At 38.1% G+C, this 53,454-nt stretch overlaps 3 protein-coding genes and 2 pseudogenes across 3 annotated transcripts; all 5 read right to left on the reverse strand.

The window, feature by feature from the left end:
- Positions 1-14,367: 14,367 nt before the first annotated feature.
- LOC143390912 (interferon alpha-5-like) lies at positions 14,368-14,937 on the reverse strand (annotated as a pseudogene).
- Positions 14,938-24,064: 9,127 nt separating this feature from the next.
- LOC143385995 (formin-2 pseudogene) lies at positions 24,065-26,240 on the reverse strand (annotated as a pseudogene).
- A 4,793-nt stretch (positions 26,241-31,033) lies between these two features.
- On the reverse strand, positions 31,034-31,639 carry LOC143386006 (interferon alpha-5-like). The gene has a single exon (XM_077108648.1). It carries the CDS (start codon positions 31,637-31,639, stop codon positions 31,034-31,036), a length of 606 nt encoding a protein of 201 aa, XP_076964763.1.
- Positions 31,640-39,090: 7,451 nt separating this feature from the next.
- On the reverse strand, positions 39,091-39,696 carry LOC143641382 (interferon alpha-5-like). Its single transcript, XM_077108649.1, has one exon. It carries the CDS (start codon positions 39,694-39,696, stop codon positions 39,091-39,093), a length of 606 nt encoding a protein of 201 aa, XP_076964764.1.
- A 7,454-nt stretch (positions 39,697-47,150) lies between these two features.
- On the reverse strand, positions 47,151-47,756 carry LOC143386027 (interferon alpha-5-like). The gene has a single exon (XM_076841402.2). The coding sequence runs from the start codon at positions 47,754-47,756 to the stop codon at positions 47,151-47,153; it is 606 nt and encodes a 201-aa protein (XP_076697517.2).
- Positions 47,757-53,454: the final 5,698 nt, after the last annotated feature.

The raw sequence follows: 53,454 nt of genomic DNA on the forward strand, positions 1-53,454 counted from the left end.
ACAATGAACAAGAATGACAGAAGAAGAAATACAACCTGTTAATAAATCTATGAAAAAATATTCAGCAACTCTAGTAAGCAGGGAAATGGAAATTAAAACTATACTGAGATTCCATCTCACTCCAGTCACAATAGCAGTTAACAAGAATAAAACTAACAATAAATGTTGATGAGGATGTGAGAAAAAAAGGTCCACAAGTACATTTCTGGTGGGACTGCATTTTGGTAAAAACACTCTGCAAAGCAGTATGGAGATTCCTCAGAAAACTATGAATGGAACCACCATTTGACCCAATTATCCCACTCTTTGATATATACCTAAAGGACATAAAATCAGCATACTTCAGTGACTCATCCACATCAATGTTTATAGCAGCTTAATTCACAATAGCTAAGCTATGGAACCAACCTAGATGACCTTCAGCAGATGAATGGGTAAAGAAAATGTGGTATATATACATAATGGAATACTAGTCAGCCTTAAAGGAGAATGAAATGATGGCATTTTCTGGTAAATAGATGCACCTGGAAACTATCATGTTAAGTGAAATAAGCCAATCCCCAAAACCAATGGAATGGCCAAATGTTCTGTCTGATATGTGGATGCTAACTCACAATAATAAGTGGAGGAGGGTGGAGGGGCAGAAGTTCATTAAATTAGACAAAGGGGAATGAAGATAATGGACTGGAATGGGAATAGGAAAGAGAGTAGAATGATTTCAACATAACTTTCCTATATTCTTATTTGAATATACAACCAATAAAACTCCGCCTCATGTACAAACACAAAAATTGGAAATTATACTCCATGTATGTATGATATGTGAAAATACATTTTACTGTCATGTGTAACTAAAAAGAACAAATAAAAAAATTTTAAAAAAGAAGAATGAATACCAACTGCAATAGTTAATTTGAATTGGACTAAAAGTTGCTGAAGATTAAGGGATTTTTGAATGTGTCGGTGATGGTGACTAGGAATGATTGGCATGTGGGATAACAAACTGAATTAAAGACCCTACCTAAGTGTGGGCAGCACCATCCAATAGATTGGAGGCTTGATTGGAATTAAAGTTGGAAGGAAAAGGAAGCAGATGTAGATGAAAGCTCAATATTTCTTGAACAGGTTCTTGATTGCTGCTGAGATTGTCTAAGGACAGCAGACTATTGATCCTTCACTTTTCCAAAGAAGACTTTACCAGTGTTCTCCAGGGAGTTTCCAGAAGCCTTCCGTCTCAAACTGGGGTAGCATCTCTGAACTCTCTAGTTCTGAGACTTCAGTATCTTGGACTGTGTAGCTACTGGTTCCTCCAGCTTTCCAGCCTGCAGACAGCCATTATGGTCTATCCAGCTTCTAGTTGTGTAAGCCAATCTAATAAGTTCCCTTTTTATAATCATACCTCCTGTTGGTTCTGTTCCTCTAGCAAATTCTAAGACAGCAACCCTACTCAAATTTTCCCAAATAGTGAGGAGGAGGGAACACTTCCAATTCTTTTTATGAGACCACTATTACCCTGAGATGCAAACCCTACAAGATAGTATAAAATAGAAGCGTATTGGTCAATATGCCCAAAGAGCATATTTAGAAAATCCTCAATGAAATCCTCACAAACAAGACTCAATAGTGTATGAACATGATCATAACCACAATCAATTGAAATTCATCCCTGGCATGCAGGGATGATTTTGTGTGTGTTTGTGTGTGTGTGTGTGTGTGTGTGTGTGTGTATAAAATACTACATTAAGAGAAAAAGGGATTAAAATGATATCATTCCAATAAATGCAGGAAAAATATTGACAAAAATTCAACATTTATTCATCACAAAAACTACCAACAAGGATTAGAGATACAATTCAATGGTAGAGCATTTACCTTGCATGTTTAAGGCACTTGGTTTGATCCCCAGTATTGAAAAAAAAAAAAAAAACAGACAAGCACGAAAAAAATAGCAAAACAACTACTAAAAAAAAGTCTCAACACATTACATATAGCAGGAATGTACTTCAACATAACAAAGGTCATAGATGGCATGGCTATCACACATCATAGTGCAAAGTAAAACCTTTTCCTGTAGATCAGGAAGAAAACAAGGATGCCTGCTTTGGCCACTTCCTATTCAATATTAGAGTGGAATTCCTAACCAGAGCAAGAAAAATGAAAAGCTGTCCAAATAAGAAAGGAAGAAGTGAACTGATTTGTAAATGACATGACCCTATAGAGTATAGAAAACTATAAATTTCCCACCAAAGCAGTGCATGAACAAATAGATTTATACAGTAAAGTTGCAGGATATGAAATCTGCATATAAAAACCAGCAGCCTTTCTATGTGCTAGCAGTGAGATCAAAAGAAAAAATTTAATTGTTGAAGCAAAGGATCTGTACATTGAAAAGTACAAAATACTGATGAAAGAAATTGAAGAGGAAATAAATTAATGGAAAGAGATCTTATGCTAGTGGATTGAAAGAATTAATAATGTTAAAATATTCAAACTATCCAAAGTCATCTATAAATTCTATGTAATTCCTATTGAAATTCTAAAGGCATATAATTCACAGAATTAAAAAACAATCCTAAAATTTCAATGAAAAACCAGCAAACAAGAAAAAAGAAAAAAAAAATGCCCAAGCAATATTGACCAAGAGGAACAAACATCAGTTTCAAATTGTACTGCAAAGTTATCATAGTCTAAACATCCTGTATAATGTATACATAAGCATGCATAATTGATCAAAATCCTGTTGCTATTATTATTTTGAACAAAATGTAATATTTTAGGCCAATTAAGAATGAGAAATACAAAATATTTTGCCTTCATTTATTCCTTCTTTGAAGCTCTTCCATATTAAAAAAAAATACAGGTATGAGTTGCTCACATATAATTTTCCTTCTCTTTAAAGAAATTGTAACTTTTTTTTTTTTTTTTTTTTGCAAAAGAGGTCTCCTGGTATCCAATTCTTTCAAGGTTTAACTGAGAAAGTCACTCTTTTCCCTTTCTATTTGAAGAATGATTTCACTCGGTAAGAATTCTAATGATTAGGCCTCAGTTTTTACTGAGTCTATGCTCAGGATTGTGAACTTCACAAGCTGATTTTTAGTACATACCCTGCCCCCAACCCTGTTAGGTGGGACAAGATTATCACAGTGGACTGGAGATGAGTATTTTCCTTCTCCTACATGGAAAACTGGAATGAGCTGGAGTTGGTATTTCCCTTCTTCCATATGGAATGCTTGAAATGGCTCAGATTGAGGATTTCCCTTCCAACTCTCAGTTGTCTCTAAAAATATCCAGTGGGTTAGATCCATATAAATAGTTTGTCCTAAGGGCAGAACTGTTCAGGAGAACCAAGTAGGACCAAATGGTTTATTTCCCTCTCCCCAGCTGGAAGCACTAGGAAACATCTTGTGATATTTTTTATGAGAACCCCCCAAAAATCTCAAGTAACGTGGGGGCCCTCCCATGACTGGGTTCTCTGAAGTTTTCACTCCTGATTGTCCACCCTAAGTCATCAGTGATGCGTCAATTACTGGTCAAGTTTTCCTACTTGGGCACCAGGTCCTGCTACAGTTTTCCACCTGAGTCCCTGCTCCAGCAAGCTGAACTTCCTGTATTCCTGTCTCTCCAACCTTGCAGAGATTAACAGATTAGAGAGCATATAGCCCCATGTCTTCACCTCTCATGCATCCCAACAGTGCTAATCTTTCAGTCCGATCAGCATTTTACTGGTTGTCAAGACAGGATAGACATTTCCAAGCTCCTTGCATACAGAACAGACTTAAATGAATTTTTAATTTAATTAAGATTGCCAAACACCAGTACAAAATATCTATACAATATAAAGCAGGTATGTAGCCTTTTTCCTTGCATTGAGATTGATTTTTTTTTCAGTTTGGATACCAACGAGGCTTAATGTTTCTTCTTAACTGAGTGATGGATATTTTAGCATATGGTGGGTGGGAAGCCTAGTAAGGAGGGAAATCATATTCTGCAGAGCAGGCTGCAAGGCAGGGCAAGGCTCTGGCTTCTTAAACTATAGAAATACAAATAATATATTGAATAAATACTTGTTGTTCATTAACATATTAATGGATATTTATTAAACAACTTCATATAAAAATATGTTTACTCAATATTTCATAATATATATTAAATGTAAATATAAATGGTGACTCTGATTCTACTTCATTGAAAATTAAGTGGTGATTCTTGCAATTTAATTGAGCTGTTCTAAAAATACTTTTAATGAAGTTTTAGTGTTGGCTTACTTATAGATCTTGTGCATTCTTTTTAAGGTTTCTTCCAATGTATTTTTTTTAGTTTCCAATGTGATTTTGGAAACATATTTTATACTTCATTATTGTTCTAATTATGAATAAAATTTTATTATATTTTCTTATTTTGAAAGGGATTGACTTCATTTCATTCACATGTGTGCTTTACATTTAATGAGTAAATATTTAAAACTTTCTTATTTTAAATTCTCATATGGTGAATGTAAATATACAGAAATAGAGAAACACAGTCTCTTTGGGGTTCTCCATAATTTTCAAGATGCATCAGTGGGTCTAAAAATCAAAACATTTGAGCAGCATGATGTTGATAATATTTACAAGTGCCTATTTGTATGGTTAATTGAGGAAGAGTATTATGGTTTATAATATTAACCTCTTTCTTTATTCATTGCTGTATTCAAATCAAAAAAAGATGAATGTGGCATTTTCCTGAGCAGAAGCAGTAACCATGGGGCAGTTCCAGATTCCACTTAGAGCCCAGCCCACGAAAACAATTGGGGATAGGAGGGAGGAGAATACAAAATATAGGAAGAGCCTGGTTGAAAGACAACATCATCCACCTGAACACAGAGAGTGAGAACCTCACCAAGACTCTCACTGGAGAAGCTTGCTCAGCCATAGTTTCTGTGAAACTTGGAAACCACATGAAAAGCTTATGTACAGGGCAAGGGGAAAGACCCTGTTTTCCTCTCCCACCTGCTGCCTCATTCACCACACTCACTGGGTCACCTAGCTGCTCCTGCCCAGGTTGTGGGTTTTTGGTAACCACAGCAACAGTTAGAGGGGCAGAGAATTCTCCATCTGAGCTGTGTGAGGAGGGAGAGTACCACTGGGTCAGATACTTCCTGTTCCTCTGTCCTTTCCCACATTCTGCATGTCTTGTCACAGGCCTTTAGCCAGACTGCTTCTTCAGTTTCAGTCCTACTCACCACCAGATCCAGATGTCAATAGGCCACTGTGCTGGGTCTGTGCCCAACTCTTGTCAAAGTTAGGATTTGAAATAAACTACCCCAAAAGTGACCCCTTAGAAACTGAGAAAACCACAGAAGTAAGAAAGTCATTCTCTTTTGTCTGTGTGCACTGGCCATAACGTATGCTCTGAAATTCCTCCCCTAAAGTGGGTCATAAGACATGCAGTGGGCATCCTGCCCTATGCCCAGAGAACAGGCTGAAACCCAGAGACTTGCCCATGCAAGAACCTGCCTAGGGACTTAGGAAGATATTCAAAATACCTATTGGGAAGCATATCCATCTATTTAACTGATAACAGGCCCACCTTTTGCAGTTTCAACTGTGGATCCTAAAGCAAGTTCTCTCCCAGTGCCAGCCCTACTGACCAAAGTCCTGGTCTTATCCATCCAGTGACCAGGCAGGATCCATGCCAACCTCCTAGCACCTAGAATCAGGCCTATCAACTCCCTTCCATACTACAGACTCAGTAGCTGCCATATGATCTGACTCCCTTTCCACCAAACATTGATGCCAGAAGGAATCCCGTCATCCTGGGGAAGCAATGGAGAAAATCTTTACCTGATGAAATAAGGCTATAAGAATGTTAGAGCTGCTTGCCCCTGCAAATGCACAGATACCAACGCAAGGTACATGGATCATGAGGTATGAGTCAAACACATCACCAACAAAGGAATAATAAATCACCACCAGTAACAGATCCCAAGGAAATAGAGATATAAGAATTACCAGACAAAATATTTAAAATTGAATACATTAAAGAAGCTTAATGAGATGCAGGAGAAGACAGAGAGTGAAATGAAATCAAGAGAACAATTTATGAACCAAACATAAGTTAGATAATGGAACAGAACCCATGTAAAAGAACCAAATAGATTCTGGAGCTGAAAAGTGTACTGAAAAGCTTAATAGATTTTCAACAATAGGCTGAATCATGTAGAAGACAGAGTCAATAAACACAAAGACAGACTGTTTGAAATAAGTCAATTAGAGACACAAAAAGAAAACTAAAACGAAGGACAAAAGCAAAAGGAAACTATGGTACATATACCATCAAACATGAATATGTGACTTAAAGAAATGTGAAAGATGACAACAGAGAGGATCAGAAAGCTTATTCAAGTAAAAACTGTGTGGCAACTTCCCAAATCTTGGGAAAAATATTGACTGAAAGAACTTCTGTCAAGATCAGTTCAATAAAGAACACAATAATGTGCCACACCATGACATTTTGGTTAAAAATGAATCACATAATATGAAGTTGGTTCCATAAAATTATAACAGAGCTGAGAAATTTCTATTACTTAGAAAAAGAAACCTCTTCAGGAAAAAAAAAAAAAAGAATCCCCAGGAAAATTCACAATGAAGTGCTTTAGCAGAAGCTTCTCTGAGTTCAATATGACTTGAACATTGTAGTTCAGTCCTTGAATCATTGTGGGAGAGAGCCAACCAAGGGATCTTCTGACAGGAATTACTACACAGAGCTATTGTTGAAAGAAAGATAAATTTGTATTAAGATCCAGTAACTTAATATATATTTTTGTTCTCTGTTCAGAACCTAGCATCAAACTAACTGAAAATAGTCAGTCAAAACAGCAATCTTGATGAATTCTTTTCCATGAGAAGATTAAATTTCAAACTTCTTGAAACTCCAAATTGTCTTCAAGAATTTTATTGAAAAAATTAAATTTATAAATAATGACATTATTTCTTCAAAATAAATCATGCTATTCTCTCTAAATATATTTGGTCAATTGAAAATGCAGGATGTATTACACTTATTTAAAATACTCTCATGGCTAAGATTTGAGATTTTTTTTGCAGGTGCAAAACTTATAGACTATGAGATTGTGTTTGGGGATTCAGGAAAAAAATCATGTAATTGGGTAGAGGTTGTCATCAGCTTGAGTCTCTTCTTTCTTTGCTGACTTTTCTTTGATGATTGCTAATGATGAAAAAGGACAATTCAATTTTCCTTCTGACAACCTCCCAAGCACAGGAGCTGTTTTCCTTTTCCTTCAGATAGCAGATGATTCTTTGGAAATTCTTACGGGGAGCAAATCGCTAATGGAGACATGATTTTTCTACCTGTGTCAGCTTCAGTTGATCCAGACTGAGACAAAGCCGAGAGAGTAGTTGATCAAGGAGGAACTCATCTCCAACAGCACAGTTATCCACTGTGCTGTTGAAATTGAACATCTGGCTGGATTATCAGATGGTAGAGATAGGTAGCTTCCGTCTTCTGGATTTGGGTGATCTTCCCTCTTTTCCAAAAAAATATGGAAGTTGGCTCTGTCTTTCAGGCATTTCTAAGACCATCTGATGGTGATCAAACAAGATGACATCAACCTAATTTATTGATTTTACACCAGAAAGTAGTTGTACAAGTAAGTTTCAGATGTGCCCATCCAAATGGATACTTATCAGTTCAATGGGAAGTGTCTTTGACCTAATGACAAAAGTGTGTATAGAACCAGATGCTGATAGCAAAGGTTTTCTCTTTGTACAGCTAGAGTGACTGTAACAGTCATTTAAACTTCAGTACACAAATAATTTAAGTTTTCTAAGTACTACCTTATGATCCAATTTATCTGCTTAACCTCTGAATTATATCTTTTAAATCTCTGAGCTGGGCACAGGGGATTCACTGATGACATTGTCCTCCATGAGAACCCAATTTTACAAAAATTAGTGACCTTCAGTATCAAACAGGACTATAATTCCAATCTCTCTATCTCACACAAACACACACTCACACAGACACAAAGACACACTTTTTTTCATCTATAAATATTACTCTTCTCTCTACCAGAAATAAACTTTTAGTCCTGATCCTAATGTTCATTGTTCCCTCCTTTTTTGGCACAGAAAGTCTGCTCCCTCAGACCTATGAATCCCTGAAGTTGTTCCATGTTTTCCAATATCATCTTTGGCAGTAAAGTTCCAGAATGGGACTGTGCTTTGATTTATTCACAGCAGAAGCTACTGATTACTGGTGAATGAATTTCTTTCTGTTCCTCTCCTTTTAGGACATACTCCTGCAGTTCTGTGTGGTTGTGTTTCACTGAGCCAAAAGATCAGATTTAATGTAGACATTGTCTTTGTTGTCCATCATTTTCTTACTGAGGTCTACAATGTTCCTCGGTCTACCAATAATTGTAGGAGGAATCCAGGTCTTTCTCAGCTGTTTATGAGTATGGAGATTATAATTTCAATATAATAATATTTCCCCAACACCATCAGGCGCTCAATGTGATTGTCACAACTAGTAACAAGTTCTGCTGTCAGATGACAAAGTGTCCTCAGTCCACACTCACCAGACTCCTCTAGAGAGCAGGTGCACCACCTCTTCATGATGTGAGAACTTTGTTACTGAGACTCATTTCTTTATTGACAAAATAATAAACTCTCCATGATTCTTGCCACTGACTCTAGAGTTCTTGGCACAAGGATCTTAGCATTCAGTAGTGACTTCTCCTCTCCTGATACATGTACCCAGGTATCAAAAGTATCAACAGTCTTCTAATTCTGAGATTAAAGGTTTGTTATGATTAGGGAGCTAGAGGACTTATCTAATAAGAATCATTTGCCTTCAATAGACAAGTAAGATGTGTTTTTCTAATTACAATTTTATTGTTAAATTCTTCCACTTTTTAGAATTCTTGTCTTCCTCAGATTTTCTTAGCTGGGCACAAGGCATTCATGGAAGATTCTGTCCCTTGTGTGAAGCTGAACTTACAGAAACACATGGCCTTCAGTTGGTCACAGTCAGTGTGGTTCCATTGGGGATCATTACTCTTGGTCTCTGTCTCACTCCGACAGTGCAGGGTGGTGAGACCCAGGCTATCAAGCCAGGGAGGAAAAGCCTTCTTTCCTCTCCTTCTCTGTGATTTTGTCACTTTAATTTTTTTGTACATTCTTTTTAATGGTGGTTTACCAGGAAATGCATTAGGCTTTTATAATGAAGTCAGACAAATAATGGAAAGCAGAAGAAAGATGAAAGCCTCCACTGCTTTTCTCTATCAGATTTTGTTTCTCATTTCAACTTTCCTAAAAAGCAAAACTAGACAGTTTGTGGGTAAAAGGGAAAAGAAACGGATGTCATAATTTCACGAAAGTGAAAGGAGGAAGTTACTCTCCCTTGCCTATTGGCAGAGTGTAAGTTAGCCACATGCAATGCAGCCAAATTGAGCCCCAGGGTCAAGGCAGAGGGAAAGACTGAGGGCCAATGCTCAGGTGCCCAAGGCAGGGAAATGCCTGATTCTGACAGAGGCTCAAAGATCAGTCAATGGACTGCCTGAAGGTTCTCCCATTTAATCCAGATGTGATCATCCATTAAAACTAATATTAAATGAGAAAATGCTAAAAGCTTACTCATGAAGGGCATTATTTTCCCTTTTTTGGCTGGGGAGGAGGACTCTAATCTCAGGTAGGGGTCTGAACTCTTAACATTATGTTTATATCTACTTAATGCAAATGTACCCACTGGAAAGAAAACAAAAGAACTGATCCACCAATTTCTTCTTTTCAATCAATCCCATTAAATAAAGGAACCCTCATAAATATCTTTGCTGCCATTGGAAACTGTGACCTTCCCATATGTGCATTACCAGTGCCTATCCTGGTGGGAAGGCCCTACTCCATGTTTTGCTAAATGTGCTGCTCACTTATCTGCATACATCCTTTCTGCCCAAGTACTACTTCATTTTGTTTTGTTTTTAAAGGAGTCTACATGGTGACCAAATGGAAGAGATTTCATGGTTCCATGAATGATTTCCCATGCTGTGTTCATTTGCTGATCTCCATGGGTATCACTCTTGTCCCCTCTCATACCCTGCATTGGCAGTGGTCTCAATGTCACCTGTGCTGAGAGCACTGACGTTGCCCACATCTCCATGGGAGAGCTCTGCAACGTGTACTTCACTATTCTCTCCCTTTGAATTGGAATTATTTGAGCCATTCCTCAATGCTGCCCATTTATATTGTGGCAACTCCTGGGGACCCCGCTGATGCCCCAGTCAATTATTTAAGCATCTGTGTTCTCCCTCTGCACTCTCAAGCTACTGTTGACCTTTTCAACTTTTCATGTCTTGATGTGTACATTGGTTTTCTAAGCAAATGAAACCATGTCCTCTGTGCAGGTCCTACCTGGAGGCTTCTAACGGCAGCACAGAGGAGCTATTGGAATCTTTACCAGCTTATCAGGAGCAAGTGTTTGTCTATGGACTATCTTTCTGTGTTCAGTAGGCCAACCTTGGCCTGTGCAGTGTGAGGCTTGGCAGGCAGGGAGGGTTGAGGTGCGGCCACCTTCACCTGTTGTTTCTTATAACAGTGAGCCAAGCTTTCTCCAGCTGGTATTTTCCAAGTCACCTAGGGCAGTACCAGGGATCTCCCATTATCCTTCTCTACTCCTGTTTCCAAACTGAGATGGAGCCTCCCGGCTGCCAGCTTCACCACTTCCTCACCTGGTTTCCAAGAGTTTCCACTGTATAATAAATTAACATCTGGATATGATCAGAAGATGGTTCCAGAGATGTTTCAGTTTAAGTTGAAAATCCAGAGCCAAATATTGCAATTTTTGTACAAAGAGCATGACATGGGAAAGAATTAAATGTAAAGTGACATTAAATAGGTGAACAACATTAAAAAATAATTAAAGAATGAACAAGGGAAATAATGTTGAAAGATGTTAAGCTATGAGAGAGGAGAGAGAGAGAGAGAGAGAGAGAGAGAGAGAGAGAGAGAGAGAGAGAGAGAGAGAGAAACAGAGAAATGAGGAGAAAGGAAGCCCACAGGTGAATAAAGAAGTTGCAAATTTTTTTTGCCTCTCCTAAACTGAGTCTCCAACAAGTGGTGCAGAAAGAAATAAGACAAAGACAAAAATCATTTTAAAATATAATTTTGAGTTTCCAGCCCCACCTCTTCTCATCTGGAGAAGAATCTAAAGTTTGGGTCTGTCATCTGAGCTATGGTTTCAGTGTCTCCCTCCCTCACTCCAAGTCCCTTTCTGCTAGAAGAGCATTTCACAGGCAATTCCTGATCATCCTCTTAAGTAACCACATTATTCAAACTTCTTTAAACTTCCCAAAGTCTTCCCCAATGGATTTTTCCACAAGCTGTCAGTTGGCCATTTCTGCATTTTTTGAAATCCCTTTACATTTGTCTTCTTGTGTCTTACTCCTGAATCAAGGCAGAGTAAATCTTCCAACTCATTATTCAAAGAGACAGTAAGAATATTCTCTTATCTAGGCTTGGTGGTGCATAACTTCAATCCCAGTGACTCAGGAGGCTAAGGAAGGAGGAGATGACAAGTTCAAGACCAGTCTCAGCAACTTAGTGAGGCCCTAAGCAATTTGGTAAGTTATAAGTTGTCTCAAAATAAAAAAAATTAAAAGAACTTGAGTCGGGGCTCCATGGTAAAGCATTGGGTTCAATCCCTCCTTCCCAAAACAGAATTTTCTCTTCACTATAAAGTCATGCTAGATGATCTACTATGAATAAAATTGCAAAACTAGCCACTTAGATTTTTCTTGATTTTCCTATAGTTCCGTATCCAATAGGTATGCTCTCCTGCCTCCTAACATCACACACCAATGGGACTGAAGGGCCAGGAGACTCTGGAAGGCTGAGCAGGCTGGAATGAAGGGTAGCACTCTGACCCTTTCTCCCACACACTTCTTCTTTGCCAAAAAGACACTATCTGCATGGGGACAGGAGTCTTTTCCCTCTCTGAGATGGAAAATCAAGGAAATGGACTCTTCCAGTATTGGGGTCACTTCCTCGCAGGAGAACAGCCTATATTAGCTCTGGGGAAAAAGCTTCTTTCCAGGACACAGAATTGTACATAGAACAGAAGTTTGATTGCCAGACTTGGACTCTCTCCATCCATCTTGGCCAAGTAGGTGCTGTCTTCTTCTGTCATTATTTTAATAGCTTCCAGAATGAAATGAATCATACTTTCTCTTTCTTTTTTGTCACAGTTACTGTTACATCATTATAATGACTACTCTCCTTTAATTCTAAAAGTATTAACCAGGAGGAACTAAAACTTCTCTTGGAAGTTTCTGGAAAACCTAATGCTTTCATACAATCATTGCTTTCAGTTGATGGCTGCATACAATTGTAGAGAAAATTTATAGTCAGAAACCATAATAGAACAGGAAGCAGATGTATACTGGGGCAGGTTAATGAAAAATGAAGGAAGATATCACAGTAGGTTTTTGTCTTTGTTTTGTTTTTGTGGTTTTGCTTGCTTTTTTGTTTTATACCAGGAATTCAACCCAGGGACACTTAACCATTGAGCCACATCCCAGCTCTTTTACTTTTTGATTTTGAGGCAGTGTATCACTAAGTTGCTTAGGGCCTCGCTAGGTTGCTAAGGATGGTTTTGAATTTGCCATCCTCCTGCCTCAGGCTGGAGAGCCTCCGGGATTACAGGCATGCACCACCACACCAGGCCACACTGGAGATTTCTGAATCAGAGAGGAAAGAAACAATTATGATATGACAGTGACAAGATAGGATCCACGGAAGTAAGGAGAAAGGGAGTGTGTCACAGTACTCACAATCCACAAATGAAATGTTTATAAACACATATACATATATGTATATTATGATGATATTTTAAAATAATTGTATACTATGTACTGTTTATTATTCATAAACACACACACACACATGAATGAAAAGCTATGATCTGCAGCATGGATGGAACTGGAGATCATCATGTAAAATGCAATGACTCAGGACAGGAAGACAAGTGCCACAGGATGTTACATGTGAAATAGAGAGAAGCTGATGTCATAGGAGCTGAGAGTGGAATGGTGCTTACCGGAGGCCTGAGAGAGTGGAAGGTAGGAGAAGATGAAAAAGGCTGATCAACACTTGCCACAAAACAAGTGGAAAGGGGCAAGGAGCTGGTGGGCAAATGCAGGACATGGCGACTGTACAGAGTACGAACCTCCTGGGCATTTGAAAAAGCTGGAGGGAGGGATCTTGAGATGTTCACAACAGAGACATGATAAATGTTCAAGAAGATGAGTGTGTTTAACCTGATTAAAACATTGCACCAGACATAATATGGTATCCCACTAAAATGCACAACTTTTGTATTTTTATGTACTACCTGTTGTGAGTATTAGAAGCATCACTACAGGGGAAAATAGGTGGGACTGGCATAATTAGTGAGAGATGAAGAATATCTAAATAGGATTCCCATTGGAATAGATGGAGAGATGAGTAAGAGAAATCCTGTTACCTTTTCCCTCAACTGGGGTATGATTTTCATGCTTCTCTTTAATAATATCCACATTTTGTTGATTTTCTGTTAACCTCAACTTGCCTAAAAGTATCATGGCTAAGCTGATGGGAAAATGCAAAGATAATGATGTGAATGAAAGGAAATCAACCTAGAAAACAGCATTTAGAACTAAAATTTTCATTGCTATTTACAATAAAAGGGAAGAAAGTGAAAATAAATATTTACACAACTGCCAGGCACACTGATGCACGCCTGTAGTCTCAGGCACTCAGGAGGCTGAAGCAGGAGGATCACAAGTTCAAAGCCATCGTCAGCCAAAGCAAGGTACTAAGCAACTCAGTGAGACCCTGTGTCTAAACAAATAGGGCTGGGGATGTTGCTCAGTGGCTGAGTGCCCCTGATTTAAACACCCAGTACCAAAAAAGAAGAGAAAGAAAAAAAAGGAAACATTTACCCAACCCCTCATCCACCTGCAAGAATTTAATTTAAAAATTGAAGAATTTACAAATGAAGAATGCAAATTAAACTGATTAAATATAAAGAAAATGTTTTATTAATCATACTTTAAAGGTATACATAATAATACATAAACAAAATAAATTAAATTTTATAAATAGTTAAATAAATAAATATTTAAATAAATAAATAGATGACATCTGCAGCGATGTAAGGGACTAGTGCCTGTAGATTTGAAAGCAATATTGCCTAAACTGCTGAAAACATCTGACAGATTGCTTGAATTCTTGTCACAGTTACAGCAAGAATGAGTCTTTGAAGTTCCAGAACTTGTGGGAGTGTGGTAAGGTGTGTTCATCAGCGAGAAGCATTTCCCTGCTGGACCAGGTCTCATTCCATGCTCCTTAGTCTTCCATACAAGTTGGCTGATGAAGAGAAGGATTTCATGATTCCTGCTCTGACCACCTCCCAGGCACAAGGCAGGTATTTCTTCTCCTTCAGGTAGACGGTGATCCTGTGGAAGTATTTCCTCACAGCCCTCAGGGGAGCCTCTTCTACGTGTGCCTGCTTGGACACACAGGCTTTCAGGTCATCCAGCTGCTGATAGAGACCAGTGAGGAAGGTGTCCAGGAGGGTCTTGTCCAAAGCAGCAAAGGCCTCCTGGGTGCTGAGGAGGCTCAAGATCTGCTGGGTCATCTCATGGAGGATAGTAACAATTTAAGCCTTCTGCACCTGCTCACCCTCCAACAGCTTCTGGGGGAAGGCAAAGTCCTTTCTATAGTTCATGCAGGAGAAAGTGGGAATTCTCATTTTTTGTAGGAGTGTCAGAGCCCCCTCCGCATTTTTCTCAGGAGTTTCAAAACCCAGGTTGTGTATTTGAGGCAGGTCACAGCCCAGAGAGCAGGTGTTCTTGCAGCTGAACACCACCAGGGCCAGCAGGAAAGCCAAGGGAAAGGCCATTGGGGATCTTGCAGATGCTGCTGGGCTGCTTGAGATGGGTGATCTTGCACCTTTGCCTCTAGGTTCTCTTAAGTCCTTGACTTGTTCCTATGTCTTAAATAGTAACTAATATGCTTTCATTTTTCTGAATGTCACCAGTACTTTCTACTTGTGTTTTTGCTTCCCTTTATGCATTCACTACATATGCTTAGAGCAAAGTTTCCCAATCATTTTTTTATTATTGATTCCCCTTCCCTGTCCCCAGACCCTTTTTTAGAATTATTTTCCCAATTGAAACTCCTATTTTTTTATTTGGGGGTAGGGGTTACTGGGGATTGAACCCTGAGGCACTTTTACACTGAGTCACATCCCCAGCCCTTTTTATTTTTATTTTGAGACAGGACCTTTTAAGTTGCTATGGCTTCCTTTAGTTTCTGAGGCTGTCCTCAAACTTGAGATCCTCTTGTCTCTGCCTGGGGAAGTCACTTGCATTAAAGGTGTGCACATTCATGCTCAGCCTATTAAATTTTAATAACAGATATACTGTGTATGTATTTATATACACAATGGATATGTCTATTTTGTAAGTAAAAGTGTTAAATTTAAACATTGTATTCAATACAGAGTTCAAAATGTCTAAAACAAACTCAGTTAAAAATTAGGCTGAAAAGCTTTTGGCATTGAACTTAACTGTTCAAATAAATTTACTTAGTGACTTTAATGAAACTAACTTACTTATAGAAATCATATGTATCAAATTTATGTTTGATAAAAACTTGGCCAGTTTTGAACATTAACCTGACTTTGAGAAGCAACTTCTTTTACAGAGTCATTGATAGTAGGAACCTTAAGGAATGTCATCTTTTCTCATGACATTCAATTTTGTGGAATGACACTTTGGGACAGAATTATTTTTCTAAAGTGCATACTTCAAGGAAATGTTTTTTTTTTTTTTTTACTACTTAAATTAGTTTAGTACACACAGTGTAAAAATGAAGACCGGACTTTCAAAGAACTTGTCTTCTTTTTCCACAAGTTATCTAGCTATGATGCCTTATCCTCCATCTTTGCATGTAGGTATCACATATGCATAAACACACACCAAGTACATATGGATGGAAATGATCTTTTTCTGCTTGTTTTTGGTCTGTGAAATCATCCTCATGTGATTCACCACACTTTCTCCCTTTCTAGTGCAGTGGAATATATTCCAGCACCCCAGTAACATTTTGGAGTTACATGATCTTGGGCAAAGCCACCAATGGGATGACACTCAAGTCCTTGAATCACTGTTGGAAATGGTCCAATCACATTGTCACCTGACTGGAATTCCTACACCCAGCTCTTTTATGAAAGCAAGGTAACTTTGTATTATGATCTAGTTACTGACAGTTCTTGCTTGTCTTTTAAGAAACTAGCATCAACTTAACTGAGGAATGTAGTTCAAAAATACCATCTCCAGGAATCTTTCCTTTGGAAAAAAAAACAAATTTCAAACATTGGAAACTGCAAATCGTCCTCAAGAATTTCAACAGAAAGACACAAATTTAAAATCATAACATTATTTATTTAAGAAAATAAACCATACGTTTCTTTCTAAAAGTTATTGGTCAATTTTAAACGCCTCATGCACAACAGATTTTTAAAATAATCTCATTATTTTGGCTTTATATATTTTTCATCTGTTGCAAAACTGAGGCGAGATAGTGTTTAGGGGTTCATAAAACACTTGTGTAATTGTTTAGAGGGAGCGGTAAGTATAAATTTTCTTTTTATTTGTTGACTTGACTTTGATGATTGCTAATGAGGGAAAAGGACAATTCTGTTTCCCCTCAGACAACCTCCTAGGCACAGGAGTTGTATTTCTTTCCCTTCAGATAGCAAGTGATTCTCTGGAAATACTTTCGGACTGCAAATCCCTAATGGAGACACAAAGCTTTTTCTATGTGTGTCAACTTCAGTTAATCCAGACTGAGATGAAGCCTATTGATCGAGAAGGACCTTATCTCCAGCAGCACGGTTGACCATCCTGCTGAAGAGAAGGAACATCTGCTGGAGCATCATATGGTAGAGACAGGTGGCTTCTGTCTTCTGGATTTGGGTAATCTTCCCTGTTTTCCAAGGAAAATGAAAGTCAGCTGTGTTGGTCAGGCATTTCTGAGAGGGAGTGCTTTTCAGCCGTCTTAATCAGAAAGATTTCCTTGTTTTCCAGGTCACAGTTCAAAGGCATGCCCCAGCCAAGAGAGCAGGCAGTGTGGAAGCAGCGCATCATCACTCCTGCTATTAGCTGAAAGATCTGGACCACTCTGAGATTCAGTGGTTCAGCCTGCATCTGAGGGGCCAGCGGACACTGCTACACTGTGAGTCTGCTCAAGAGGTGGCCTCAGGCTCTTCAGAAGATGAAAGAAATCACTAAAGTTTAAAAAAGCAAGGACCAAAACTTTTACCTTTTGCATAATCATTTAAGTAGAAAGTCTTTGACAAAAAGAATTTAAGCCAAAACCCCTGAAGTTGGGCTCTGCAGTTGGAGACAAGCATCCTAGCTGGTTATGTCAACTTTGAACAACAGTGAACCTCCTTATCCTTGGTGAGGTAGAAACTGCCTGAGCTTTTCTTGGTTAGCCACTACACAATCTAAACTACTTTTTTTGGTGAAGAATTCGTTTATTCAAGGAGTGGAGGACTCGAGATGGTATAGGTTGTAATCACACAGATTGTGTGTTTAGAGTACCCTGTAGGCACTACGGGGAGAATCAGAAAAGTGTAGACAGTCAAGGGGTACCGGAAGTGACCAGAATTGAGACCCTTTTAGGAGAGTTGGAGACATGGTCTTCTCTGGAGCCGGAGCAGGGAGTGTTCAGTGCCCCTCTATGGATGTTTTTAGTATTTTCCGGCAGTTAAGTTTTCAATATGATGGCACTGAAGGAGTTGGAAAAGTGAGGCATGTTAAAACTCACAACATTATTTTGAGTTAAAAGCTTTTTATTTATACTAAATAAGAATTTCATATCATTTTACTTTCCTAAAGTTATAAGAGGCAAAGTCAATGATATTTCAGGATGATCATTTTTTCAATTGAGATAATGAAGTTTAATATATGATAGAAGAGTATATCATACATTTGATATTATATTTTGTTTATTCTTAAAATATATTAATATATCCCTATAATATACAGTATGAGTTTAAATAACATAAATTTATACAATTGAATGTATGTCATGTATTACGTATATGAAATAACATATATATTATATTTTTATGTTATAAAAACATACATAGCATTGTATATAAAATATGTATAGTATATGTTATTTATATATACATTATAAAACACTCATTCAATACATATATTTATATCATATAAGTATATATTTTAATATATTATGTGTATTATATATGAATACTATATTATTTATCTAATTATGAAGCATGATATACAGTATGCTTTATATAAAATGAGCATCTAAATTATAAAAATTTATGTTCGTGTAATATTCAAATAGACTTATATTTTATATTTATTGATATACATTTAATAATATCAATATATTATGTTTTATAGAAAATATATATTCATGTTATTTAATATGTATGTTAATAGCATATTTTATAAAATACAAATATGTATTTCATACATTACATATTACAGGTGCTTGAATATGTGTCCTTATATAATAATCTAATAAATATATGTAATAATTTATAAATATTTATATATGAAATACATAGTGTATATTTATCATTTAATTTATATTGATATTATTTAATATATGTGTCACTATTCATTTATATAATATATATTTAAACTTTTATTTTAGTTGTACAGTCCAAGTTTAACCTAATTAAGCAAAGAGAATTTTCAACTGCAGCTCCAATACATTCTCAGGTGCCTACACTTTGTCTCCCTTGAAATGCAAACTCTAGGACAAGGGATTGTCTTCTGGACTGGAAGGAGCAGAGAAGTTTCCACTTCTAAGAAATGCCTGGCTCAGAGGGAGGGAGACTACACTACACTGGTGGTCCTTTCCTGGAACCAACATCAACAAGTTGAAACTGGCTATTCTTATCAATAGCAAGATAAATGAAACAATGGCATTCCTCATGTTCAGTTAGTATCAAACCAGATTTGGTGACTTTTTTTAAAGATATGAGTAAAAAACAGAATCATTAAGAAAACAAAAGGTTTATTCTCTTTATATATAAAGATAGTTAAATATTGATATACAGATATATGGAAAATAAATATACAAAATAATATGAATACATATTAATTAATTAAATATATATGATATACATACATCTCTATATTACATATATGAGATACATAAAATACATATTTACACTAAAAATCTATACATCTATATAAAAATAAATATATGTTCATATAAAATATATAATGTATTTACATTATATATATATATGTATATATACATATATATATAGGTATCTCCCATTTACAAAAGAAAAAGAGAAACACAGGGAGTCCATAAGTAACAAAACCATTGTTGCAACATAGACCAGCCTACTCAGAGTCTTTGGCTCTTACAAGCTGTATGGGGAGCGGATTTCTAGACTGATCAATGATTTCCCAGTGATCCTGTCTAAGTAATGGTAAAGTATTTTTCTTCATCTTCCATTTGACTCCTTCAGTGAATAGCCCATTTGCTAAAGCCAAAGGTTACCTTAGTACTAAAGTAGGCCCAGTTTACTTACACATCAGTCTTATTTTTTTTTTCATTGAGTCTTCACAGGCTTAATGATCTTTGTAAAACTCTTTGATTAGTCCAGCATTATATTCATGTATCCCGCATTTACAAAAGAAAACTAGAAACACAGGGAGTCCATAAATAGCAAAACCATGTTGGAACATAGATCAACCATATTCATATATGACTGAAATCCTACATACTCCCATCCACTTATTCAAATATATTTAAAACCTTATGGACTAAGGCCTTAATTTTCACAGACAAAGTGCAAGCCTGAATCGTGGTCAGGCTAGAAGCATGAGCCAAATCAGAACTATACCAGTGACCTCAGGCTCAGAGCTCAGGGAGCTCACATCTGGAAGGGCACTCTGAAGGCACTGGAGGTGTGGCCTGAGATGACTAAGGCTCTGAGTCATCTGACTTGCCAGCTGGTAGGTACCTGTTAGTTTTAGCCTTCTGGGTTACCTGACTGACAAGTGAAGAAAAATTATGGTGATACTAGGTAAAACACTAAGGAAGACTTTATTCAGACATATTGGGACAGGCATCAAGACTGTCACAAAGAGGAGAGAGACAGGGTCTCAATTCCCAATGCATCAAAGACAGCCTGACATTTGTAGCCAACCAGTAGAATGGGTGCAGCGGATGGAAAATTGCTAATCGAAGACATCAGGGGTGAGGGGATCTTTACCAAACCAACTTAACAGAACTCTTGTAAAGGCAGGCCTCTTTTCCAGATATGAAGTATGAGACACAAGACATTGGATCAGATATCAAGGGTGCCAATACCAAGAGATAGGAGAGTCTCATAAACCTAAATTACCAGGATTTTTATGACATCTGGACTAGGCAGAGCAAACACTGGGCCACAAAACCTCCAAAGAGTACTCAGATCACCTGACTGAAGTTTGCTCAAAGAGAATCTTTGACAGAACATTAAGAGTTAAGGAATAAGAGTCACAACTCTCTGCTGAACCATTTTATGGGATTTAGATTTTTACTTTAAAAGTGAGAATTTACCAAACTGTTTTAATAAGATATAGTTTTTAAATTCAATCAGTACTACTATGAATCTTGGAAGCTTTTTCTTTAAACTTTTATTTTGAAACAGTGTTAGACTTATGGAGCTTCAAAGTTCCTCCCTTCTCTTTTGCCTAGCTTCTCCTAATGTCAACAACTTACATTACCATGGTACAACTACTAGAAACTAAGACAATGACATTGGAGCAAGACATTAACAAAACTTCATTCAGAGTTTCTCAAGTTCCCCCACTGATGTCTTGTAATGTCCCAAGAATCAATCCAGCGTCCCACACTACATTCTGTCTGTCTCTGTACTGCCCTGCAGTCCCTAATACATACTCAGTCTTCCTGGCTTTTATGACCTTGAGACTTGGAAGGATTCTGGTCACTTATTTGGTAGAAATCACCAGTTCCGATGAGTGCAGTGTTTTCTTGTAATTAAACTGGATGCTTAGGGGAGGAGCACGTAGCAGTGATATGCTCTCACATCAAGGGATGACTTGGGGATATGTCTCAGTGTCTCATTACTGCTGATGTTAAACTTAATCACTTGGTTAAGGTGGTCTCTGCCAGGTTCCTCCATTCTCCACTCTGTGGTTGCTAGATTTCCTTTTCTATGTGTTAGAGAAATGTCACCAGTATCAGCTCCCATTCAAAGGGAGGGAAATTAAAGTCCACCATTAGAGAGAGGAACATCCAAGACCATGTGCATTCTCATGTCATCATCAATAGACTGGCAGAAAGGAATCCTAAATTCTTATCTTCTCCCCTGGTATTGGTTATCCCCTGGATCACAATGACCATCTGCCTGCAGGCTCATACACCATCCTGTCTCCCAGGCTCCATAGAAATGTCATCTACTAGCTTTTCCTCCACGTAATTGTTTGTACTTAAAGCCTCCTGTTGAAAGAAAACCTGTTGTCCTTACATTACTCTGTAGCATTTCAAGTACATCAAATTAGTATAGCTTTTATTTTTCCTTTCTTGTAAGACTAACACCTCCAAAACAGCAAGTTTTCTCCAGGTTGTGTCACCAGATTGTACTGTGTTCTAATCCCTACACCTCTTACAAACTCCTTATATTTTTGGTTCTCCTTATTAGGTGGACTAGATGTAGTTGCAGGTAGGTGAATCACATCCTCTCTCTGCATTGGAAATGTGGGTGGGCTGGACAGCTCAGTGTTCACTGGGTCTCACAGCCCAAATACACCCCATGACTCGAATCTTGCCTCCAGGCTCCCAAATGCTTTTGAATATATAGCAAATCTAGGATTTGAAGCAATATATGGTTACAGAGATTTTCAAGGAGGGGTTACATTATGAAGTTAATGGTATAACTCTTTCATATTATATAAACATCAAATAGAATGTGAATATAAAGAAAAATTACATGAACTAAGCAGTAAGCAAAGAAAGGTAGAGGTCATCATGTTTGAAAGATGTTAAGCACTCAAAGACAGCCAGGTTTATTAAAAAAAAAAAAAAAAAAAAAAAAAAAGTCAAGGTGACTGTACTCCTGAACAAATTGCCTTGTCACAAATGGTGGAGAAGGAAAGAAAACGAAGGGACCGAAATTACTTCTCAAATAAACCAAAACCCTCCAGCTCATCAACAGGAAAGAAGCAATGGAAAGTTGTAGTTTCATCTTACAGAGAAACTCAAGAGACCCCAACTGAAACAATGCTCCCTCCTTCCACCTGAGCTGTTCACAATCACATCAGGATTCACTTATCCATCAGTGCCATGCAGATTGCCTGAATCCTTCCTGGTCCTACCCAAATAGACTCCATAGAGTCAGCTGGCAGCTGTGTCCTCTGAAGTCCTTTACTCTACTTTGTGCTCTGATAGCCAATTCAAAGCAGGACTAACAGAAGCTCAATCCTTACTCAGAGTGAGAGTGAGAATTTTCTGCTGGTTGGAAAGTCAAGGAAAGGACCTGATTGTAGAAAGGAATTTGTAAAATTGGCAAATTACTCTTAAAAAATCTGGGAATAGAACCAATATTTGACCCAGCTATCCCTCTCCTCGGTCTATACTCAAAGGATTTAAAATCAGCGTACTACAGGGTCACAGCCACATTAATGTTTATAGAAGCACAATTCACAACAGCTAAACTGTGGAGCCAACCTACATGCCCTTCAGTGCATGAATGGATAAAAAAATGTGGCATATATACACAATGGAATTTTACTCAGCAATAAAAGAGAATAAAATCATGGCATTTGCAGGTAAATGGATGGCATTGGAGAAGATAATGTTAAATGAAGTTAGCCAATCCCCCCAAAAAAAACAAATGCCAAATGTTTTCTCTGATATAAGGGGACTGACTCATAGTGTGGTAGGAAGGGGGAGCATGGGAGGAATAGATGGATTCTAGATAGGGCAGAGGGGTGGGAGGGAAAAGGAGGGGGCAGGGGATTAGCAAGGATGGTGGAATGTGATGGGCATCATTATCCAAAGTACAGTTATGAAGACACAAATTGATGCCAACATACTTTTTATGCAACCAGAGAAATGAAAAGTTGCACTGTATGTGTGTAATAAGAATTGTAATGCATCCTGCTGTCATTTATTTAAAAAAAAAAACAATTTAAAAAACAAAAAAAGAAGAAGGAGCTAAGACACCAGCCAACAGATTTTCCTTGAAATTCCTTGCAGCTCCATACCAGATGGGTAGCTCTCTTACCTCCAGCTTGCAGATGCTGGAGGTAGGGATGGATCAGGAGGGTCTGGACCGCTGAGCAGGCTGGAAGGAAGGGACACATTATGAACCTTTCTCCCCATGGACCTGTCCATTTCTCAAGGAACACCAATTGCCTAAAAATGGGAGTATTTTCCCTCTCTACGAGACAAACTCTAGGATTGTAGGTTCATTCCTGTATCAGAGTCAGTTCTTTCCAGCATAGAGTTTTTTGTTTGTTGTTTAGCTCTTGGAAAACAAACAATGTCAGTGGAGACAGGCTGCTTAAAACCAACCAAGCCAGCTCTCCAGAATTTGATATCCTCATCCCTTAAAAAAAGAAAGAAAGAAAGATTCAGTAGGAGACTGGGGAATATAGCTCAGTTGGTAGAGACGTTGCCTCACATGCACAAGGCCCTGGTTCAATCCCCAGCAACAAAAAGTAAAAATTAAAAAAAAAAAAAAAGATACAGAATGATATCCTCCTCCCTAGTGACCAGCAGATGGCGATCGTCCTCTCTGTTTCCTTTCAACTTCAGCTACTGTGACATCTTTATAATAGGAACCTTCCCTCCTTTCCAAAATATTCATAACAAGTGAACTAGAACTACTCATAGGAGTTTCTGACAAACAAAGAACTTTCACTCAACTTTTGCTCTCAAATGTTCTTTTTTTCCACATTTTTATTGATGCATTATAGTTGTACATATTTATGGGATTTGTAGTTGCATATTCACACATGTACACAAGGAGGAGGTTGGGGAATACCAACTCCAGGAAGAGGGGGAGGAGGAGGTATTCCCACTCCAGGAAGAGGAGGGGGAGGGGGTATTCCCATTCCAGGAAGTGGTGGGGGAGGAGGTATACCAGGAAGAGGAGGGGGAGGGGGTATTCCCATTCCAGGAAGTGGTGGGGGAGGAGGTATATCAGGAAGAGGAGGGGGAGGGGGTATTCCCATTCCAGGAAGTGGTGGGGGAGGAGGTATTCCCACTCCAGGGAGGGGAGGAGGTGGAGGTATTCCAGAAAGAGAAGGGGGAAGAGGTATTCCCATTCCAGAAAGAGGAAGAGGGGGAGGTATTCCTATTCCAGGAAGAGGAGGAGGGGGTGGTATTCCCACTCCAGGGAGAGGAGGAGGAGGGGGTATTCCCACTCCAGGAAGAGGGGGAGGAGGAAGTATTCCAGGAAGAGGAGGGGGTATTCCCACTCTGGGGAGAGGGGGAGGAGGAGGTATTCCCATATCAGGTAGAGGAGGGGGGGGAGGTATTCCCACTCCAGGAAGAGAAGGAGCAGGAGTGGGTGGCAGCATTTCAGTACCAGGCAGAGGGGGAGGTAGGGGAACTGCTACACTGGGCAGAGGAGGCACTGTCACATCAGGGAGAGGGGAAGGTGATGGAGTTGCCATGCCCAGGCTAGGCATGGAGGTAGAGGATTCTGTGCAAGGCAGAGGTGGTGGGGATGGAATATTACAGCTGTTTCCAAAGGAGGAGAAAACAGAGTGTTCATGGCTGGTTTCAAACTCAGTATGAAAAGGAGGATGGGACAACTGTGACCCAGGCTGCCCCTGACTATCAGAACATGGAAGGGATGAAGGTGGTAGAGGCTGTGATACACTCGGCGTGGACTGATGGGCCTCAAGCTGTACTGATATTCGCCTTGGAGACACAATCAAAGAAATCTCAGAACAAAATTTTGTCTGAGGTCCAGAAGGTGATGTTGGAACAGCTGACTCTCCACTTTCAGCCCCAGGTGGGCATGGAGGACCTTCTGGCAGTGCCTTCACAGATGGTAGTGTTAGTATCCCACCCTCCTCTGTTGGGGAAGTCTGTATAGATTTTGCCTCTAAAATCTTTTGAGGTTGCATATCCTTTCCTACTAATCTTAAAGTTTCCAGGCAGACATCTTCTGAGGATGTCACTCCATTCTCAGCCCCTTGATGGCTGCTGGCCACCTCGGTGTCCAGGACAGGGTACTGCTTTTCTACTTCAGCTATTTTGGTCCTCAGATCTTCGATGGTTTGTTCCAGTTGCTGAATTACATTTGCCTGTCTTTCAGACTTCATATCCAAAATGTCCTGCTGGGCAGCATCTGAACTTTTTTTCCAGAGTTTCCAAAATAGCAGATTGAGATTCTGTTTCAGCATCCTTGGGCCTGTGTTCTTCATCAGGAGGTCTGGACAGTGGCCACATAGCTGGGACTTGCCTGGGAAACAATAGGGCATCTGTACTTTTGAAGGGAAATGGATGGAAAGAAACCACAAAGGAAGACAAAAGGGCTCCTCCTTTTTCTTTCTTCACTTTAGTTACTAACTTCTCTTATCCACATCTCTCTTCTTCCTAGGATGATAATATTTCAGTTGAACTTCTTGGTTCATCCTTTTTGTGCTCATAAAGAAAATGTGGGGAGTTAAACCCAAATATGATGCAAAATAATATTAGCCTGCCATTTAATTTTTTTAAAAAAATGACTTCCAAACCTTTAAAAATTTGCTCATTCACTTTACATATTTTTCTGAGCAAAGGGCTCTTCCTGTCTCTGACTTACTTTCACTTCATCTTGAGGTTAGAAGTCCAATATCCAAGAAAAGGGAAAACCAAAAGTCACGAACCATTTTTTCCAAAAATTTACAATACATAATTTTTCTTTATCTGGTAAATATTCCTAGAAGTTAGTCATTGCAGCTGAGAAATGAAAGCAAAGGAAAATAGATGGAAGCCTGAATGTGATGAAAAGGAAAGTGGCTCCCAGATAGCATGATGCACAGAGCTCTTTTCTCCTCTTATTCAACTGCCACCTTCTCCATTTCTGCTCATTAATTCTATATACCACCTCTCAATAGGGTCACAATTTCCATCAATTATCTGGCTTAGTGAAGGTTTTAGTCCAGAGAGCAGATTACTGACATTCAACATGGTACCTATGTATACAAGAAAAAATAATTGTTGTAATTAAATATATGATTTAAAATTAAGGCAATATTAAACATTAGTAGGAATTGTCTGAGCACCAATGCATGAAATCTGTTTGGACACAAATAGATATCAAAGAGTGAAAAATGTCTAGGAAAAACAACCTATGCTGTTTGTGAGATCACAACTTACGTTTTTCTCTCTGTCTCAGAATACACAGTCAGAATTATTTATGATATTTGATTATTAACTGCTTTCTGTTCTTCCTCTTAGATATATGATAAAGTGGTTTCTGCTGATTACTGCTACCCAACAAGCTACCACTAAGATCACATATGTTCTCCACTTTACCTAAATGAACATAGATGTTAAATTCCATCACTTCCAAAAATGCATCAATTCATATTGTAAGCAAATTTATTTCTTAAAATACATACTGATACAGCCATTTTCTCTTTCATTCTTGTAATAGCAAGGTCTTCCACCTCTGGACTTTAAGAAAATATCCCATATGTTGAATGAATTCAGACCAATCTGAGAAGATCACTTGATATTGGTTCAAGAAAAAAGGCAGAGAGTTTTTTTTCTTGGGAACTGTATCTTCTACCCAAGGCATTGCTATGCACAAAACCACATATAACTTGGGAGAAATTCATCTATTTTTTAAAATAAAATTGTTATACATGTATTGAGAATGACTTTTTCAATAAAAATCTAAATACCAACATAAAAAAATAAGAACAAAGTTAAATATCTCAGACTGATCATTGACCAAAATTTATATACCTTTGCATTCATTTTGAAAGCAATCATTGTTAAGTTTGTGCTTCAGTTGAGGTTAAGAAGGGGATTCCAAGATGTCAGGCCAGTGGGAGGCAGCATCCTGAGTCACACCTGACCCAGATCTCACCTAGTTGGAATACTGCATCTCAGAGAGTGCAAGAGCACCCCTAGACAGCTGATTTATGCAGAAATCACCAACGCTGTGACACACACACCCCCCACACACACACACAAACAGGGCTCAGAGCCTCAGCATTCCAGTAGGACTCCATAAATGACTTCACATTACATCTCAAAGCTCTGCAAGAAAAGAACAAATCAGCAGCAAAAGAAGTAGAAGGAAATAAATAATTAAAATTAGAGCTGAAATCAATGAAATCAAAACAAAATAAACAATTGAAAAAAAATGACAAAACAAAAAGTTGGTTTTTTGAAAAATTAAATAAAATTGACAGACCCTTAACTAAGCTAAAAGAGAGAAGGACAGAGAAAACTCAAAATACCAGCATAAGTGATGAAAACGGTAATATCACAACACTCACTACAAGAATACAGAGGATAATTAGAAATTGTTTTGAAAACTCATACTCCAATAAAATAGAAGACATGAAGGGCATCAACCAGTTTCTTAAGACATCCGATTTGCCCAGATTGAATCAGAAAGATACACACAATTTAAACAGACCAATATTAAGGGATGAAACAGAAGACACCAGCATAAGCTGACCAACCAAGAAAAACCCAGGACTGGATAGATACACAGCCGAGTTCCACAGGACCTTTAAAGAAGAACTAATACCAATACTCTACAATTTATTTCAGGAAATAGAAACAGAGGCAGCACTTCCAAACCCATTCTAGGAGGCCAATATCACCCTGATCCCAGTACCAGGCAAAGACATATCAAAGAAAGAAAACTTCAGACCAATATCTCTAATGAACATAGATGCAAAAATTCTCAATACAATCCTGGCAAAATGATGACAAAAACATATCCAAAAGATTGTGCACCATGATCAAGTGGGATTTATCCCAGGGATGCACGGTTGGTTCAACATACGGAATTCAATAAATGGAATTCATCACAGCAATAGACTCAAAGATAAGAATCATATGATCATCTCAATAGATGCAGAAAAGCATTGACAAAATACAGCACCTTTCCATGTTCCAAACACGAGAAAAACTAAGGATAACAGGAACATATCTCCACATCCTAAAGGCTATCTACAATAAGCCTCAGGCCAACATCATTCTCAATGTTGAAAAATTAAAGGCATTCCCTCTCAAAACCAGAAAAAGACAGGGATGCCATCTTTCACCACTTCTGTTTAACATAGTTCTTGAAACAGTGGCTAGACCAACTAGAAATTAAAGGGATATGTATAGGAAAAGAAGAACTAAAATTAACACTATTTGCTGACTACATGATTCTATACCTAGAAGATCTAAAATGCTCCACCAGGAAACTTCTAGAACTAGTAAATGAATTCAGCAAAGTGGCAGGATATAAAATCAACCCCCATAAATCCATGACATTTCTGTACATCAGCGACAAATCCGCTGAAAGTGAAACTAGGAAAAGCACCCCATTTATAACAGTCTCAAATAAAATTCTTAGGAATAAATTTAACAAAAGAGGTAAAGACCTCTGCAATGAAAACTACAACATGCTAAGGAAAGAAATTAAGAAGACCTTAGAATATGGAAAGATCTACCTTGTTCTTCGATAAGCAGAATTAATATTGTCCAAATGACCATACTACCAAAAGCACTGTAGAGATTTGATGTAATTCCAATCAAAATCCCAATGGCATTCCTCATAGAAAGGGAAAAAGCCATCATAAAATTAATCTGCAAAAACAAGAGACCCAGCATAGCCAAAGCAATCCTTAGCAAGAAGAATGAAGCTGGTGGCATTACCATTCCAGTTCTACAACTATACTACGAAGCAATAGTGACTAAAACCGCATGGTATTGGCACCAAAATAGATCTGTAGACCAATGGTACAGAATAGAGGACACAGAGTCTAACCCACATAACTTCAGTTATCTTATATTAGACAAAGGCGCCAAAAATATGCACTGGAGAAAAGATAGCCACTTCGAAAAATGGTGCTGGGAAAACTGGATATCCACATGTCACAAAATGAAATTAAAAATCTATCACTCACCATGCACAAAACTCAACTCAAAATGGATTGGGGACCTAGGGATTAAACCAGAGACTCTGCATCTAATAGAAGAAAACGTAGGCCATACTTCATCATGTGGGATTAGGCCCCGACTTCCATAAAAAGACCGCTATAGTGCAAGAATTAAAACCAAGATCAACAAATGGGATGGAATCAAACTAAAATATTTCTTTTCAAAAAAAAAAAAACAGTGAGGTGAACAGAGAACCTATATCCTGGGAGCAAATATTCACCCCTCACATATCGGATAGGGCACTAATCTCTAGGTATAGAAAGAATTCAAACAGAAAAGCTCCAAAAAAACAAAGAAACAAACAAACAAATCAACAAATCAATAAATGGGCCAAGGACCTGAACAGACACTTCTCACAAGAGGATATACAATCAATCAACAGATATACGAAAAAATTTTCATCATCTCTAGCAATTAGAGAAATGCAAATAAAAATACTCTAACATATCATCTCATTCCAGTCAGAATGTCAGCTATTATGAAGACAATAAGTGTTGGCAAGGATGTGGGGGAAAAGTTACTCTCATGCACTACTGGTGGGACAGCAAATTGGTGCAGCCAATGTGGGAAGCAGTATGGAGATTCCTTGGAAATCTGGGAATGGAACCACCATTTGACCCAGTTATCCCACTGCTTAGTCTATACCCAAAGGACTTAAAATAAACATACTACAGGGACAGAGCCACATGGATGTTTATAGCAGCACAATTCACAATAGCTAAACTGTGGAGCCAACCTAGAAGCCCCTCAGGGGAAGAATGTATAAAAAAATGGGGCACATATATACACTGCAATTTTACTCAGCAATAAAAGAGAATAAAGTCATGGCATTTGCAGGTAAATGAATGGCGTTGGAGAAGATAAGTCTAAATGAAGTTAGCCAATGCCAAGAAAACACAAGCCCAATGTTTTACCTGATATAAGGAGGCTGATGCATATTGGAGTCAGAAGGGGGAGCATGGGGGAAATAGATGAATTCTAGATAGGGCAGAGGGGTGGGAGGGAAAGGGAGGGGGCAGGGGATTAACAAGGATGGTGGTGGAATGTGATAGACATCATTATCCAAAGTACATGAATGAAGACAACAATTGGTGTCACATACTTTATATACAACCAGAGATATGAAAAGTTGTGCTGTATATGTGTAGTAAGCATTGTAATGCATTCCGCTGTTATTTATATTTTTAAAAAATCAGTAAAAAAAATCAACAACTTCCACAATGCATTTAGGAAGTTGTTTTCATGCTTGTCTTTCATCATATCAATACCTCCATTCATTTTCTCTTAATCTCAACTTGTCTAAAAGTGACACCACTAAGTTGACAGGAAAATGCAAAAAAATAAAGATGTACATGAAATGAGAACTCATCATAGAAATCATCATTTACAACTAAAATTTCAATTTTGCTTCTCAAGTCAAAATTAGGAAAGAATAAAAAAATGTATTTACCGCACCCCTCATCCATGTCCAAGAATATAAAGGAGTTTCAAAACTAAAGAAGTTTCTACAGTAAAATATGCAATGAAGAAAGAAAACTAAATTGATTGTATAAAAATGCTTTGTTTTATTAATCATACTCTAAATATACACATAGTATATGAACAAAATAAATTAAATCCTATGAATAGTTAATTAAATGAATATTTAAATAGATAAATACATCTGAAGCAATGTAAGGGACTGGTGCCTATAGAAACGCATCATTGACTGAAAACATACAAGGAGTGGAGTGAATTCTTGTAACAAGGAGGCATGGGAGTCTTTGAAATGGCAGAAGTTGTGGGAGTGCGGTAAGGTGTGTTCTTCAGTGAGAAGCATTTCCCTGCTGGACCAGGTCTCGTTCCATGCTCCTTAATCTTTCATATAACTTAGGTGAAGAAGAGAAGAATTTCAAGATTTCTGTTCGGACCATCTCCCAGGCACAAGGCAGGTATTCCTTCTCCTTCAGGTAGACAGTGATCCTGCGGAAGTATTTTCTAACAGTTATTCCGAGAGCTTTTTCCGGCCTCACCTGGTGGGTCACACAGGCTTCCAGGTCATCCAACTGCTGAAGGAGGCCACTGAGGAAGGTGTCCAGGAGGGTCTTGTTCCAAGCAGCAAACGCCTCCTGGGTGCCAAAAAGGCGCAAGATCTGGTGGGTCATCTCCTGGAGGGCAGCAACAGCTTGAGCCCTTGGCACCTTCTCACCCTCCAACAGCTTCTGGGGGAAGGCAAAGTCCTCTCTGTCGTCCAGGCAGGAGAAATCGGGAATTCTCCTCATTTTTTGCAGGAGACTCAGTGCCCCCTCCTCATTTTTCTCAGAAGTTTCAAGACCCAGGTTGTGTATCTGAAGCAGGTCACAGCCCAGAGAGCAGGTGGTCTTGCAGCTGAGCACCACTAGGGCCAGCAGGAAAGCCAAGGGCAAGGCCATTGGGGATCTTGCAGATGCTGCTGGGCTGTCTGAGATGGGTGATGCTCAGTCCTTGCTCCAGAGTCTCTGAAGACCTTGCTTTGTGTGGATACCTAAAAGAGAGAACACAATAGTGCGATTTTATGAATGCCAGTGCCTTCTGGTTTTGCTTTCCTTTATACATTCTCTACTTTGGTTTTCAGCAATGTTTCTAAACCATTCTAGTTTTCATTATTGCCTCCACTTCCAATGTTACCCTTACCTATCAGAGCCTTTTCACAAATTTGTTTCTTATTGAAAAATGTCATTAAATTTCACTTAGGATATTTATCCTTCATATCTGTATAGGTAGTGTATCTATATCTGTGTATATCAAAATTATGAACTTATGTTTTTATTCAATATAGAGTTATGAATGACAATATTTAGGCTAAATTACACTTTAAATTTTTTGAAATTTAAATGATCTTTATATCTGTATTTGTAATGACTTCATTCACTTTAAGTTAATTGTGATATGTCAAATTACAGTGACTATCAATTTTCAAAATATATTATAAAACTGAGAAAATCTGATCCTTCAATGCGATTATAAAACCTTTCTTAAAAGGATGAAATAATGTTCGATTGTTTTCTTTGCAATGAGTTTTAGAACTTTGCATCATATAAGAAAATTATTAAAATAATATGAAAAATAATTTTTAATCTGTACAGTAGCTCAATTTTGTTGTGTATTTTACAAAATCATTGACATGACTTTAACTCCTGTAAGACATTTGGAAGTATCTAAAGATAGGGCAGAAACAGCAAGTGAAACAATTAGAAATGGAGCCTGCGAGGGCTGGGGTTATGACTCAGTGGTAGAATGCTTGCCTAGCAGGTATGAGGCCCTGGGCTGGATCCTCAGCAGCACATAAAAATAAATAAAAAAAAAAAATAAAAATAAAACTATTGTGCCCAACTACAACCAAAAAGTAAATGTTTGGAAAAGAAATGGAGCCTGAGAATATGACTGAATGACTCCAATCTCATGATAAAACCTTAATCTGTTCCTGCTCAGATGTGGGGTTCAGACCTTGGATTAAAAAAAAAAAAACAGAAGGAAAGAAAAACAAAACTCAGAAAATATATTCCTAATTTCAAATCTTCAGTCAATAAAGTATTGTGCCATTTGAAATGCAAGTGTTTGTTGTGCTCACAAAGCTTCTAATATTTTGAACCCATCATATTTGTGAGAAAACTGTGGGTTAAAGAGTTTAAGTCGGTTGTGCTACATCACACAGAAATCCTGGCAGAAATCCTAGTAAAATTCTTCATCCTAATTGATGACTGATGACTAATTTTGTATTCTTGAATTTTAGATTTCTCTAATAATTGTTCAGTTCATTTATCTTCACATTATAAACAATACCCTGGCTCTAAGGATTTGCAAGGGAATATTTTTGTTTCCAGGAAGGGTAGAGTTTTGGAGTACCAGAAACCACTGTAGTGCCTAAGATTCATTCATACCTCCAAAGATTTTTTTGGAAATGTAGGTGATAGATCTGGACGACTTCAGTTTCAGTAATGCACTTTCCAGCCTCTGGGCGGCGCTTAGGCACCGCTAAGAAGTGAAACTGCACAAGAGGCAGCGTCAGGCTTTTCTGCCTCCTTCGCCCGTGATTGGGAGAGGTTTGGGGCTTTCAGTTTCCAGTTGCCCTCTGTAGTTGGAGAGAAACATCCTGGCTTGCCTGTCAACTTGCTGCCCCTTAAATACTCCACAAGGCTCTCTCTGTTGGAAGTTAGGTGGACACTTTACCCACACTTTGGGGACTAAGATCTTTCTTGGGTGCAAGTGCAAATGTTACCCATTCTCAATATTGCTCTACTCTTGGGGATTTCCCTCTGGGGTGAAGTGTGTGTCAGCGGAAGGGGATTTTGTTTTTTCTTTGACTGAACATTTTTTCAGCGTTTTGAGGACTAGACGTCTTTTGGTTTGTGACTATAGAGATTACGTGTGTTTGGAGAAGTGCCCGCAGCACTTGGAGAAGGGGAAAGACGGAGACAGTTCTGCGGACCAGGAAGGACCAGAATTGTGACCCGTGCAGGGGAGCTGGAGAAGCGCCCTTTCCCTAGAGCCCCAGGAGGGAGACAGCGCCTCTCTAGGGATGCTTTTAGTATTTTTCAGCGATTTCGTTTTCAATGGGATGGCCTTGAAGAAATTGGAAAACATAAGTAAGGCGTGTTATCATCCTATTATTATCACGAGTTCTTTAGTGAAAAATCGGTTTGGGGGCTGGCGTTCTGGCTCAGCATGCCTGGCAAATGCAAGGAATTGAGTTCAGTTTTCAGCACCACATAAAATAAATAAATAAAATAATGGTATTGTGTGCAACTGCAGCTAAAATGTGTTTAAGAATGTATGTGTATATGTGGTGTTTGTGTGTATATGTATATAAATATATATATATCGTTTTTTCAATAAAGCATTAAATAAAATGAGTTAAATTTTTATTCATACTGAAAGAAAAATTTTATATCCTTTTACTGTCCTAGCTTTAGAAGAAATGAAGTCAACGATATTTTCAGGATGACCTCTTTGTCAATGGATTCCATAGACGAGTTCTACAATTTCTCTTGGGTTACAACTTTTGAGACTTTTTATTGAATTTGAAGGTACTGAAACTTCGTGCACAAGGAACCAGGAAGTATCAGCATGAACCAATACATTTCTGTGATTTAACTTGTAACCTAACAATTAGTTAAACACAACTGAAACACCTGAATTTCAACAGCTGAAGGAAATATAGAAACCAGCTGACAAATCAAGCAAAATGGATTTCAAAACCACAATCCTTGAATCAGAATCTTGGGCTATCTTTATATTTGATAGAAATATATGGTTTCCAAATGCTCCTGGGAAAATGTATGGACGAGTGGTCAGAGAAGTCATTTATCATACTGAATTATATACTTATCATGATATGCTGTAATGTTGAACTTGGAAAACAGAAAATCTCAGAGAAGTGCTGCAGGATCTAGAGGCCAGAAGTGTGGTGGGATCTTTCAGGTTGGATATTATGGACAGACTCACTTTTCACTGGCTCACTTTTCACTTTTCTGATCCCATAGCTCCATTCTCAGGAATACTCTCTGACTCTTCCATAGCTCTGTGACATTCACCTGTTACACTACACAGGACCATGCCTTCTCTGTGCCTTATTACTGAGGAAGCAGTACCCTTCAGATCATGGAAAACTTTGGATTGGTCCCTCAACATGTTATTGAACCCTGAAGCTTTGCTTTCATCTTTTAGTTTCATGAACACTGTCCTGTAAATGGACCCAGTGGCACCCATATTTATAAATTCTTGAAGGATAACAAAAACATCAGTTTAGTAAGGGAGGCCTAAGTCTGCCAAAAGAGATTGACATTGGTTTTCCTTAATTCACCCTACTTTTCAAATATCATCATGAGAACAAAGAGACAATTCGAAGAGGAATTCTCAGGAGGGAAGAAAAAAGCTAGAGGTCATAATGTTTGAAGTATGTTAAGCACTCAAAGGTCACACCTTACATTTTTCTCTTGTCTCAGAATACACACTGTCCGAATTATTTTTGATATGAGACTATTAGCTGCCTCTGTTGTTCCATTTAGAACTATGACAATGTGGTTTCTGCTGATTAGTGCTACCCAACAAGCTACCACCAAGATCACAAATGTCCTCCACTTTCCCAAAGCATTGAGGTGTTTCATTGCATGTCTTCCAAAAATGCATCAATTCCTATTGTAAGCCAATTTGTCATTTAAAATACATATTTATACTGCCATTTTCTCTTTCATCCTTCTAATAGCAGGGTTTTCCACCTCTGGACTTTAAGAAAATATCCCATATCTGGAATGAATTCAGACCAATCTGAGAAGATCACTAGATATTGGATCAAGGAAAAGGGCAGAGAGTTCTTTGAACTTGGGAACTGAGTCTCCTGCCTAAGGCATTGGTATGCATGCAAGCACATATAACTTTTGAGAAATTCATCTATTTTGTTTAAATAAAATTATTATACATGTTTTGAGAATGTTTTTTTTAATAAAATCTAAATACCAACATAGAGACATAAGAACAAAGTTAAATATATCCGACTGATCATTGACTAAAATTTATTTTTCTTTGCTTTCACTTTAAAAACAATCATTGATAATTTTGTGCTTCATTTGAGGTTGAAGAAACAACTTCCTGGGAATTCCAAGATGGCGGGCCACAGGGAGGCAGCATCCTGAGTTGCTCCTTGACCCAGATCTCACCTAGTTGGAATACTGCATCTCAGAGTGTGCAAGAGCACCCCTAGACAGCTGATTTCTACAGAAATCACCAGCACTGTGAACCCCACGCAGGGCTCAGGGCCTCGGTCTTCCAGTAGGACTCCATAAATGACATCACACTACATCTCAAAGCCCTAGAAGGAAAGAACAAATCAGCAGCAAAAGCAGTAAAAGGCAAGAAATAATTAAAATGGGAGCTGAAATCAATGCAACCCCAACCAAAGAAACAATTGAAATAGTTGACTAAACAAAACGATGGGTCTTTGAAAAAAACAAATAAAGTTCACAGACCCTTAGAGACGCTAATGAAGTGAAGGACAGAAAAAAAGCTCCAATTACCTGCATATGTGATGAAAAAGGTCATATCACAAGGGACACTACAGAATTACAGAGGAAAATTAGAAATTGTTTTGAAAACTCATACTCCAATAAAATAGAAGACATAAAGGCATCAACCAGTTTCTTAACTCATATGATTTGCCCAGATTGAATCAGGAAGATATACACAATTTAAACAGACCAATATAAAGGGATGAAACAGAAGACACCAGCAGAAGCTGAACAATCAAGAAAAGCCCAGGAATGGATAGATACACAGGCGAGTTCTACAGGACCTTTAAAGAAGAACTAATACCAATACTCTACAATTTATTTCAGGAAATAGAAACAGAGGCAGCACTTCCAAACCCATTCTAGGAGGCCAATATCACCCTGATCCCAGTACCAGGGAAAGACACATCAAAGAAAGAAAACTTCAGACCAATATCTCTAATGAACATAGATGCAAAAATTCTCAATACCATCCTGGCAAAACAATGACAAAAACATATCCAAAAGATTGTGCACTATGGTCAAGTGGGATTTATCCCAGGGATGCACGGTTGGTTCAACATACGGAAATCAATAAATGGAATTCATCACAGCAACAGACTCAAAGATAAGAATCATATGATCATCTCAATAGATGCAGAAAAAGCATTGGACAAAATACAGCACCTTTCCATGTTCCAAACACGAGAAAAACTAAGGATAACAGGAACATATCTCCACATCCTAAAGGCTATCTACAATAAGCCTCAGGCCAACATCATTCTCAATGTTGAAAAATTAAAGGCATTCCCTCTCAAAACTGGAACAAGACAGGGATGCCCTCTTTCACCACGTCTGTTTAACATAGTTCTTGAAACAGTGGTTAGAGCAACTAGAAATTAAAGGGATATGTATAGGAAAAGAAGAACTAAAATTAGCACTATTTGCTGACTATATGATTCGATACCTAGAAGATCTAAAAAGCTCTACCAGGAAACTTCTAGAACTAGTAAATGAATTCAGCAAAGTGGCAGGATATAAAATCAACCCCCATAAATCCATGGCATTTCTGTACATCAGTGACAAATCCGCTGAAAGTGAAACTAGGAAAAGCACCCCATTTATAAGAGCCTCAAAAAAAATTCTTAGGAATTAATTTAACAAAAGAGGTAAAGACCTCTGCAATGAAAACTACAACATGCTAAGGAAAGAAATTAAAGAAGACCTTAGAAGAAGGAAAGATCTACCTTGTTCTCCGATAGGCAGAATTAATATTGTCCAAATGACCATACTACCAAAAGCACTGTAGAGATTTGATGCAATTCCAATCAAAATCCCAATGGCATTCCTCAGAGAAAGAGAAAAAGCCATCATAAAATTCATCTGCAAAAACAAGAGACCCAGCATAGCCAAAGCAATCCTTAGCAAGAAGAATGAAGCTGGTGGCATTACCATTCCAGACCTACAACTATACTACCCACCAATAGCGACTAAAACCGCATGGTATTGGCACCAAAATAGATCTGTAGACCAATGGTACAGAATAGAGGACACAGAGTCTAACCCACATAACTTCAGTTATCTTATATTAGACAAAAGCACCAAAAATACTCACTGGAGAAAAGATAGCCTCTTCGAAAAATGGTGCTGGGAAAACTGGATATCCACATGTCACAAAATGAAATTAAAAATCTATCACTCACCAAAGGACTTAAAATCAACATACTACAGGGACAGAGCCACATGGATGTTTATAGCAGCACAATTCACAATAGCTAAACTGTGGAGCCAACCTAGAAGCCCCTCAGGGGAAGAATGTATAAAAAAATGGGGCACATATATACACTGCAATTTTACTCAGCAATAAAAGAGAATAAAGTCATGGCATTTGCAGCTAAATGAATGGCGTTGGAGAAGATAAGGCTAAATGAAGTTAGCCAATGCCAAGAAAACACATGCCCAATGTTTTACCTGATATAAGGAGGCTGATGCATATTGGGGTCAGAAGGGGGAGCATGGGGGAAATAGATGAATTCTAGATAGGGCAGAGGGGTGGGAGGGAAAGGGAGGGGGCAGGGGATTAACAAGGATGGTGGTGGAATGTGATAGACATCATTATCCAAAGTACATGAATGAAGACAACAATTGGTGTCAACATACTTTATATACAACCAGAGATATGAAAAGTTGTGCTGTATATGTGTAGTAAGCATTGTAATGCATTCCACTGTTATTTATATTCTTAAAAAATCAGTTAAAAAAATCAACAACTTCCACAATGCATTTAGGAAGTTGTTTTCATGCTTGTCTTTCATCATATCAATACCTCCATTCATTTTCTCTTAATCTCAACTTGTCTAAAAGTGACACCACTAGGTTGACAGGAAAATGCAAAAAAATAAAGATGTACATGAAATGAGAACTCATCATAGAAATCATGATTTAGAACTAAAATTTCAAAATGCTTCTCAAGTTAAAATTAGGAAAGAATAAACAATGTATTTACCGCACCCCTCATCCATGTCCAAGAATATAAAGGAGTTTCAAAACTAAAGAAGTTTCTACAGTAAAATATGCAATGAAGAAAGAAAACTAAATTGATTGTATAAAAATGCTTTGTTTTATTAATCATACTCTAAATATACACATAGTATATGAACAAAATAAATTAAATCTTATGAATAGTTAATTAAATGAATATTTAAATAGATAAATACATCTGAAGCAATGTAAGGGACTGGTGCCTATAGAAACGCATCATTGACTGAAAACATACAAGGAGTGGAGTGAATTCTTGTAACAAGGAGGCATGGGAGTCTTTGAAATGGCAGAAGTTGTGGGAGTGCGGTAAGGTGTGTTCTTCAGTGAGAAGCATTTCCCTGCTGGACCAGGTCTCGTTCCATGCTCCTTAATCTTTCATATAACTTAGGTGAAGAAGAGAAGAATTTCAAGATTTCTGTTCGGACCATCTCCCAGGCACAAGGCAGGTATTCCTTCTCCTTCAGGTAGACAGTGATCCTGCGGAAGTATTTTCTAACAGTTATTCCGAGAGCTTTTTCCGGCCTCACCTGGTGGGTCACACAGGCTTCCAGGTCATCCAACTGCTGAAGGAGGCCACTGAGGAAGGTGTCCAGGAGGGTCTTGTTCCAAGCAGCAAACGCCTCCTGGGTGCCAAAAAGGCGCAAGATCTGGTGGGTCATCTCCTGGAGGGCAGCAACAGCTTGAGCCCTTGGCACCTTCTCACCCTCCAACAGCTTCTGGGGGAAGGCAAAGTCCTCTCTGTCGTCCAGGCAGGAGAAATCGGGAATTCTCCTCATTTTTTGCAGGAGACTCAGTGCCCCCTCCTCATTTTTCTCAGAAGTTTCAAGACCCAGGTTGTGTATCTGAAGCAGGTCACAGCCCAGAGAGCAGGTGGTCTTGCAGCTGAGCACCACTAGGGCCAGCAGGAAAGCCAAGGGCAAGGCCATTGGGGATCTTGCAGATGCTGCTGGGCTGTCTGAGATGGGTGATGCTCAGTCCTTGCTCCAGAGTCTCTGAAGACCTTGCTTTGTGTGGATACCTAAAAGAGAGAACACAATAGTGCGATTTTATGAATGCCAGTGCCTTCTGGTTTTGCTTTCCTTTATACATTCTCTACTTTGGTTTTCAGCAATGTTTCTAAACCATTCTAGTTTTCATTATTGCCTCCACTTCCAATGTTACCCTTACCTATCAGAGCCTTTTCACAAATTTGTTTCTTATTGAAAAATGTCATTAAATTTCACTTAGGATATTTATCCTTCATATCTGTATAGGTAGTGTATCTATATCTGTGTATATCAAAATTATGAACTTATGTTTTTATTCAATATAGAGTTATGAATGACAATATTTAGGCTAAATTACACTTTAAATTTTTTGAAATTTAAATGATCTTTATATCTGTATTTGTAATGACTTCATTCACTTTAAGTTAATTGTGATATGTCAAATTACAGTGACTATCAATTTTCAAAATATATTATAAAACTGAGAAAATCTGATCCTTCAATGCGATTATAAAACCTTTCTTAAAAGGATGAAATAATGTTCGATTGTTTTCTTTGCAATGAGTTTTAGAACTTTGCATCATATAAGAAAATTATTAAAATAATATGAAAAATAATTTTTAATCTGTACAGTAGCTCAATTTTGTTGTGTATTTTACAAAATCATTGACATGACTTTAACTCCTGTAAGACATTTGGAAGTATCTAAAGATAGGGCAGAAACAGCAAGTGAAACAATTAGAAATGGAGCCTGCGAGGGCTGGGGTTATGACTCAGTGGTAGAATGCTTGCCTAGCAGGTATGAGGCCCTGGGCTGGATCCTCAGCAGCACATAAAAATAAATAAAAAATAAAAATAAAAATAAAACTATTGTGCCCAACTACAACCAAAAAGTAAATGTTTGGAAAAGAAATGGAGCCTGAGAATATGACTGAATGACTCCAATCTCATGATAAAACCTTAATCTGTTCCTGCTCAGATGTGGGGTTCAGACCTTGGATTAAAAAAAAAAAAAAAACAGAAGGAAAGAAAAACAAAACTCAGAAAATATATTCCTAATTTCAAATCTTCAGTCAATAAAGTATTGTGCCATTTGAAATGCAAGTGTTTGTTGTGCTCACAAAGCTTCTAATATTTTGAACCCATCATATTTGTGAGAAAACTGTGGGTTAAAGAGTTTAAGTCGGTTGTGCTACATCACACAGAAATCCTGGCAGAAATCCTAGTAAAATTCTTCATCCTAATTGATGACTGATGACTAATTTTGTATTCTTGAATTTTAGATTTCTCTAATAATTGTTCAGTTCATTTATCTTCACATTATAAACAATACCCTGGCTCTAAGGATTTGCAAGGGAATATTTTTGTTTCCAGGAAGGGTAGAGTTTTGGAGTACCAGAAACCACTGTAGTGCCTAAGATTCATTCATACCTCCAAAGATTTTTTTGGAAATGTAGGTGATAGATCTGGACGACTTCAGTTTCAGTAATGCACTTTCCAGCCTCTGGGCGGCGCTTAGGCACCGCTAAGAAGTGAAACTGCACAAGAGGCAGCGTCAGGCTTTTCTGCCTCCTTCGCCCGTGATTGGGAGAGGTTTGGGGCTTTCAGTTTCCAGTTGCCCTCTGTAGTTGGAGAGAAACATCCTGGCTTGCCTGTCAACTTGCTGCCCCTTAAATACTCCACAAGGCTCTCTCTGTTGGAAGTTAGGTGGACACTTTACCCACACTTTGGGGACTAAGATCTTTCTTGGGTGCAAGTGCAAATGTTACCCATTCTCAATATTGCTCTACTCTTGGGGATTTCCCTCTGGGGTGAAGTGTGTGTCAGCGGAAGGGGATTTTGTTTTTTCTTTGACTGAACATTTTTTCAGCGTTTTGAGGACTAGACGTCTTTTGGTTTGTGACTATAGAGATTACGTGTGTTTGGAGAAGTGCCCGCAGCACTTGGAGAAGGGGAAAGACGGAGACAGTTCTGCGGACCAGGAAGGACCAGAATTGTGACCCGTGCAGGGGAGCTGGAGAAGCGCCCTTTCCCTAGAGCCCCAGGAGGGAGACAGCGCCTCTCTAGGGATGCTTTTAGTATTTTTCAGCGATTTCGTTTTCAATGGGATGGCCTTGAAGAAATTGGAAAACATAAGTAAGGCGTGTTATCATCCTATTATTATCACGAGTTCTTTAGTGAAAAATCGGTTTGGGGGCTGGCGTTCTGGCTCAGCATGCCTGGCAAATGCAAGGAATTGAGTTCAGTTTTCAGCACCACATAAAATAAATAAATAAAATAATGGTATTGTGTGCAAATGTAGCTAAAATGTGTTTAAGAATGTATGTGTATATGTGGTGTTTGTGTGTATATGTATATAAATATATATATATCGTTTTTTCAATAAAGCATTAAATAAAATGAGTTAAATTTTTATTCATACTGAAAGAAAAATTTTATATCCTTTTACTGTCCTAGCTTTAGAAGAAATGAAGTCAACGATATTTTCAGGATGACCTCTTTGTCAATGGATTCCATAGACGAGTTCTACAATTTCTCTTGGGTTACAACTTTTGAGACTTTTTATTGAATTTGAAGGTACTGAAACTTCGTGCACAAGGAACCAGGAAGTATCAGCATGAACCAATACATTTCTGTGATTTAACTTGTAACCTAACAATTAGTTAAACACAACTGAAACACCTGAATTTCAACAGCTGAAGGAAATATAGAAACCAGCTGACAAATCAAGCAAAATGGATTTCAAAACCACAATCCTTGAATCAGAATCTTGGGCTATCTTTATATTTGATAGAAATATATGGTTTCCAAATGCTCCTGGGAAAATGTATGGACGAGTGGTCAGAGAAGTCATTTATCATACTGAATTATATACTTATCATGATATGCTGTAATGTTGAACTTGGAAAACAGAAAATCTCAGAGAAGTGCTGCAGGATCTAGAGGCCAGAAGTGTGGTGGGATCTTTCAGGTTGGATATTATGGACAGACTCACTTTTCACTGGCTCACTTTTCACTTTTCTGATCCCATAGCTCCATTCTCAGGAATACTCTCTGACTCTTCCATAGCTCTGTGACATTCACCTGTTACACTACACAGGACCATGCCTTCTCTGTGCCTTATTACTGAGGAAGCAGTACCCTTCAGATCATGGAAAACTTTGGATTGGTCCCTCAACATGTTATTGAACCCTGAAGCTTTGCTTTCATCTTTTAGTTTCATGAACACTGTCCTGTAAATGGACCCAGTGGCACCCATATTTATAAATTCTTGAAGGATAACAAAAACATCAGTTTAGTAAGGGAGGCCTAAGTCTGCCAAAAGAGATTGACATTGGTTTTCCTTAATTCACCCTACTTTTCAAATATCATCATGAGAACAAAGAGACAATTCGAAGAGGAATTCTCAGGAGGGAAGAAAAAAGCTAGAGGTCATAATGTTTGAAGTATGTTAAGCACTCAAAGGTCACACCTTACATTTTTCTCTTGTCTCAGAATACACACTGTCCGAATTATTTTTGATATGAGACTATTAGCTGCCTCTGTTGTTCCATTTAGAACTATGACAATGTGGTTTCTGCTGATTAGTGCTACCCAACAAGCTACCACCAAGATCACAAATGTCCTCCACTTTCCCAAAGCATTGAGGTGTTTCATTGCATGTCTTCCAAAAATGCATCAATTCCTATTGTAAGCCAATTTGTCATTTAAAATACATATTTATACTGCCATTTTCTCTTTCATCCTTCTAATAGCAGGGTTTTCCACCTCTGGACTTTAAGAAAATATCCCATATCTGGAATGAATTCAGACCAATCTGAGAAGATCACTAGATATTGGATCAAGGAAAAGGGCAGAGAGTTCTTTGAACTTGGGAACTGAGTCTCCTGCCTAAGGCATTGGTATGCATGCAAGCACATATAACTTTTGAGAAATTCATCTATTTTGTTTAAATAAAATTATTATACATGTTTTGAGAATGTTTTTTTTAATAAAATCTAAATACCAACATAGAGACATAAGAACAAAGTTAAATATATCCGACTGATCATTGACTAAAATTTATTTTTCTTTGCTTTCACTTTAAAAACAATCATTGATAATTTTGTGCTTCATTTGAGGTTGAAGAAACAACTTCCTGGGAATTCCAAGATGGCGGGCCACAGGGAGGCAGCATCCTGAGTTGCTCCTTGACCCAGATCTCACCTAGTTGGAATACTGCATCTCAGAGTGTGCAAGAGCACCCCTAGACAGCTGATTTCTACAGAAATCACCAGCACTGTGAACCCCACGCAGGGCTCAGGGCCTCGGTCTTCCAGTAGGACTCCATAAATGACATCACACTACATCTCAAAGCCCTAGAAGGAAAGAACAAATCAGCAGCAAAAGCAGTAAAAGGCAAGAAATAATTAAAATGGGAGCTGAAATCAATGCAACCCCAACCAAAGAAACAATTGAAATAGTTGACTAAACAAAACGATGGGTCTTTGAAAAAAACAAATAAAGTTCACAGACCCTTAGAGACGCTAATGAAGTGAAGGACAGAAAAAAAGCTCCAATTACCTGCATATGTGATGAAAAAGGTCATATCACAAGGGACACTACAGAATTACAGAGGAAAATTAGAAATTGTTTTGAAAACTCATACTCCAATAAAATAGAAGACATAAAGGCATCAACCAGTTTCTTAACTCATATGATTTGCCCAGATTGAATCAGGAAGATATACACAATTTAAACAGACCAATATAAAGGGATGAAACAGAAGACACCAGCAGAAGCTGAACAATCAAGAAAAGCCCAGGAATGGATAGATACACAGGCGAGTTCTACAGGACCTTTAAAGAAGAACTAATACCAATACTCTACAATTTATTTCAGGAAATAGAAACAGAGGCAGCACTTCCAAACCCATTCTAGGAGGCCAATATCACCCTGATCCCAGTACCAGGGAAAGACACATCAAAGAAAGAAAACTTCAGACCAATATCTCTAATGAACATAGATGCAAAAATTCTCAATACCATCCTGGCAAAACAATGACAAAAACATATCCAAAAGATTGTGCACTATGGTCAAGTGGGATTTATCCCAGGGATGCACGGTTGGTTCAACATACGGAAATCAATAAATGGAATTCATCACAGCAACAGACTCAAAGATAAGAATCATATGATCATCTCAATAGATGCAGAAAAAGCATTGGACAAAATACAGCACCTTTCCATGTTCCAAACACGAGAAAAACTAAGGATAACAGGAACATATCTCCACATCCTAAAGGCTATCTACAATAAGCCTCAGGCCAACATCATTCTCAATGTTGAAAAATTAAAGGCATTCCCTCTCAAAACTGGAACAAGACAGGGATGCCCTCTTTCACCACGTCTGTTTAACATAGTTCTTGAAACAGTGGTTAGAGCAACTAGAAATTAAAGGGATATGTATAGGAAAAGAAGAACTAAAATTAGCACTATTTGCTGACTATATGATTCGATACCTAGAAGATCTAAAAAGCTCTACCAGGAAACTTCTAGAACTAGTAAATGAATTCAGCAAAGTGGCAGGATATAAAATCAACCCCCATAAATCCATGGCATTTCTGTACATCAGTGACAAATCCGCTGAAAGTGAAACTAGGAAAAGCACCCCATTTATAAGAGCCTCAAAAAAAATTCTTAGGAATTAATTTAACAAAAGAGGTAAAGACCTCTGCAATGAAAACTACAACATGCTAAGGAAAGAAATTAAAGAAGACCTTAGAAGAAGGAAAGATCTACCTTGTTCTCCGATAGGCAGAATTAATATTGTCCAAATGACCATACTACCAAAAGCACTGTAGAGATTTGATGCAATTCCAATCAAAATCCCAATGGCATTCCTCAGAGAAAGAGAAAAAGCCATCATAAAATTCATCTGCAAAAACAAGAGACCCAGCATAGCCAAAGCAATCCTTAGCAAGAAGAATGAAGCTGGTGGCATTACCATTCCAGACCTACAACTATACTACCCACCAATAGCGACTAAAACCGCATGGTATTGGCACCAAAATAGATCTGTAGACCAATGGTACAGAATAGAGGACACAGAGTCTAACCCACATAACTTCAGTTATCTTATATTAGACAAAAGCACCAAAAATACTCACTGGAGAAAAGATAGCCTCTTCGAAAAATGGTGCTGGGAAAACTGGATATCCACATGTCACAAAATGAAATTAAAAATCTATCACTCACCAAAGGACTTAAAATCAACATACTACAGGGACAGAGCCACATGGATGTTTATAGCAGCACAATTCACAATAGCTAAACTGTGGAGCCAACCTAGAAGCCCCTCAGGGGAAGAATGTATAAAAAAATGGGGCACATATATACACTGCAATTTTACTCAGCAATAAAAGAGAATAAAGTCATGGCATTTGCAGCTAAATGAATGGCGTTGGAGAAGATAAGGCTAAATGAAGTTAGCCAATGCCAAGAAAACACATGCCCAATGTTTTACCTGATATAAGGAGGCTGATGCATATTGGGGTCAGAAGGGGGAGCATGGGGGAAATAGATGAATTCTAGATAGGGCAGAGGGGTGGGAGGGAAAGGGAGGGGGCAGGGGATTAACAAGGATGGTGGTGGAATGTGATAGACATCATTATCCAAAGTACATGAATGAAGACAACAATTGGTGTCAACATACTTTATATACAACCAGAGATATGAAAAGTTGTGCTGTATATGTGTAGTAAGCATTGTAATGCATTCCACTGTTATTTATATTCTTAAAAAATCAGTTAAAAAAATCAACAACTTCCACAATGCATTTAGGAAGTTGTTTTCATGCTTGTCTTTCATCATATCAATACCTCCATTCATTTTCTCTTAATCTCAACTTGTCTAAAAGTGACACCACTAGGTTGACAGGAAAATGCAAAAAAATAAAGATGTACATGAAATGAGAACTCATCATAGAAATCATGATTTAGAACTAAAATTTCAAAATGCTTCTCAAGTTAAAATTAGGAAAGAATAAACAATGTATTTACCGCACCCCTCATCCATGTCCAAGAATATAAAGGAGTTTCAAAACTAAAGAAGTTTCTACAGTAAAATATGCAATGAAGAAAGAAAACTAAATTGATTGTATAAAAATGCTTTGTTTTATTAATCATACTCTAAATATACACATAGTATATGAACAAAATAAATTAAATCTTATGAATAGTTAATTAAATGAATATTTAAATAGATAAATACATCTGAAGCGATGTAAGGGACTGGTGCCTATAGAAACGCATCATTGACTGAAAACATACAAGGAATGGAGTGAATTCTTGTAACAAGGAGGCATGGGAGTCTTTGAAATGGCAGAAGTTGTGGGAGTGCGGTAAGGTGTGTTCTTCAGAGAGAAGCATTTCCCTGCTGGACCAGGTCTCGTTCCATGCTCCTTAATCTTTCATATAACTTAGGTGAAGAAGAGAAGAATTTCAACATTTCTGTTCGGACCATCTCCCAGGCACAAGGCAGGTATTCCTTCTCCTTCAGGTAGACAGTGATCCTGCGGAAGTATTTTCTAACAGTTATTCCGAGAGCTTTTTCCGGCCTCACCTGGTGGGTCACACAGGCTTCCAGGTCATCCAACTGCTGAAGGAGGCCACTGAGGAAGGTGTCCAGGAGGGTCTTGTTCCAAGCAGCAAACGCCTCCTGGGTGCCAAAAAGGCACAAGATCTGGTGGGTCATCTCCTGGAGGGCAGCAACAGCTTGAGCCCTTGGCACCTTCTCACCCTCCAACAGCTTCTGGGGGAAGGCAAAGTCCTCTCTGTCGTCCAGGCAGGAGAAATCGGGAATTCTCCTCATTTTTTGCAGGAGACTCAGTGCCCCCTCCTCACTTTTCTCAGAAGTTTCAAGACCCAGGTTGTGTATCTGAAGCAGGTCACAGCCCAGAGAGCAGGTGGTCTTGCAGCTGAGCACCACTAGGGCCAGCAGGAAAGCCAAGGGCAAGGCCATTGGGGATCTTGCAGATGCTGCTGGGCTGTCTGAGATGGGTGATGCTCAGTCCTTGCTCCAGGGTCTCTGAAGACCTTGCTTTGTGTGGATACCTAAAAGAGAGAACACAATAGTGCGATTTTATGAATGCCAGTGCCTTCTGGTTTTGCTTTCCTTTATACATTCTCTACTTTGGTTTTCAGCAATGTTTCTAAACCATTCTAGTTTTCATTATTGCCTCCACTTCCAATGTTACCCTTACCTATCAGAGCCTTTTCACAAATTTGTTTCTTATTGAAAAATGTCATTAAATTTCACTTAGGATATTTATCCTTCATATCTGTATAGGTAGTGTATCTATATCTGTGTATATCAAAATTATGAACTTATGTTTTTATTCAATATAGAGTTATGAATGACAATATTTAGGCTAAATTACAATTTAAATTTTTTGAAATTTAAATGATCTTTATATCTGTATTTGTAATGACTTCATTCACTTTAAGTTAATTGTGATATGTCAAATTACAGTGACTATCAATTTTCAAAATATATTATAAAACTGAGAAAATCTGATCCTTCAATGCGATTATGAAACCTTTCTTAAAAGGATGAAATAATGTTCGATTGTTTTCTTTGCAATGAGTTTTAGTACTTTGCATCATATAAGAAAATTATTAAAATAATATGAAAAATAATTTTTAATCTGTACAGTAGCTCAATTTTGTTGTGTATTTTACAAAATCATTGACATGACTTTAACTCCTGTAAGACATTTGGAAGTATCTAAAGATAGGGCAGAAACAGCAAGTGAAACAATTAGAAATGGAGCCTGCGAGGGCTGGGGTTATGACTCAGTGGTAGAATGCTTGCCTAGCAGGTATGAGGCCCTGGGCTGGATCCTCAGCAGCACATAAAAATAAATAAATAAATAAATAAAAATAAAACTATTGTGCCCAACTACAACCAAAAAGTAAATGTTTGGAAAAGAAATGGAGCCTGAGAATATGACTGAATGACTCCAATCTCATGATAAAACCTTAATCTGTTCCTGCTCAGATGTGGGGTTCAGACCTTGGATTAAAAAAAAAAAAAAACAGAAGGAAAGAAAAACAAAACTCAGAAAATATATTCCTAATTTCAAATCTTCAGTCAATAAAGTATTGTGCCATTTGAAATGCAAGTGTTTGTTGTGCTCACAAAGCTTCTAATATTTTGAACCCATCATATTTGTGAGAAAACTGTGGGTTAAAGAGTTTAAGTCGGTTGTGCTACATCACACAGAAATCCTGGCAGAAATCCTAGTAAAATTCTTCATCCTAATTGATGACTGATGACTAATTTTGTATTCTTGAATTTTAGATTTCTCTAATAATTGTTCAGTTCATTTATCTTCACATTATAAACAATACCCTGGCTCTAAGGATTTGCAAGGGAATATTTTTGTTTCCAGGAAGGGTAGAGTTTTGGAGTACCAGAAACCACTGTAGTGCCTAAGATTCATTCATACCTCCAAAGATTTTTTTGGAAATGTAGGTGATAGATCTGGACGACTTCAGTTTCAGTAATGCACTTTCCAGCCTCTGGGCGGCGCTTAGGCACCGCTAAGAAGTGAAACTGCACAAGAGGCAGCGTCAGGCTTTTCTGCCTCCTTCGCCCGTGATTGGGAGAGGTTTGGGGCTTTCAGTTTCCAGTTGCCCTCTGTAGTTGGAGAGAAACATCCTGGCTTGCCTGTCAACTTGCTGCCCCTTAAATACTCCACAAGGCTCTCTCTGTTGGAAGTTAGGTGGACACTTTACCCACACTTTGGGGACTAAGATCTTTCTTGGGTGCAAGTGCAAATGTTACCCATTCTCAATATTGCTCTACTCTTGGGGATTTCCCTCTGGGGTGAAGTGTGTGTCAGCGGAAGGGGATTTTGTTTTTTCTTTGACTGAACATTTTTTCAGCGTTTTGAGGACTAGACGTCTTTTGGTTTGTGACTATAGAGATTACGTGTGTTTGGAGAAGTGCCCGCAGCACTTGGAGAAGGGGAAAGACGGAGACAGTTCTGCGGACCAGGAAGGACCAGAATTGTGACCCGTGCAGGGGAGCTGGAGAAGCGCCCTTTCCCTAGAGCCCCAGGAGGGAGACAGCGCCTCTCTAGGGATGCTTTTAGTATTTTTCAGCGATTTCGTTTTCAATGGGATGGCCTTGAAGAAATTGGAAAACATAAGTAAGGCGTGTTATCATCCTATTATTATCACGAGTTCTTTAGTGAAAAATCGGTTTGGGGGCTGGCGTTCTGGCTCAGCATGCCTGGCAAATGCAAGGAATTGAGTTCAGTTTTCAGCACCACATAAAATAAATAAATAAAATAATGGTATTGTGTGCAAATGTAGCTAAAATGTGTTTAAGAATGTATGTGTATATGTGGTGTTTGTGTGTATATGTATATAAATATATATATATCGTTTTTTCAATAAAGCATTAAATAAAATGAGTTAAATTTTTATTCATACTGAAAGAAAAATTTTATATCCTTTTACTGTCCTAGCTTTAGAAGAAATGAAGTCAACGATATTTTCAGGATGACCTCTTTGTCAATGGATTCCATAGACGAGTTCTACAATTTCTCGTGGGTTGCAACTTTTGAGACTTTTTATTGAATTTGAAGGTACTGAAACTTCGTGCACAAGGAACCAGGAAGTATCAGCATGAACCAATACATTTCTGTGATTTAACTTGTAACCTAACAATTAGTTAAACACATGAAACACCTGAATTTCAACAGCTGAAGGAAATATAGAAACCAGCTGACAAATCAAGCAAAATGGATTTCAAAACCACAATCCTTGAATCAGAATCTTGGGCTATCTTTATATTTGATAGAAATATATGGTTTCCAAATGCTCCTGGGAAAATGTATGGACGAGTGGTCAGAGAAGTCATTTATCATACTGATTATATACTTATCATGATATGCTGTAATGTTGAACTTGGAAAACAGAAAATCTCAGAGAAGTGCTGCAGGATCTAGAGGCCAGAAGTGTGGTGGGATCTTTCAGGTTGGATATTATGGACAGACTCACTTTTCACTGGCTCACTTTTCACTTTTCTGATCCCATAGCTCCATTCTCAAGAATACTCTCTGACTCTTCCATAGCTCTGTGACATTCACCTGTTACACTACACAGGACCATGCCTTCTCTGTGCCTTATTACTGAGGAAGCAGTACCCTTCGGATCATGGAAAACTTTGGATTGGTCCCTCAACATGTTATTGAACCCTGAAGCTTTGCTTTCATCTTTTAGTTTCATGAACACTGTCCTGTAAATGGACCCAGTGGCACCCATATTTATAAATTCTTGAAGGATAACAAAAACATCAGTTTAGTAAGGGAGGCCTAAGTCTGCCAAAAGAGATTGACATTGGTTTTCCTTAATTCACCCTACTTTTCAAATATCATCATGAGAACAAAGAGACAATTCGAAGAGGAATTCTCAGGAGGGAAGAAAAAAGCTAGAGGTCATAATGTTTGAAGTATGTTAAGCACTCAAAGGTCACACCTTACATTTTTCTCTTGTCTCAGAATACACACTGTCCGAATTATTTTTGATATGAGACTATTAGCTGCCTCTGTTGTTCCATTTAGAACTATGACAATGTGGTTTCTGCTGATTAGTGCTACCCAACAAGCTACCACCAAGATCACAAATGTTCTCCACTTTCCCAAAGCATTGAGGTGTTTCATTGCATGTCTTCCAAAAATGCATCAATTCCTATTGTAAGCCAATTTGTCATTTAAAATACATATTTATACTGCCATTTTCTCTTTCATCCTTCTAATAGCAGGGTTTTCCACCTCTGGACTTTAAGAAAATATCCCATATCTGGAATGAATTCAGACCAATCTGAGAAGATCACTAGATATTGGATCAAGGAAAAGGGCAGAGAGTTCTTTGAACTTGGGAACTGAGTCTCCTGCCTAAGGCATTGGTATGCATGCAAGCACATATAACTTTTGAGAAATTCATCTATTTTGTTTAAATAAAATTATTATACATGTTTTGAGAATGTTTTTTTTAATAAAATCTAAATACCAACATAGAGACATAAGAACAAAGTTAAATATATCCGACTGATCATTGACTAAAATTTATTTTTCTTTGCTTTCACTTTAAAAACAATCATTGATAATTTTGTGCTTCATTTGAGGTTGAAGAAACAACTTCCTGGGAATTCCAAGATGGCGGGCCACAGGGAGGCAGCATCCTGAGTTGCTCCTTGACCCAGATCTCACCTAGTTGGAATACTGCATCTCAGAGTGTGCAAGAGCACCCCTAGACAGCTGATTTCTACAGAAATCACCAGCACTGTGAACCCCACGCAGGGCTCAGGGCCTCGGTCTTCCAGTAGGACTCCATAAATGACATCACACTACATCTCAAAGCCCTAGAAGGAAAGAACAAATCAGCAGCAAAAGCAGTAAAAGGCAAGAAATAATTAAAATGGGAGCTGAAATCAATGCAACCCCAACCAAAGAAACAATTGAAATAGTTGACTAAACAAAACGATGGGTCTTTGAAAAAAACAAATAAAGTTCACAGACCCTTAGAGACGCTAATGAAGTGAAGGACAGAAAAAAAGCTCCAATTACCTGCATATGTGATGAAAAAGGTCATATCACAAGGGACACTACAGAATTACAGAGGAAAATTAGAAATTGTTTTGAAAACTCATACTCCAATAAAATAGAAGACATAAAGGCATCAACCAGTTTCTTAACTCCTATGATTTGCCCAGATTGAATCAGGAAGATACACACAATTTAAACAGACCAATATAAAGGGATGAAACAGAAGACACCAGCAGAAGCTGACCAATCAAGAAAAGCCCAGGAATGGATAGATACACAGGCGAGTTCTACAGGACCTTTAAAGAAGAACTAATACCAATACTCTACAATTTATTTCAGGAAATAGAAACAGAGGCAGCACTTCCAAACCCATTCTAGGAGGCCAATATCACCCTGATCCCAGTACCAGGCAAAGACACATCAAAGAAAGAAAACTTCAGACCAATATCTCTAATGAACATAGATGCAAAAATTCTCAATACCATCCTGGCAAAACAATGACAAAAACATATCCAAAAGATTGTGCACTATGATCAAGTGGGATTTATCCCAGGGATGCACGGTTGGTTCAACATACGGAAATCAATAAATGGAATTCATCACAGCAACAGACTCAAAGATAAGAATCATATGATCATCTCAATAGATGCAGAAAAAGCATTGGACAAAATACAGCACCTTTCCATGTTCCAAACACGAGAAAAACTAAGGATAACAGGAACACATCTCCACATCCTAAAGGCTATCTACAATAAGCCTCAGGCCAACATCATTCTCAATGTTGAAAAATTAAAGGCATTCCCTCTCAAAACTGGAACAAGACAGGGATGCCCTCTTTCACCACTTCTGTTTAACATAGTTCTTGAAACAGTGGCTAGACCAACTAGAAATTAAAGGGATATGTATAGGAAAAGAAGAACTAAAATTAGCACTATTTGCTGACTCTATGATTCGATACCTAGAAGATCTAAAAAGCTCCACCAGGAAACTTCTAGAACTAGTAAATGAATTCAGCAAAGTGGCAGGATATAAAATCAACCCCCATAAATCCATGGCATTTCTGTACATCAGTGACAAATCCGCTGAAAGTGAAACTACGAA

The sequence above is a fragment of the Callospermophilus lateralis genome, chromosome 2 (genome assembly GCF_048772815.1).
Source record: "Callospermophilus lateralis isolate mCalLat2 chromosome 2, mCalLat2.hap1, whole genome shotgun sequence".
Classification (NCBI taxonomy): domain Eukaryota; kingdom Metazoa; phylum Chordata; class Mammalia; order Rodentia; family Sciuridae; genus Callospermophilus; species Callospermophilus lateralis.

Bases quoted from the DNA above. Each gene is read 5' to 3' on its own strand.
- LOC143386006 (XM_077108648.1), bottom strand. From the start codon at position 31,639: ATGGCCTTGCCCTTGGCTTTCCTGCTGGCCCTAGTGGTGCTCAGCTGC.
- LOC143386027 (XM_076841402.2), bottom strand. From the start codon at position 47,756: ATGGCCTTGCCCTTGGCTTTCCTGCTGGCCCTAGTGGTGCTCAGCTGC.
- LOC143641382 (XM_077108649.1), bottom strand. From the start codon at position 39,696: ATGGCCTTGCCCTTGGCTTTCCTGCTGGCCCTAGTGGTGCTCAGCTGC.